Source organism: Columba livia, chromosome 1 (assembly GCF_036013475.1).
Source record: "Columba livia isolate bColLiv1 breed racing homer chromosome 1, bColLiv1.pat.W.v2, whole genome shotgun sequence".
Taxonomy (NCBI): domain Eukaryota; kingdom Metazoa; phylum Chordata; class Aves; order Columbiformes; family Columbidae; genus Columba; species Columba livia.
In genome coordinates, this window is record NC_088602.1 from 16305415 (window position 1) to 16376779 (window position 71365).

The 71365-nt window shown below is 39.5% G+C and overlaps 4 protein-coding genes across 6 annotated transcripts in view; all 4 read right to left on the minus strand.

Annotated features, from left to right (window-relative positions):
• Window positions 1-1340: 1340 nt before the first annotated feature.
• Window positions 1341-18920, minus strand: LOC102089808 (interstitial collagenase). The gene is made up of 11 exons (XM_065047074.1): window positions 11224-18920; window positions 8247-10070; window positions 6980-7224; window positions 6556-6704; window positions 6340-6465; window positions 5482-5643; window positions 4995-5112; window positions 4198-4331; window positions 2847-3006; window positions 1852-1952; window positions 1341-1648 (listed from the first exon to the last, which is right to left on the minus strand). The coding sequence occupies exons 2-11, from the start codon at window positions 8346-8348 to the stop codon at window positions 1548-1550; spliced, it is 1398 nt and encodes a 465-aa protein (XP_064903146.1). The 5' UTR covers window positions 8349-10070; window positions 11224-18920; the 3' UTR covers window positions 1341-1547.
• A 150-nt stretch (window positions 18921-19070) lies between these two features.
• On the minus strand, window positions 19071-27518 carry LOC102089618 (stromelysin-1). Of its 3 annotated transcripts, XM_065046962.1 has the most exons (11): window positions 27228-27277; window positions 26949-27010; window positions 26173-26414; window positions 25933-26081; window positions 24840-24965; window positions 24143-24304; window positions 23850-24006; window positions 22665-22798; window positions 21965-22124; window positions 20607-20707; window positions 19071-19419 (listed from the first exon to the last, which is right to left on the minus strand). In XM_065046962.1, the coding sequence occupies exons 3-11, from the start codon at window positions 26343-26345 to the stop codon at window positions 19319-19321; spliced, it is 1263 nt and encodes a 420-aa protein (XP_064903034.1). In that variant the 5' UTR covers window positions 26346-26414; window positions 26949-27010; window positions 27228-27277; the 3' UTR covers window positions 19071-19318. The 3 variants fall into 3 exon arrangements, with proteins under 3 accessions (XP_064903034.1, XP_064902971.1, XP_005501542.1); XM_065046899.1 differs by lacking the exon at window positions 26949-27010 and having other exon boundaries at window positions 22665-22734; window positions 23849-24006; window positions 27228-27518; XM_005501485.3 differs by lacking the exon at window positions 26949-27010 and having other exon boundaries at window positions 27228-27513.
• Window positions 27519-31754: 4236 nt separating this feature from the next.
• On the minus strand, window positions 31755-38460 carry LOC102089434 (stromelysin-1). Its single transcript, XM_005501484.4, has 10 exons — window positions 38253-38460; window positions 37859-38103; window positions 37244-37392; window positions 37013-37144; window positions 35995-36156; window positions 35200-35419; window positions 33896-34029; window positions 33200-33359; window positions 32290-32393; window positions 31755-32093 (listed from the first exon to the last, which is right to left on the minus strand). The coding sequence occupies exons 1-10, from the start codon at window positions 38355-38357 to the stop codon at window positions 31993-31995; spliced, it is 1512 nt and encodes a 503-aa protein (XP_005501541.1). The 5' UTR covers window positions 38358-38460; the 3' UTR covers window positions 31755-31992.
• A 30709-nt stretch (window positions 38461-69169) lies between these two features.
• Window positions 69170-71365, minus strand: part of LOC102089243 (collagenase 3) — an 8486-nt gene continuing 6290 nt past the window's right edge. Inside the window, exons 9-10 of the mRNA XM_005501483.4 lie at window positions 71033-71136; window positions 69170-70364 (exon numbers count right to left, since the gene is read on the minus strand). Of these exons, the coding sequence (XP_005501540.1) occupies window positions 70264-70364; window positions 71033-71136 (205 nt within the window). The 3' untranslated portion in view covers window positions 69170-70263. The remainder of the gene's footprint in view (window positions 70365-71032; window positions 71137-71365) is intronic.

Below are 71365 nucleotides of genomic sequence, written 5' to 3' on the forward strand. Positions count from 1 at the left end.
TGGCAAGAAATATTCTATTTCTCTATAGATCTTGTGTTATGTTTATAGCTCATCTCTGCTAGAACAACATAATCAATTTATATTTATACACTTCTAGAAGAATTTTTGGTTAATTGTTGTTGGTAGTTCATTAGCACTGGCTTACACAAGAAAATACGATTAATTAGCATTGCTACTAAGTTTTCAAATTAAAGAACCAGTGCCTAAATCACCTTGTGAGAACAGGAGTCACATAAGTTAACTTCTTCATTAAACACTTTGATTTACTGTAATTTAAGTTTATTTTTTATTATTTTATAGCAATATTTTTTAGGGTTTTATAAAGAATATAATATATTCAAATTAATTTTCAGTTATACAACTCCTTCTCTTTGAATAGTATTTAGACCAATTTTTACTCCTGAATTTAATAAACATAAGAACTAGCAAGTCTGTTCTTTATTCATGAAGGATACAATTTAATAGGCTTGTAATACAGACAGGTAAGTAATGAAAAACTTAAAGGGATGCATTTATATAAGGTTACACATTGTTTTCTCAAAATGCAGCTACTGCTGTTACAGTAACCTGAAACTTTCCTCTGAAGTACGTAGAATAATACAGACGTTGCATGAGGTAATACATTTTGTTATGGGCGTATGGCTTCTAATGTTATCAGCTGAGCTACAAAGAGAAAGCAAGTAACTCTTTAAAGATGATTTTAATTGAGGATATTTGAAAAAAAAATGCAGTTAGGCTGGAAGTCAAGCAGTCTTTTCCATTAACTATTTGTATTAGAAATATTTTTGTCCAAGAATTTTCAGTTTTTAAGGAATCTTTTTCGTCCTTGAACCCACTGAAGTTAGGAGGGATTTACTAACTACTGGAGTAGCTAACACCTGAAAGAACGTTGAATAAAGAGGCTTATTTGTCCATTATATGATGTGTCTACTTGCGATAGTAAGGGACTGGTTTCAGCAATCTCAGAGGTCCTTTTTAATCTACATTTCCAGGCTTAAACCCAGTTCCTAGACCCAAAACATGAGGGAAAAACCCCCCTCCTACACTTGCAAAGACATGCACCCAGAAGGGAGAGCTACAAGTAGAAGCTGGGGACAGAGGAACAGTACGTGGAAGTGTGATTTGTAGAGTGATGCTAACGAGACCCGACTGGCCTAATTACCCAGAGGATTTGCACCAGGGCTTGTGTGAAGTGATGGAGTTCAGAGCCAGCTGACTGCTCCTTCCTCTGGCTTTGGGAAAAAGACTTAATGCGTCATTCCAGAATACATTTTCTAGTGTTCGAAAGTGAGACTGGGCTCCTGAGTATTAGTATGAATGAGACATCAAAGACACAATGATATGATAACCATAATTTATTAGGAAACTTCAACGTAGCAGGTGAAATTCTGATAAACTATACAAATGTATTTGTTTCACAATAATTAATTATTAAAACTATACTCCCATAGAATTTGGGCAGAAATCCATTGTGACCTGATAGTTCTGAAATGTTGAAAAATTCAGCACATAAAAAAATGCAGTGTATATATGGCAAAGCATTGCAATTAACAATTAAACCAGCTGATGCTCTTCATCCGTCTGACAATCCGTTTGGCATGAGGATCAAACTGGAACTGAGTTGTACCATGGAAGAAGTAGACATAACCTAGAAATAAAATTTAATCCAATTATATTTCATAGGTGACTTCAGTATTTTTGAAAAAAAAAAAAAAAACAACAACATAAACAGCCCATGTATACTTGCTATTTTTCATTTTCATGTCTACTAAGGTTTTTGAAAACAAGTGCCCCTATCTACAGAAGCCCAAATATTCAAGTAAACCCATATTAAAGGTGTGTTTTACTTACCATCTTTCTGGAAAGCAGCATCAACTCTGCCAATTTTTCCGAAGTCAGAGATTATTTTCCTTGGATAACCATGATCCATGGACTTTTTGTTTTCGTCATACCTTAACACAAGAAACGCCGTTACAATTTGTGGGAATGCAGCAATATTTTGAAAGTCCAAAGCAAATTCATACGCATATGCTACTCTGCTCTTCCTAAAAAGTCTTACAATGATTAGCCAAAGTAGCTTTTTGATTCTCTCAATTATGTGTTAGGGTCTTCATGTTATGGGTGTTGGGAGATATGAAACCCTGCCTTTGGTGAATATTGTAACAAGGCTCTCAGGGACCTTGGGAATGCAGCCCAGGAACACATTAATGCATTTCTGGTGCATCTAGAGGCTTTGCAATCACTTGCAAATAAAATGAGTTTTGATTTTGAGATGCTGGAGATCCAGTTCAGTATAAAAGCAAAACATAAAGCTCAGGAATAGAAAGATGGTACCACAGTCCTGAAACATACTTGTATTAGTGTAAAACCTTGTATTACTTAAACCAAATTACTCTCTGAAGTTTGTCATGAGCTACACTTAAATTGTAAATACAACCAGCTGTACAGGTGGAGATTATGTACCATTTGTTCATAGAGAAATTCAATAACAGCACTTTTTGTTAGCAGTTCATTTTGTCTGAAATGTGAGTGAAAAGTGTAAACTATCATAACATTGCTCAGAAAAGCTACACTGTTGTGGAGAAAAGGTTAATAATTTACTAGAAAATCACACATTTATTGGATAGATGATTAATTTGGTAGCAAGTAATTACATTCCTGCTACTGGAATCTAATGAATGGCAAAAAAACCCCACAAAACTATGGAAAAGTTGATGTTTCCTTCCAGAGAATCCTATTTAAATTTCTGGAGTATACTTGGATTAAATATTGCTGTATTTGAACTTTAAAGTCATACATCAGTCCTCAGGGACAAGTGAACATGGGAGATGAACATTAAGTCTTACCTCCAGTATCTGTCAGCTATAAAGAAGTATGTTTTTCTTGTGGTTTCGTCACTGTAAGCTGCATTAACTCTTTTAACAGTCTTCGGGAACCCCAAACGATAGATTGGTTTAGGATAACCAGGTGCAATGTCATAACCCCTGAGAACCCAGTATTTATCCTCTGAAAAACAGGACACAGCAGTTGTTTTTGCCATTTATAAACAAATTGTGTTGAAATAGCTAGCAAACAATTTTTCTTAGATATCAGTATTATTCCTTTCAGTTTATTGCTTTAGAAAATGGTTCTAAGCCTTACCCTGGACATACATCGTAAAGACAGTTGAAATATCCTTTGTTTTTATGAGTAAAACAGTAGAATCATAAGATGAACGGATAGTACTCTGACCAGATTTTGTTCAGATGAATACAAAGTATTTGTCTAGGTAACAGTTTGGGGAGGGCTGGAAGCTGATGTATTAGTCCACTGACATTGTACTGGGATATTGAGTTCATTAAATTCATGTAATATATTATTTGATTATAGACCCACATAATACTTTGAAAACTAGACAATGTGCATTAAATTAAATTACTAAGAAGTACTTTGGTAATCTTAGATGTGATGAACATATCCATACGTGGTAATATATCATATGCTGTGATATGTGCATAATGACGTTATTTGAGACATTTAAAGCATATTGAGACATTTAAAGAAAAGAACTGATTGTTGTTTCCAGTAAACAAACACTTTTCCTCCCACAATATGCTTTTCCACCAACATACATTTATTTAATCAAAAATATCACAGAATACTAATAAGCATGTCAGTTTTCTAAAGATTCCCAATAGTTTTTTTACGTAATTTCATTTTTTAAAATATTTTCCACACAAAAAAAATGTTTTGACTAGTCTAATAATTAGTTTTCATGCTCCTTTTTAAAAATGGACTTCACACTTTTTGCAAAAAGTTGTATTATTACATGTGATAACAATATATTCCATTCTAATAGTTAGAATAGTAGCAGTACTGTACAAATGCCTGTATTTGCCAACTAAGTTCAGAAAAAAATCCTTCTGCATAAAGTGAAATCCTGTTACCTGAAGAAAACTAGACCTGAAGATGGGAATCTATTTTCATGTCTTGTTTTTCAGAGCATTAACTAAAACAGAAGGGCAAGTTTCAGGATTATGACCTCCAGAAATCTCTTCTAGCGCTATAACTCTATGAGTTTAATTATTTGTAGATCTGCAAGATTCTCTGTTTCATTGATCTTCCTTTAAAAACCACTTTGACTTCTGCAGTTGCGGAGTTTGCAAAGGGGCAGGGAGAAACTGGTCAGAAAAAGTAGAGAATTTCAGAAGCAATTACCTTTAAAAAGTAAAACTTCATCTGTCTCAACATTTTCATAAGCAGCTTGAATTCCTGATGGTAACTTTGGCCAGAACAGTGAGATAAAATTGAGCTCTGTCTCTGTCCTTGCAGGATGTTTGCGCAGCATGTATCTGTTTTTTTTTAAAAAAAAAATATATTAAAGTAATGCCACTTCTCTCATAAGTGCAAAACAATTATTACAGCTCCTGGAGTATAACAGGAGAGACATGGGTGTAAATATCTCCATCCACTTAATGTAAAGGAAATCTAGAGTGAAGGCATTCTTAACTTCAGCACCTCATTTACATGCCAAAAATCATGCAAGATGAATATAAGCCCTTCTGTGTCTCTGTAGGATGGGCAGGCTAAGAGTAACCAACTAACAAACATCTTCCTACATACCAGTGCTTTCAGTTCTGCCACTGCTCTTGTGCTGAGGAGTAGCAGGAAGGTGACAGTGTGGGACCCAGGGACACATTGCGAAGGGACATAAAAATGCTCTTGCTTTGCTATCAGTTGAATTGAGTTCCCAGACAAGTCTGTTGCAGCACTGGCCACAGCAGCAGAACAGTTGGTAAACAACCTACAAGTCCTCACCTCCTTCACTGCTCTTGTCAATGAGGGCTCTTGGGATTAATGATTTGAGAACTCTCACTTGTGTAAATATGTCCAGGTTTTCTAGTGTTTTTCTTTGCACTGCATTCCGAAAGGACAGTTTTCCCTTGTACATCACAGATTTTTTTTTAAACTACTGAATATTTTAAAGAGATAATATATATGCTTATTGTTGTTACCTGCCCTTGAAGAATATCATTTCTCCACGCAGAGTGGTAATAGCATCAAATGTCAAATTTGGGTCGCAAGCTTGTGGAGTTGTGGGTCCCGTTGGCTGCACAGCAGCGTTAGACTGTCCTATAGGAAGAACATTTTATCTTTTAATACAGAGAAATATAAAGGCAGTGTTCAGAAAGTCTCTGAGAACACCAAGAATCTTCTTTACAGAGAATGAGGGGGCACGTTATTTTAAAATAAGGGTCTGACACTAAAAACAGGCTTTTAATGCCAATAACATCAGTTGTGTTCATCTTTTACAAAATGAGTTTTTTGCAGAACTACATTTCAGTTGAAGTTAGCTTCCAGGAATTTTCTCTCTTTTGTTTTCCGTTGTTTAGCAACAGTTAAACTTCTCATTTTGGTGGGACAAGCATATTTTAAATATATTCATATCACTGTTTACCAGCCTCCCAAGTAGAAACATCAAATAAGAATATTTTTTCTTACCATAGATGGCTTGAATGCCGTCAATGTCATCCTGAGGAAGAAGGAATTCATTGGGGTCTGTGTAGGAGTAAGTTGGATACATCAGAGCTCCAGGATCATTTGAATGAGACAGACCCAGTGAGTGGCCAAGCTCATGGGCAATGACAATGAACAAGTTGTATCCTGTAGAATAAAAATAATATGAAACAAAGTAAAATCTGTTTTAATATTCAGCATAGTTGACTAGATGGGAAACACTAACGCATCCTCCTGAACTACAGTAAAAGAGAATATGTGAATAATGCTATCAATATTACAACTCAAAAATACTATAACAGAAGAGCTATATGAGTACTTAAGGAATTTTAGGCCTTAATTATGGCTTCATTATCTTTTCTGTAATATCCTTGTGTCTTAAACACAAACCCTGTTTCTCTTGCTGTCACATAAACTGCTCAGATAAGGATCGTGCCAACGATGTGTGGAGGTTCAGTGATTCAGCAGAAAAAGGCCTTCAAAACCAACCTTTCAGATGACAGTTTTGGTGATATTCAAATACCCTAGTTAGCACCAAATTCTGAAGTGGAGAAGACTTCACCACCAGATCTTCCTCTATCCAAGCTTTAGGCTTCATCTGAACTAAAAAGTATTTTTAAGTGTTGACTTTGTTGCCATTATAAACCACTATGACTTAAAAATGTCTTTTCTGTCAGTTGATTACCACAAATGGCAAATAAGGGAGCAAAACAATTTAAAAGGACAAATTCTTCCACTTGGGTTCACTTTTTGCCTGCAATCGAGCTCATGAACTAAGCATCCTATGAGCTAAGTCTGTATGAGGTAAAACTGTATAAATGGATCCAGTTAAAAAGTCCTTACCTCTCCCATCTTTGGTCCAGGCTTCCTCCTCATCAAGATGTACATCTCCACCAATACCTTCACCAGGCTGAAAAGCATGAGCCAGCTGCCCATTGGGGCCATCAAAAGGAGAGTTGTCACGATGGTCTAAAATGAAGAACGAAATAATCAGTTGGAATCCTAAATTATTTCCACGATTGCAGATTCCTATTTGCTACACAAAGATATCAGTGTTACCTCTATAAGCAAAAGAGATCACTATATCTGCTTCTTTGTCCTCAACCTTTCGAAATGTCAATGGTGTCACATTGCTCCAGACACTGAGAGCTTTTCGGATTGCTTCATCTACATCAGCTTGTCTCATCTTTGGGGTGTAATTCAAAATCCTTCAAAGCAAACCAAACACATTATATGTTGTTAAGAATACAGAATTTGAGCTAAAAATAATAATTTGTACAGAAGTCGGAAATCTTAGACATATCTTTCATGAATGAAAAATACTAATGGCTTCATTTTAGATACCACCTTCTACCATCTGTCTTCTTCCAGAAATCAGTTCATCATTCTGTATGTCCGTATATGGCATAATGTGCTTAATTCAGACCCCCCAAAGTTGGGATGCTAGTTTTATGTATTTTTGAATAAGATTAGGAAAGGTTACCTGTATGTCAGATCATTTCTTTTCCATTTGGGATTCCCTGGTGTGAAAACATATTGCCCTATATCAGGTACACCACATCTGGGTTTTTTCATCATCTCCAAAGTGTCAAGATCAGGTTTCCCAGTCACTTGCAGTCCAAAGAATTCCTGCATTTCCTTGAGCTTTTCAGCAAGGAGGTTTGCAGACTTGTTTCTTAAATGAGGCTTATGATCCTTTTGAAGATCATAGAAATTCTGTAGATAACTCTGAATCAAAGTTTAAAAAAATAACATAGTGGCATATCAGTACATCATATTCAGTCACACTTGAATTTTCTAAGCAATCTTGAACTATTCCCATATCTGCATGCCATGTGTTTACCAGGAACAAGAACAGCCTATTTTCTCTAGGAATTGGTGTGAAGAGTCAGATATAACTCACAGTTTTCATATAGTTTTCTGAATTTCTTGTTTCACTGATGGAATGTAAGAAGAAATGTCTTTAAAGTTGAATACTTAATGTTAATAATTACTTCCGTAGTCCATTCCAATACTTCCGTATTACATTCCAATAATTACTGATTAACAGCAAAACTTATGAGGAAGCTTACAACTGGTCTCATTCAATGAACCAGAGATTGGCAGCAAGACTCCACACAGCCAGGACTCCCAGCAAAGCAGGTGAGCACTCCTAGAGAGGCAGCACTTGGCAAATCATGTCATTTATTTTTAGCTACGAAATACGATATTAGGAACTCAAGTCTTCCTACTAAATTTCAACAATTTTGTGTCCAATAAGCAGTGTTGTTTCTATATGTTGTGTTGGACAACTCATAGATGTCCAGTCTTTTCCAAAGTATTCCATAAAAGATCCATTCTGCAAAATGTTGAAACCTATGCTTGCTTCAGGCAAGGTTCTTCCCTTATGTTACTGAGGCCAGTCATTTCACAAGTTTCAAAACACATTCTAAAATGTAAGTTGTTGCCGAGTTTGACTATTTCTGCACAGCCGCAGAGCCTTGCTGCTATAATTCACACTTCATTAGTTTTGTTATTACTTTACTGACAATGTCAAAAGTGAAGTTAAGCAATATTCGGACAGCTTTTCAGTAAGTAAATTCCACATAATTTTCACACATTTTCTAGACCAGTAGGAGAAGCTTTCTCTTGAAACCTCTGCAGAATGGTACATATTTAGTTTCAAGACATATTCTGTGAAAAGAATTGCAATTATAGTTAACCCTCAGATTACCTTACGTTTCACTTAGAATGCACTGAAAGATATTTACCTCTACAATCTGTAGGGTTTTTCTTTCATCTTCTTCTGGAGCCACAGGAAAAGCAGAGGAGATGGTCACATATAGCAGAGGGAGAAGAAAGAAGTTTTTCATCCTTGTCTAAGGTTGTCTGCCTCAGTTTCACTCTCGAGGTATTGAACACACTTCTCAGCTCTGTTTATATAGCTAATTTATAAATCAGTGTCAGCCTGACTCATGCTGTATAATATCCTCTGATTAGTAAAAACGATGCATAACAGTTTCGTCATCAGGTGGTGACGCAATGTGTTTAACTAATCTTACTGTCCTTATTTTGCCTGAACCCTCCCTTTTGGTCAGTTTCATAGTGTTTAATGAATAAAGAAATGCTGTTCAGGTAGAACGTGGAGCTACATTTTGTATGTTTTTGTTTTTTAATCATAGATTTAGACTACTTATGGGACAAGGTCTTAACAAAGTGGAGAAATAATAGGAGATACTATATAACAGTAACATGATAGAACATTGTATTATAATGAATAACATTATGCTATGTAATATATTATGTCATAATATGTAATAATGAAATAAAAAAGACAGTACAAAGAACCGATCTTATCTAGGAATAATCAACACCATGACTCCAGGGCTTTCATAAAATAACTAAAACTTCTGTCTAAAACAAACTTGCGATGGTAGCAAAACTGAGTGCTGAAATTATTCAAAATTTTTGACTGATATTAACAAAAATCACTCATGTTACTGGAATGCATAAACTGGGTTCCCATATGTATGGTAAGTAAAATAATGTTCATGCTCTTGCCAGCATGGAAAAGGTCTCAGCTGCAACAGTGTGTTTGGAGTCAGGCAGATTGCTGAGCTCTGGTTGGAAAGGTTCCATGGAGCCCAACAGGAATTTTTGTGAGTCTGGAAAAGGAAGATTGAAGTAACCATTTTGTGACTCTGGTTTTACTATTTCATTGCAGGAAGACTGAGGGGAGTAATGATAAATGCTGTTAAATATATGAAAGGTTTTCCTAAAAGGGAAGCAGTGACTGTTCTCCACAACTCTAGCATGGTTTTAAACAACAGTGATTGAGTTTAGACAGGAAGTTTGGGATTCAGTTGCCAGAGTGCTATTTGAGATGCTCCAAGGAATTCCACTTGACCTCCAGATGTAGCTTCTGTGTCGTGGCAGCCAGCCCCAGGTGGGTGTCTCATAGAATAATTTGGGTTGGAAAAGGTCTTTAAGATCATTTAGTCCAACCGTTAACCTGACACTGCCAAGTCCACATCTAAACCATGTTCTTAAGAACCTCACCTATGCATCTTTTAAACGCCTTCAGGGATGGTGATTCTGCCACTTCCCTGGGCAGCCTGTTCCAGTGCCTGACAAACCTTTCCACGAAGAAATTTTTGCTAATAACCAGTCTAAACCTCCTTTGGTGCAACTTGAGGTCATTTCCTAAGCGTTTTGTCATGTAGATATCCACAAGTTATCTTGATGTCTAAGCTCCCATTTCAGACAATGGATTTTAGAGACTGATTCAACTGACCATATGACATGGACTTTAAGATAAGATCAATTGCTCTCTATACTTCATTGAGTGTATTGGCTAGGTCTCAATCAACAATAACAGAAGTTTAAACACCCAGGACACATATGAGAACCTACAGTGTAGACTCCTAAACTGAGGAATATATTTCTAACAACAAGGACAGCTGAGCACCAGAGTAGAAGGCCTGAAGAGGCTGCAGGTGTGCTAACTCTGGAAGCTGTCAGGTACAGGCTGGACTTCTTTCAGAATGGTTTTGGTATTACTGTCCTTGTTGGAGGTACAGAGCCTCTTCGGAGACCTGAAAAGGGAAACAGTAAATGTTAGTATGAGAGAGAGAAATGTAAATATGTATCATCACCATTTTTTTCTGATATATGAGCAAGTTTTGTTCTGAAGGACCTCAATATAGGATGAAAATTTTAACTGTGTTGGGAAGTACTTCACTTAGTTTCTCAAATGTCAGGGAAAAATAATTTGGTTAGTATATGATTCTACACTCACTGTAATGTAGCATCCCCTAACTATGTCTCAGTTCAAACGAGCAGACATCATTCCTGGGAAAAGCAAATTACTTTATACCTTCCAATGCAAGTCCCATTGCTTGTCTGGAGTGATTGACTAAAGTTAATGCAGGACATTGCAAAAGCAGAAGCAACAGTACAGTAATGGTATTTGAAATGGACAATACTCCAAATGATACAGCTTTTTTAAATGTAAAGAGATTCAGCCTCATGGTTCTTAGTTCAAGGAAAATTCATGGTTGATGATCCTTAATCCATCTTGATTTCCAGACAGGAACAAGAAGAACTGCGTGTGTTAGATACTTCTCCAAGGTTTTTGCTACAACTCACATGATCCTAGGATTTGTGAAGAGCTGCTTAACTTCTCTAACTCTGTTTCTAAACTAATGTTATTTCACTATAAATATTTTTATAGACTGTTTTATATAGTTCCTGATCCAATACCTCTGTTTCTTTCTTGGTTTTGTAGTTTGTGGTTTTTTTGTTGTTTTATTTTTTTTTCTTAGTTGAGTCCTTATTTCTTCTTTTTTTTTCTTTTATTCTCTGAAGGCATCATGGGCATGTTTTAACACACACAGCCAAAGAAGAGATGCAGATTAATCAGATGTGTGCGGTGCCTGAGATGGGAACATTAGGAAATCATGTGTTGCGGCTTGCACATGGAGGTTCTGCTGCTTTGCACATTTCTGCAAAGGGTCTATGGCCAAATTTTAATGTGACCAAGAGGATACTGAGTCAAGCCGAGGGTGAGAGGTGACAGCTGATTGTTTTCCAGGAAACTTTAAATAAACTACTTTCCAAAGCAGCCTGTGGCAAGCTAGAGAGTCTTGGACTCCAGTATTAGCTGTGGGAGCTGTTTATGTATTTGAAGAGTCATTGAATGAAAAACTTAAACAGCATCAGGAAGAGGAAGCAGAAGCAGTGGCTTACCTCTGTCTTGGGAATTTCCATGGTTTTGGGCTACAAAGTCATGTCTCATTTCAATGTCTGCACTTGCTTCCTACTGCGTGCCCTTCAGCACATCTCCCTTGAATGAGGGAAGAAGAGGTTTCAGTCATCTGTTCTTCCCATGGTGTGGCAGCTAGCCACAAGAACTTGTCTTCAGACAAAAATCTCAAAACCCAACGGAAAGAAACACAAATATGCCAAAATGAAATGGAAACATCTCAAAATACATGAGAATTATCACTGAGTGCCAACTGGTGTCTACACAGTCCCTCATTTTGGTTGTGGGATTGTTGCATTGCACCTGCACCTGAACAGCACAGTCTGTTATGGCCTCTCACCAAACCCCATTTCTAGCCATTTTCGTGGACCAGGCCTCTGTCCTGTGTGCAGAAGTGTGTTGGTGTCTCAGTGACAGCCCTTGGGGTCGGATCAGGGGCTGAAGATCCATGTGTCTGTGGTACTGTGACTGGAGACACCAGGGTGTATGTGTGTCAGTTTGGTACATATGTGTAACTGCAAGTGCTAATGAAGATCCAGCTGGATTAGCCAATGAGTAGGATGACAGGTTGAGAGCAATGCATCCATAAGCCGGGGAAGGATACTGGAGAGACCAGGGTTCTGTGGACTGTCTACTGCAGGGATCGAGGGCCCAAGCCAGCATCTGGTGACACTGTGGGATCTGGGGTCATCAGAGACATGTTGGCCCTGGCTCTGTTTAACCAATGGAGAGAGATCAACTTTACCCTTACCTACCCCCTAACTGTTCTTCAGAGACAGCTGTTGCCTGGACCACAGGCATCAATACACTTTGGTCACCTCAAATCACACTGCCAGGTCTTGGGCCCATCTACTAAGTCACTGCTAAGGCCAAAGTGGGTGCCTAAGGAAGAGCAGATTGACTGTGTAGTTAAGAAAGGGCCAGCGTTTTCGAGGGTTTTTCCATCATACACCCAGGCAGTACGAGTTTGTGTCTCCCTCTATTAGCAATAATCCTGCTTTATTTGCACACTTTCTCCTCAGCAAAGCTGCACTGTTGTTGTTTGTGCTGAGGCAAGAGACCTCAAAGTGTCCCTTTTCTAGGTGCTGTATTCACCATTCCTCGTTCATTAGGTCTGCAGAGGAGTATAAGCAGTGCCAGGCATCTATCCAGCATGTTTCCTCTTTCCAGAATTGACTGAAAAGGACATTTAGACAGAAGCATAAGAGAAGTATTTCTCCAGAAGAGTTTCCCAGCCTCGAACAACTTTCTGTCCTAGGGATTTCCATTTACTTTGCACCTCACTTACCTAGGGCTTGCATTTGACTCTTCAGGCTATTTCCCTTTTCTCTTAGTTATATCTGATAATATTTTAAAATATTCTAATGGCTTTCATCCTTCTTTCCCTATGGTGACTCTTCCACGCACACCTCTGACTAAACAACGAAAAAATAAATTCACAGGGTGAATCATAGTGGGGCTTCCCTGAATCAAAGTCTCTCAATACAGAATTACTGTAGAAAAGGGAACTTTGATTGGTAGTTCTGTAATTTTAATATTACAAACATCAAAAGTGGTACTTCATAATTCTAAGAATTGTTTCCTGTTTTAATTTGTCACAATGATGTTTGTAATTGTTTTCTCAATAGCAGGTGGCACTACAAAGTACAGTTGTCATTCTTGCAGGAAGTACTTCTGTGTCCATTCTGTGCTGTTATGCATATCTTAATCTCTTCATGTGTTTCTAATCTATTTTTAAGCAACAAAATAAAAATATTTCTGCAAATCCAGCAAGTTGTCTTGAAACAAGCTATTTCCTTGGAAGATGTCACTTTTCATGCAAGGACTGGAGTGACAAAGGTATAAATTATGTCACCGTGCAGCAATATTAATCTGACTGCCAGATATTTCCATGAAGTTTAAGAATTCATTAGGAATTTTCTCTTAATGAGCCAAGTACATTTTAATCCCGAGATGAAAAAGCCAAAGGCACCTCTCCAAGCCAGATGTCTTAAAGTTTGCACAAGCTTGTGGCTTAACGTCACCCAATGTTAAACAGTTCCTTTATAGAAATGCTGTTGATTCTACTCAAAGAGAATGATCAGTCACTCTGTTTACGAAACAGAGTGCTGTGCTGGGCAGTGTTAGGAGCACAACAATATAGTTCAAACCACATTGAAGTCCAAAGGCCATTGTGATATGGCTCAGTATGTCAGGTGCTGAATCAGTCCTAATTATTCTATTGTAGAAGAGCAATTCAGTGTGACAAATCACAGACTGGGGCAGTGCCCGAGTTACATCTCAGTGACTTGCACAGTCTCAGACATGGCATCATCAATTAAGAGAAGGGAAGGAGGACCACTTCCATGGCAAGTACCTTTTCCCTGAATACAGGAAAATCAAATCACATTCTTCATCCCTGTATCTGAGCTGTTGCCTGGGCTGGGAACCTGCTCTACTGTGTCTCAGGCAGGACTTCACTGATGGCAGAGAGGCCCTGGGATGCCTTGCAGAGCCAGCCTTACCATCTTGAAGTCCTTTGCCTCTAAATCTGGATGGCATCACACAAGTTGTGCAGATGTAAAACTTGCCCTGAAACAGGCAGCAAGAAAGATCAATGTCTCTGCACCTATATGCAAAATCAGTCTGCATATGCCCTGGGGCTCTGGACCATTTGGGACACAATGGAATTGCCATAGGTTCACAGACCCCCAGTTGGACACATGGCACCAATACTAACACATCCTGTGAGAAAGCTACTGCTTGTGAACCTGCAAGAACTGTTGTCTTGTTGGCAGGGAGCAAACATGAATGGGATGGCTGAAGATCAGATGGCAGTTCAGAGGCTACCAGGGAATCCTCTGGAAACAAAGTCTGCACCTTGGTAGCTTTTAACTATTTTCTCTGGAATAATGACGTCAGCTGAAAGATGCATCTTTGCAGTTCTGAGTTGCCTTCAGCACTTGTGAACCCCAAAATCTGCTGCTTCTGTCACTAAGAAAGAGGTTTTTTTGACCAGATTTCCTTAAGCCCAAATCAACATTTTACTAGGAACAACTTCCTGCAAACTGTAGTTAGATGGATTAATTTTAATTTTGTTCTTTTTTGCCAGGATGTACATTACCTTTGTGTGTTTTACTGAGGTGGTAAACTTTCATGGGTCTTTTAGTTCTGGGTGCCCAAATCATTACACAATAGCTTTTTGGCTTACTACCACAGCCCTACCTATTGTGATAATATGTATGTAATTATGCCGGGAACAATATCAAAGGGCATTTTTCCCTTCCAGGGAGGGTGAGTGTATGAAACAAAGAAAACCAATAAATGGGAAGAAAAAGAACAAGCAGACTAAACTGTTTTTTTTCCTGGGATAGTGTTGGACCTTCCCTGTTGGACCTCCTGGATTGTGTCTAACGGATGCATTACAGAGTCGTTGGCAAACAAAAGGCAAACAGATACACTCAGATGTAGGAAAAATGCCCTCCAAGGCAAGATGTAGAAAACTGCAACAATTGAGACCATTATAAGTAAAGCATTGAAGTAAAAGTAATTTTTGTGATTGGAATTCTAGAGGAGAAGGAGCTGCATAAGTCTGTTTCTTGTGAAGAGACTTTTGTCTTCATCCAATTTTTCATGCAAACAGGCTAGAAATTTGCTATAGCATGGAAAAATCTGGTACATTTAGAAGACTGAGAAAACCATAACTGAAATGCTTGAACTGAATGTATCACAGACAATTAACATAACAGCTCAGGTCCAGGTATCAAACGGTACCTCAGAAGAGCACAGGATATCAAACACAGGTCAATGACCTTCAGTTAAAAATGCTGCTTTTACTCAAATGGTGAGGCTGACTTGTCAATAGTACTGTAGATTTTCAAAACAAGAAAAAAAGATACCAACATCCAACCCTAAACCAGCTAAATCATACTAAGACAGATACTACTAGTGTCAGTTGAGCTCTATGTCTGCTACAGAACCAAGACTTCATACTGAACAATTAGTTTGGTCATCTGTGTGCACAGTTAGTGAAGTAAGGAAAGAGTCCAAACTAATCAGAAATCACCAAAATCAAGGAAGAAGTAGTCAGATAAGTATTTGGGACCTACAAAACAATCACGAAAGGTTTAGGACAAGCCAACTTTACCGTGAGAACTATATCATCTGAAAAAAAAAAAAAAGTTGGAAAGATCAGAGCTGGCAGAGATGATCCCATTTAAAATAACATGATCTAGTGCAGTTAACCACAATGGCAGTGCTATGGAGGGCACAGATAATGTAGGGGAGAGTCAGCAGAAGAGACAACTGAAGAAAACAATCCAGACTCAGAGGCGGTTAGAAACTTCCTTAGGGAGCTAAAAATCTAGAAATTGTGAGCCAACCTATTCATGCATCTTTTGGGCTTCTATTGTTACAGCTGAGATCATGGACTGATTAAGTCTTGCAGTTGTGAGACCACTCAAAAAGCTACACTCGAAATGTGAAGGAAAACCAGAATTAGAAAACAAGAATATAATGAGGTGAGTAACAAGGAACAAATAAGCAGCACTGAAATATTTCCTCCTAAATTCAATAGAAATATTCAAGTTAGAAGACTTGAATCTGCTTCCCTGACCTTGGCAATATCAGACAACCATCAGACCTACTCATTTCCTTTTCCTGAAGCACTGTAATTAATCATTTTGACTCTAGTTCTACCTGGTCAGCAAAGTCTTGTTTGCCACCTCCACAGCAAGGTGTGGCACCAGTGTTTGTCTTGCAAGACTAAGAATGCCATAATACGTTTTAGACTTTGATAGAGTTCAGATTAAATTTGCTTAGATTCTAGATCCACACTGGAGTGCCCCATTAGAGTAGCTCTGCTACTAGGCGTTTTTAAAAAGCGTCAGAAAAAAGTGTGTTGAAATATCTCATTGCATCTATACAATACAATTGTATGTATAAATACAATGCAGTTGCCTTGTCCTGACAGGACCAGAGGCAATGGACACAAATTGAAACACAGGAGGTTCCCTCTGAACATCAGGAAACACTTTTTACTGTAAGGGTAACCAAGCACTGACACAGGTTGCCCAGTGAGGGGATGGAGTCTTTCTCTTTGAATATATGCAAAAGCAGTATCTCCAAAGGCCACCTAGAGTCTGGGCAAACTGCTTTAGGTGGCTTTCCTTGAGCAAGGTTGTACCAGATGAGCTCCAGAGGTCCAACCAAACCCAATCATTCTGTGATTCATGGAGAAGAGGAATCTAATACAAGACTTATTTTTTCTCTGATTTTTTTCTTTTTTTTGAGAAATTGTCTAATGAGGGTGAGACAGTGTCTACTGGGTGACATTTTTTATGTCCATAAGAGGAAAGATACCTTCTCAAAGACCTTAGATCTTGCTAGGTGTCCATCTGCATACTTGTGGGCCCTGCGGAGCATTACCAATTAATGTCTGATTTCAGCAGCAGGGATGTTTTGTCAGCAGTGCTGAACTGGCAGCTGCTGCATGTCTGTCCCCCAGGCCCAGAGAACCATGAGATCACAGAATCACAGAATGTCAGGGATTGGAAGGGACCTCGAAGGATCATCCAGTACAATCCCCCTGCCAGAGCAAGAACACCTAGATGAGGTTACACAGGAATATGTCCGGGCAGGTTTTGAATGTCTCCAGAGAAAGAGATTCCACAGCCTCCCTGGGCAGCCTGTTCCAGTGTTCTCTCACCCTCACTGAGAAGAAGTTTCTTCTCAAATTTAAATGGAACCTCCTGTGTTCCAGTTTATACCCATTGTCTCTTGTCCTATCATTGGTTGTCACCGAGAAGAGCCTGGCTCCATCCTTGTGACACTCACCCTTTATATATTTATAAACAAGGTCACCCCTCAGTCTCCTCTTCTCCAAACTAAAGAGACCCATCTCCCTCAGCCTTTCTTCATAAGGGAGGTGCTCCACTCCCTTAATAATCTTCGTGGCTCTGTGCTGAACTCTCTCCAGCAGTTCCCTGTCTTTCTGGAACTGAGGGGTCCAGAACTGGACACAATATTCCAGGTGTAGTTTCACCAGGGCAGAGTAGAGGGGAAGGAGAACCTCTCTCGACCTACTAACCACCTCCCTTCTAATACACCCCAGGAGGCCATTGGCCTTCCTGGGCACAAGGGCACAGTGCTGGTTCATGGTCATCCTGTCGTCCACCAGGACCCTCAGGTCCCTTTCCCCTACGCTGCTCTCTAACAAGTTATTCCCCAACTTATACTGGCACCTGGGGTTGTTCCTGCTCAAATGTAAGGCTCTACACTTGCCCTTGTTGTATTTCGTTAAATTTTTCCCTGCTCAACTCTCCAGCCTGTCCAGGTCTCGCTGGATGGCAGCACAGCCTTCTGGCGTGTCAGCCACTCCTCCCAGCTTGGTGTCATCAGCAAACTTGCTGACAGTGCAATCCTCATCCAAGTCGCTGACAAATATATTGAATAGTACTGGTCCCAGTACTGACCCCTGAGGCACTCCACTAGATACAGGCCTCCAACTCGATCATCAAAGAGATCATCGCAGACAGAAAACATGGAGCACTTGCACAAATACAAAAGGAACTGGAGGCCACATCTGTTCCTCCTCTTCACATTCGTCCACTGGTGAAACATTGACATAGAAACACAAACAGTAGATGCCCCCACACATCCTGTATCCCTAGTTACATACGAGTCCCTGCAGCTGGCAGCCATGCTCCAGCTGCCGGTACTCAGATCTCTTAACCTACTCACCCAGTCCATCTTGAATTTCACTCAAATGCATGTTGAAAGAGCTCACCCACACATAAGACAGGATTTACTGAGAAGACAGAACCAAATGTCCAGGGCATGGCCTAAGCAGCACACTGACCTGCAGCCTATTGTCACGTAATCAGCCCCATTAATCCTCTTATCTGTTTATTTTCCCAGAACTGTTCCTTCCTTTGATCCTTCCATTTCCTCGCCTTTGGTTTTCCCCTAATCATCCCATAATAAATTTTGTACATTCCCACAGTCCCCTTCAAAGATGCTATAGTAAGTTTTATAAAATCCTCAAATCTCTTCCCCTTGTGTCTCTGGCAGTGACCCCTCAGCCTGTGAGATGGTGGGGACCCTCTACTCTTGACACATGGTGATGGGTGTCCCCCAGACCATGGGGGCTTCCCTGGGAGCATGGAGAGGAACGGAAGCAGGTCAGGGATGACTGGGGCTCTCCTCTGCTCCTTTAAAGATGAGCCTTTAATCACACCTATATCAATAAATATCTTAGGGTAGTATTCATCACACTTAAACTTAGCCTTTTATAATCAGTGTCTAACAGGGACTGCTCAAGCATGCTGCCTCTCCAGCCAGTAATGAAAAGGAATATTCCCATCCCCAGCCACCCACCTCAGGCTGGGAGAGATTGTTCTTTGGAGCTCCTGTCTGTCTGCAATTATGAATGATAGTTTTGATTAGCCTACTTGCTTAACTTTGAAATATCTGAAACTTGTCGAAAGCAATCCCAGTTGTTCTAGGAACAGAAATCGTAGAATCATGAAATAGTTTGGGTTGGAAGGGAACCTTTGAAGGTCATCTAGTCCAACCGCCCTGCCATGAGCAGAGACATCTTCAACTAGATCAGGTTGCTCAGAGCCCCGTCCAGCCTGGCCTGGGATGTCTCCAGGGATAGGGCATCTACCATCTCTCTGGGTAACCTGTTCCTGTATTTTTCCACCCTCATTATAAAAAATTTCCTCCTAATGTCTAGTCTGAAATGCTCTTCCTTATGGACTCCTGGCTGGTAGGGCTCTGTGTAGGGTGATGTACAACATGAAGAGTGAAGATTGTGTTAAAAAAAACCAACCAACCAAACAAGACACAATTTTGGATCAAAAGTAAATACTGCATTCTTCTTTGGTAAACTAGCAGTCTTGATGTTAATTATGTACATACATACACAACAGTATGTTAAATATTATTCTGTTATGTACAGAAACACAGATTGTGCAGGGGCTGAGGTTTGCTGGCTAATGTTGACGTACCTATACATTCCATATATTTATAAAAGAAAACCTGTTTCTAGTGCAATAACACTACATTTTTTCCCACACCGTTACAGATTTAGTTTTCTTAACATGGAAACCAGAAGTTTGTCTTTAGGAGGCGTGTAACTCTCTTCTTATCAGGATCAAACTCAAATTGCTTTCTTCCACAGAAGAAATAAAAAAAGTCTAGGGAAAAAAAAATAAATTATTTTATTGCAGGTGTAAAAACTAATATTCTCTAACAACTTCTGGAAAGAGCTCAGAAAAACTCTGAATACACTTACACTGCAAACAACATCTTCTCCCAGGTGTAACCTCTACACAATGGTGCATAGCAGCATGGGGACACCTCCCATAGCAAACCAGCCATGCACAGACTTCATAATATACTTAATGAATCCCCTGATGCACTCCTTGCAAAAATGTTTTCCTGAGTGTTTCTGCAGTTTAAAATACTTGCTGTGAGGCAATGACCATGTTTAAGCCATAGAATCATAGAATGTCCTGAGATGGAAGGGACCCACAAGGGTCCTCGAGTCCAACTCCTGTCCCTGCGTAGTACAACATGACACATCAACTGTCCTCCATCCAGGAGGGCGTATTTCTGGCTGCCTGTGGGTAGGTGTTGCACAGCCTGGAGTGTGCACAGAGCATGGAAAGGTGCAAGCAGGTATGAGTTTGTTGGGGTGCCACCAGGTACCGGTGCAGGGAAGGAGAGATCCAGCCTGGGACAGTCATGTCCACATTGACCTCCGGGAGTGATGGCTGCAGTTAAGGGTCCCCAGGTCCACATATAAGACTCATTTTGGAGGAAGTTGCTAGATTTGCTAAGGAGCAACTAACATGCATGGGTTTTGGTAATTAGCAGATGAGGGACCAGGAGATAACTGGGAAGCTGTGCCATTTGCTACTATGGATGGAGCCTTACATTTATTCCAGCATCTCTCTCTCTAAGTAACATTCTCCTTCATGCAGGAGAAGTTAGTGCCAGTTATTATCCTCCAAGAAGTGCCTTTTTATGACAGAGGGCCAGGCTGGGATAGCTCACAGCAAGTAGACGTGCTGTTGGGATGTCACTCTCTTGAGTGGTGCTATTCATGGTGTGAGTTATGCATCAACATGAATACAGATATATCAGCCTGGCCCTTAAAGATGGCCTTTCCAGCTGAGATTTTCAGCGCATCACCTAAGGTATATTATCACTATTTTTCCAAGGTATAAAGTGAAGCATGGGAGCATTGCACTACTATTTCAAGGTCTTTGTCACTCTGAGGGCTATGGGCAACATTTAGAAATGCCTCTCTCTGTCCAAGCACTCTCAGCCCTATGACCCTGAGCATTTCATACAGATTTTGTTAAGAATAATTACTCACTTTCATGTTGAAAAACAGCATCGATCTTCCCCTTAATTCCAGGGAAAGCATTTCTTATCAGTATGGGCTTCCTATCCACAGACAGACTTCTTTTATCGTAACTGAGAAAAGCGATAAACAACCTGGTATTAATAAAAACTGCAAACAACTCATTATTAATTCACCTCACCTCATTACCTTCTACCTACCAACAGGTAATCGAGTCCTTTGAAGACTTTCAGTGTAATTTAGATAGAGTTGAGACAGATATGATGTGTCATAAATAATTATTACTCTATTAGCTGCACTGGAAGAATTTCTTGTCAAAGAATACCTAATATTTGAACCATCATCATCAGTTTGGTAAATATATTTTCTAAGAAATTGTACCTAAAGGAGAAGTAGATAATCTTATGTCAAACAACAGTTAGATTTGTAAGATTACAAAAAGATTCCATTCATGTCCGCTTTCTGTAAAAAGTGTTTATCAGGAAAAATCCTATTTTTTCTTAAGTTATAAGTTATTTTAAGTATTTTTACTAACGTTACTTATAGCAGGCTATTCCGATTTGAGTAAAGTGCAGTTTATCTATCAGTGCTGGTATAAAAAGGCTTTGGAAAGTATTTTCTTTCTGATACCTTGGCTCAGTAAGAAATTTAATGATCAGACAAAATGCTCAGCTGAAGTTTTTCAGGCTATGAGAGTTTGAACTGAAATGTGGAAGTCTGATCTCCTGCTTGACCTACAAATGTATGGCTGGATAGTTACTCCAGGATGATCTCTGTAGGTACAATGACTTGAGCATTGTGGTGGCAAGAAAGAGAAAAGTTGTGTTGTTCATTTGCAAAAGTTCAGGTCATCTATTGCTTCTGTTATAGGAGCACCTCCTTCAGTTCATAGAATTATATGCTCTGTAGCACAACTGGGTTGAAAAGGGGAAATAATAACCATGCACAGCAGATAATTCTTTGAAGCACATGGCATCTACCAGGAGCTTTATGAAACTACCTGCTGGTAACTGGAAAAAGGATGATGTACTCCTTACCCAGCAGAAATGTTTGGTATAAATAGTGAGGTTCTGACTGATTTCCTGAGCTGACTTGTGGAGCTGTAGAATGGCTTTTTCGTGAGGCAGTTAAATGAAAGGAAATAAATAGATAGATAGATAATAGATAAAAGAACTGTTAAATAATTGAATCAATTAAAAGGCAACCTAAAAACACTCTTTGATCTCCCTTTCAAACATTTTTCCATAGGTAGTTGTGAAACTGGAAGAGGCCATCAGAAGTGTGTGACTAACGCACCCTAAATCATGACAGGATATTGATCATATGATTGTATTTGCTTCTATTTATGAAAGCAGAACAAGAAATGTTACCTCCAAAATTTGTCCCCTATGAAGTAATATGTTTTCCCCTCATTTGCATTATAAACAGCAGCATCAATTTTGGTAACATCCTTTGAAAAACCCAGGGTGTAGATTTTTTTGGGGTGTCCAGGAAGTATGATATCTCCTCTCACAATCCAGAATTCATTCCCTATCAAGAAAAATTCATGCAAACATCAGAATCTCTTCTGGGTGTATCACAATCCTTTTCATGAAAGTTAATATTTTAATGGAAAAATGCAGATACAAAATAATGGTTATTTGAAAACATTCTACATACAAGTTCTAGACTCAAAAAAATTCCAAGAATATATCTTCTCACCACATTTTATGGAAACTGAAATTTCAGTCTTCCTTCATACTTACGTTAGTTTTCCACAAATTAGGAAGAAGCATGTGCTTTCATTTTTAAGCTCAATAGATAATTTTCCAGAAAAAAAAAAAAAAAGGGAAAATAATGACATTTATTTTGTCAGGGAAACTTTTCTATATTGATATTAAAAATAACATACGTGTTCCTTATCTTGGATAATATTTTTGTTATCTCTGTGATTGAAATTCATCAATTTATTGGACTAAATTAAAGCTCGTGGAATCCTACAGGAAGAGCTCAAGTTTTTTTTAAGCCAGAAACAAATTCTCAAGGCTACTTGGAAAGACAACACAGGAAAATAAAAAGGCAACAGTTTACCTTTAAAAATGACAGTTTCATCTTTTTCAGGAATTTCATATGCAGCATCAACACCAGGTGGCAGCCGTGGCCAGAATGAAGATATAAAATTTAAATCAGCTGTTTTTACTGCAGGATGCTTGCGCCAAAAATGCCTTACAGAAATACAGCACAGGTCTTAAATAAAATCAGACATTCACACACACTAATGCATGAAACCACATCATGGCAACCAGGGCAAGATTTTTCTGACTAAACCCAGCTGTGTACCCTGAGTTAGTCACCCTAAGCTTCCTGTAATGTCAGTGGAAAGAAAATTGTTCCCATGGTGGTATTCTTCTCATCTTGATGCAGACATCTAAATTAGGTCAGATGAACTTCTTTGTCAAAACAGGTACTGCTTTTGCCTACCCAGAAAGAGAGCCTAGAAAGACTTGGCTCACATGGCTGGTATGGGGTAAGATTTTGGGAATGAAACCCCACCCTGAGGTTACCAACACCAGCTTAGAGGAATGGTCGGTGTGCATGAGATCTTCTGAAAAATAACTGGCTTTGTGGACTCCAAACACTGAGGTCAAAACTCACTTTAAAGTTGATTTTGGGAGGATCTGAAGCAGTGGAATCACAGCCCTGCCACATGTAAAGGAGGGGAATAAGTTCTTTTACCCATTCTCCTGAAGTCTTTGGGCTGTCATGCCCCAGAGAGGAAAAATTTGTCTGTGTTTAGCACTGAATCAATTATCCTTTCCTTTTATTATTATACTAAATCAATACTGCAGGTGCTCTTCAAGCAGGTATTGTGACAGGACTGGTAACCCTGAAGTCTCTCAAAGCAAGGACAGCAAGGAAGATGCTGAGTGTCCCAGGGCTGGTGGTGCCTTTTCCCAAAGCTGAACTCTCCCAGATGCCAAACACCTGGGACTTGGTTACAGCCTAAAGTGAAAACAGCCCATGTTTTCAGAGGAGCCACCTTTCCCCATACTATTAATAGCATGACCTGTTTCAAAAGTGACCTTCCTCCTTACACCTGACTCTCTTCATTTCTTTACCAACCTCTTTGTTTTTGCCTCCCACCTCTTATCCTGATTCCCTGTTTCACCTTCATGCCTAAAATGTCTGTTATTCTGGGTAAAGTTATTTTTCCATGTTGTAGGGCATAATTTAAAAATTATATCCAGCTGTTTTGCTTTCAGAAAGTTGACCTACTTGTCTTTAAAGAACACTATTTCTCCCCGGAAAGTGGTGACAGCATCAAAAGTTAAATTGAGGCCACAGGTGTTTGTCAGTGCAGGATCTTTTGGCTCAGTTGTGTCTTCTATCTCAGCAGATTCCCTTTGGTCACTGTGGGTGTTAGAAGATGGTCCTAAAATAAACAGTTTATGGAAGAAATTAGAGTGAGAACTTATTCAGGTATATTCAGTACAAAAAAAAGTGTGTTGCTGAAAAGCATTCAAAAATCTTTGAAATTACAAGCATTAGTTGATTAATAACTGAATTACCGTAGAGGTGCTGAATGCCATTAATATCGTCCTGATGAAGAGGGAATACTGACGGGTCAGATTTCCTATAAACTGGGTACATCAGAGCATTAGGGTCTTTGGAATGGAAAAGTCCCAGTGAATGGCCAAACTCATGGGCAGCAACATAAAATAGGTTCGTATCTAAAAACAAAACACATAATAGGAGAGCTGTGTCTTTTCATTTGTCCTGAAAACGTGAAGGACATAAGGTAGATCAGAAGATTTCAGCACTGCTTGCCTGAGCATATAAAGCTGTTATGGGAAATCCAGATGAAGATGAAATTCTGGTCAGAAAGAAAAATAATAAAATAATTACAGTAGAGTACAGGGAAATAGCCTGCAGATCCTGCAGAAGTCAATGTGGGAGAAGGACCCTGAACTGTGATGTAACTGTGTGGGGAGAGACAGGTAGGTTAGAGGAGTGGGAAGAAGGGGGCTGCCAGGTCCCTCAGCTCCTTGCCAAATAAATCTTCATCCAGTCCACGGCCGAAGTTCAGCTGGGGCTTTAGCATTTTAAACCAGAGAGCTCAGAGGCTTTTTATAGCTATAGAAACAATGCTCTTTCCAATCAGCGCCATTTTTAAGCACTTCTTAAGGAAGAGGGGAGACAGACACTGCACCCTTTATTTTCTGTACAATCTGCTTCAGGAAGGGCTCAGAGAACTTAATTTCCTACCCTCTGTGCTTTTGGTCCAGGTTTCATCCTCATCGAAGTGAGCATCTCCACCAAAGTCCTTGCCAGGCGCGTAGGCATGAGCAACAGACCCTCCTGGGCCATCAAAGGGTATGAAGTCGTTGTGACCTGAGGAACAAGTCCAATACACAGCTGACTGGGGGTAATGGGGGTAAAAGAACTCAACCATGCACAGGAACCTCTGCTGATTTTATAAACTTTCAAGCTCTCCTTCTACACAGATTTGCTGAAAGCTCTATTTTTCACAGGGAAAACTTAGGAAAATTTGAAATGATGCATCAGGAGTGAAATACTGGTTTCCTCAAGAAATGGGTGGATATTTACATACTGCTGCCACACAGGAAGAAGAGGACATGGTCTAGGTTGAAATATACCACTTTATTGTTCATAAGGTAAAATTTTCATAAACTCTATGTCAGCAGCCATCAGGCAGTTACCTGAACCTGACTGGCAATTTAGGTGTTGATGATCCAGGAAAGACTGTAAGCCAGGAAAGGTTTTAAGGACACAGAGGTTACGTGCAGTACCTCTACTATCTGCATAGCTCAGAAGAGTGGGTATGTTTGAGTGGGAACAGATGAGCTGACTAGAACAGTGTATGTGTGCATGACTGTTAATGAAGGCTGCTGGTAAGTCTTCCCTGAGGGCAATGCCAAAAATATAAGCCTTGAGTCTGTCTAGATTTTATTTAGCTCACACAAAGCACATGACTAATCCCAGGAGTGTGACTAGAGCTACTCACTCAATAAGCACTGAGCATGGGTATATCCCACAAGCCCTGAGCCTCTTGTTCATGCACACATTGGGTGTCATATACTATGTATAGATCCAGTGAACAACAGACAGGTCATTACAGTTATTTTCTCTCTCCTTCTCTTCATCTGCCTCTATACCCTCACCCAAAGATCTTGAAAAATTAGAGCCATAGCACCTTGAGTGGGAGCTGTGTTTTTCTGTCTGCTTCTTCAGGCGGACACTGAACTCTCCACATGCTACTCATGAGAAGAGATCATTAGCATTTAAGGTCAACTGCAGTAACTTGGCTATGACTTGTAATGGTTACATAGAATTTTACCTCTGGCTGCAAAGGAGATCATTATGTCTGCATCACCTCTGTCCTTCTTGATGAATTTCAATGGTGTCACACTGCTCCAAACATTTAATGCTTTCTTGATCGCTGCATTGACATCTGCTGGGTGTAGGTCTGGTGTGTAGTTTAATATCCTTTGAAATATAAGGTAGAAAAAGAGTTGTGTTCTTACAAGTTACACTGTATAGTACACTGTCTTTACATTAAGAATTCCAGGATAACTACCTGTATGTCAGAACCTTTTTTGCCCATTTTGGCTCTCCTGCAAAGGTAGAGAACCCAGCTACATCAGGGAACCCACAGCGACGTTTATGTACCAGATCCAAAGTGCCAGAATCCAGCTTCCCTGTTACCTTCAGACCCAAGAATTCCTGCATTTCTTTTATTTTCTTGGTCATTGGACTATTATTTTTCCAAATGAAAGATTCCCCATCTTTCTTAAATCCATAGTAATTTTCCAGGTACTTCTAATTAAAGAAAAGAAAAACAAGCAAACAAACAAATAAACAGCATTTTAGGACAGTGAGTGGTGCTTATTTTGAAGACCATAAAAAAATTATGCTAATACCACCTCAGACATGTACCTTTACTACCTTTCTTTCTGCTTCTTGGACACATGGGTAAGAGAGTTTGTTAAAGCCTGGATGAATGTTTTTCTCTTAATGGCAGTTTTTTTCATTATATTATGACGAGAAATATTTTGCAGTTTACTCAGAATACATTCAGAGTTAACATTGGTCTAACAAATTGCTTATTTTCAGTAACATACTCTCCACTTACCTTGTGCTCTAAAGTTACTCACAGTCCTTTAAAGCACGCAATGAAGAAACTATTTGAAATATATGACTGAATACAAAATTTCAACATTAGTATCTAATTTTCCTAATTTTTTTTAGAGTAATTATTCAGACAAAATAATATCTTTATTTTATGAAGAGTTATGTCTCATTATACCAGAAATCACACAAATAACCACATTTCCATCTGACTACAAATCAAACCTGGACTGATTCATTTGTAGAATCAACAAATAAGTGTACACATCACTATTTTTAGTCGGTCTCTACAAAAGAAATGAAACAAGAATGAGTTAGGATTAAAGAAACCTTTGTCATCATGGTAAAGAATGCAACTCCCTCTATTTCGAGAAATACTCAATCTATTATTCATTCTACTGGAATTTGCAGAACTAGCTCCTCAGCTACTATATACTAGTTCCAGAGACTACAATGGATGCTCAAGTTGCTAAAATCTCCTCTCTGGAGGTCGACCTGCCTTACCTGGATAAGCTGTATGTCTTCTTTCTTCTGCCTTGCATCTGCAGGAAAAGCATAAGAAAGTGCTGCACATAATAACAGGAGAAATGGGAGGTTCTCCAGTCTCATGTTCACTTGTCTTTAGAAAAGTCGTCTTTGCACTCTGACACGCACTTGCTTCATCTTTATATAGTATATGTTTGCTTTATAAAGCTTTCCAGTCCCTGACTCACTAATTCTCACAATTTCTAGTTAGCAACAGAACATATGCAAAACAATGTTTTATCATAGTTAAAGATTAGTGCTGTCCTTCATCTGGTTCCACCCTTGTGCAGGTTTTGCAATATGGAAATATGAGTAATGAGGATATAATAGACCTGTAGTTCTTTTTTATAAGCTCATTAAGCTTTTAGTTATTCAAATGTAGTTTTATTCTCAAAAACCTTAGAGCATATCCCTTTAATGTTCTCCATTCAAAATTCCTATTGAATTCAAATGGGTTGTTGAAGTACTTAAAGGCAAAAATTTTCACAGAAGGTTGCAGGACTGTAGAATACAAGTAGAAAAAAGTTCTACTTTTTTTTTTTTTTTTTTGTAGTTGTCTGTACATATGTGTGTGTGTGTGGCAATAACTTGGAATAGCAGTTCCATGCATGGGAAGCTTTGGAACTGCAAAACTTCAGCTTCAACCTGTGTTTCTGCTTAACTCAGCACCTCCTTCCTCGTTTTGCTGCAAACCCTCAGACCTGGCTGGACAGACTTACCCTCAGAACTATCATATTACTCATGAAGATGAGTGTGTGACCTACTTCTGGCATTTATGCAACATTAATTCATCTTCAGCGTGGTAGTGCTAATTTACTAACAGGGCCCCTCTTGTCCCAGTCAGCCTGCACTCAGGTCACCCTTCTCTCCAGTGCTGGGTATCCAGGGACTCCTAGCAGCTTAGTTCTTCATTTTCTTCTTGCTTATGGCAGTGCTGTCTGTCCTTGTGAGTGGAGTCTTGCTTTGTACACAAAACCTGCCTGGGAAGATCCCAAATCCCAGGCACAGAGAACAGCATTAAACAAATACTTCTAGATTTTCTCCATAACCACAGCAACCACCTTGAAAATCAGGCCAGGAAGAGGAAATGCAGAAGATTCTTGTCTCAACATCTCCAAAGATTTCTGTATAATGCACTCATTCTCCTTCCCAAAAACCAACATGTAAGGACAGCTGCCGCTGGTAGCATTAAACCAGTCTGCCAACTGCAGAGTGAGAGCTTCTGACTGAACAGTCAGATGCCCAGGTCTGGAGCTCATTGCTTTAACATAGCATGTAGAAGTGCCCAGTACTTGTGACTGAAGTGCCAGGACAATCACAGAATCATTTTGGTTGGAAGAAACCCTCAGGATCACAGAGTCCAACCCTAATTCTAGCACTAAACCATGTCCCTAAGAACCTCGTCTAAGCATCTTTGAAACATCTGCAGGGATGGTGACTCCACCACTTCCCTGGGCAGCCTGTTCCAATGCTTCACAACCCTTTATGTGAAGATTTTTTTCCTAATATCCAATCTAAACCTCCCCTGGTGCAACTTGAGACCATTTCCTCTTGTCCTATCACTTGCTACTTGGGACAAGAGGCCAACACCCTCCATGCTACAACCTCCTTTCAGGTAGTTGTAGACAGTGATGTCTTCCCTCAGCCTCCTTTTCTCCAGGCTGAACATCTCCAGTCCCCTCAACTGCTCGTGACCCGCCACCAGCTGGGTTCGGCTCTGTTCACCACAACCCTTTGGGCCTGACCATCTAGTCAGTTCTTTATCCATCGAATATTACACCCATCCAGGCCATGAGCTGCAAGCTTCTCCAGGAAAATGCTGTGGGATATTGTATCAAAGCAGATGTTCCTAAGATTCTTTCTGCTTGTCCTTCTCCTGACATTTTTGTGTTAGCATACACTGTTACAAGCTTGCACAGCTAATACACTCTAAGGGTTCTATTAAACTTTCAGTGAAGTCAGTAAGCCATTTTTGCCTGAGTATTCATATGTAAGAGATTGGGTCTGGGACAGCAGTTGTACAGTCAAGAATTTCATATTTAACTGTTTACTTTTTGTGTGTTTCTTTTTGAATGCCTGGTCTCAGACTCCAAGGAAAATTCATATTCATAAAGGATGAGTACTTGAAATTAAGTTTATGGACAAATTTCCCCTGCTGCTATCCAAAAAACCTTTAATTCCAGTAATTATTTATGAGTTATAACCAAATAGTGGTTGCCCAGTAAGTGTAGACGGGCAGCTCCAGCACTCCTGTTTCCAAACCCATCTGAATTACGCATTATTGTACCATTTGCCAGGAATTTCATTGCTTTACCCGAAACGAAATTAATGTTCTTTTGTTAATAAAGTTTATGATATTAACAAAGCAGAAATATAGATGGAAAATCCCTGCTTAACACATTTCACCGGTACCCTTCTCCAGGTGAAATCTATGTCATGTTGTCTTCCATTTATGGTCCAAGTTAGACCAAAACACAGGACACTTTCTAAATTCTCCTTCGCAGCAAAGTAAATATCATTCATTTTTCAGATACTAGTAGTTTAAGCTAATTAATACCTGGTGGTGGTGGTAGTATTTTAATTTAGCTGTCTCCCAGAGGTTATAATGATAAAACAGTACCAGCTTCAGGTAAGAGAAATAAGTCAATATAATGGCCAAAGTGAGTCATCATAAACATTGTCAATGTTTTCCTTCACCATTGCTGAAATGTTCCTTTTGGTTCCTTCTTAACCACTTTCAAGTTTGAACAAACAACCAGAGCCTAAAGGCCTGATTTCTGAAAGCAGCCTTCACATACAAGCAAGTATGTAGTTAGGATATCAAAGTGTGTAGGCACTTATTAAAATCAAAAGGGGTTAACTCCATTATTTATACACAAGCAATACTCATAAGTGCCCTGCCTAACCCTAGAGGCATCTAAAGTCCTTGGACTGAAGTTTCTTCTGAAGTGGCTGTGTACACAGCACAAGCTATTGAGAAAGATACTGGGAGATGTTTGGGCAACATCAGTGCTCCAGTGTCTCTGCCCTGCCTGGAATGCGGCCAGGTGAGCTCATGTACTTGTCAGTCCATAGTGCACCTTTGTAGCAATGCTGATCTGTTCAGGTTCTACTTGACTTTAAGCCCTGTTGAGATTCATGGCTTAATTTCTCACCTGGGTTGGTTTTAGGTCTTGCTTTAGCAGTCAGTGCTCAGTGCATACCTAGAATGGCAGAAAGCATGCATGAGGAGCAGAACAGGGCAGATAAGAGGTTTTCCAAGATCAGGCATGGCAGTATCTCGGCTACCTGTCCTTGGTCTTGTCTGCTAGCACGGGGGGACAGAGGATCTGTGGGTACACTGGGAGACACATGGCTTCCTCTGGCCCTGACAGATGCTGTGACAGATGTTAGTAGGTGTTTCGACCAGGTGTCTGAAGCATCTGCCCTGTGCAGGAGACCAGGAGTGAATTTCACTTCTGCCTAATGAGGTTTGAGCTGTGGTAACTGGAAGACTGTCCTCATCAACCATTCCCATTTCCTCTTGCTGTCTTTGCCAATTCTACTAGAGAAAGACAAACAGCAAGGAGGAGTTGACTCCCTTGTACAAAATCACATCATCAGAGCAGTGTTGTGATAGAAGGGATCAAATCCCTACAAGGAGAGGACAGACTTCAGCCAAGCTTTCTTAGAGCCCCAGGGGTGTTTCAGTCACTGAGCCTTGTGAGGGGGAACTCAAACAAGGTGGACAGAGAAAGCACATGTGCTTTTATATGTCTCACTACTCTTCCTCCAGAGGATTTGTTTCTGGTAGTTACATGAAAAACCTGTTTGTTTTTTTTCTTATCAATTTGGCTTGTTTTCTCTGGGATGTGGCTCATCAGTTGTTTCTTGTCCAGTATTGTGAGTTGGACCATCAGTTCTGACTCCATTCTAATGGCACATGGTCACAGCTCAGCAGGGGTAATCCCCTGACTTCCTGGGACCCTATGAGCATATCTCCATCACTTTCCATCCTGCTTACATTCTGCCTCCCTCCCTAAATGAGATACCCATCCTTCTCTCTGGTCACTCATGTCCTGCTCTACCAAAGACTCTTCCCATGAAAACCACCCACAGTTACACTGGAGCATGGGTTCTCTTAGCCCATTGCCATGGTCTCCAGCAGGCACCATCACAATCCCTGCCCTGACCCCTCTGTGCCCATGCCATGGGGTCATGGCAGGTGAAGCCACCACCATCTGTTTCTCCATAGCCCTTCCCACATGGCAGTCTAGGATGTCCTCCTACCTCTTCCCCTTCCCCCACATTGTTCCTGAACGTCTTTATTTCCCTTTTCTGTCCCTCGGGTCATTTCCTATTGCCTGTCAAAACCGCACACCTACTTCTGCTTTTCTTTAACTTCCCTCCTAGGGACACTGAGTCCTGCTAAAAATGATGGTGGGGTCCTGATGCTGTTCAGTCTTGTGTGTGGTTGTATCAGATGCCTTGTCTCCAGCGGACTGAACCAGAACATAAGAACGTGACTATACTCGAGAAAAATATTTTATTACTCAAAACCAACTTGATTAAAAATATTTGGAAAATGAAATAAATTAAAACTGTACATTAAGTTTTACATTTCTAAAGTTTTAAATTAGAATTATCAAAGGCCATCATTTCAGACTACGATGCACAGTAACAGCTGAATGATACTCTTTAAAGTCAAGAAACATGATAAAACATTTCTGGTACAAAGACAGCCCTACCTCATAAATTAATATTTCTAGCAATTAAACCAGCTGTTGCTCTTCATTATACGGATGAGTTTCTTGTTCTTCATGTCAACCTCATACTGCTTTGATCCATGGAAAAAGTAGAAATGTCCTAGAATTGGAAGAATACAATACTGGCAAATTAATATTTCCTTTTTGCATACCTATTGCTATACACTTGCTATTTTCTCAAGTGATTTAAAAAAAATCATAACAAACATTTCAAATGTGTATGTATTTGAAACACATAGTTTTTGGTCTTTACTTGCTGGTCTTTTTTGGTATAAATTACATTTTAATATATTTACCATTTTTCTGAAGGGCAGCATCAACTGTGTGGCCAATTCCTTGGAAGTCAGTTGCTATTTTTCTTGGATATCCCCTTTCCATTGACTGGGTATTTTCATTGAAACTAAATAAAGAAATTGCATGAAAATAAGAAATAAGCATGTGATGTTTAATGTTGAAAAAAGGGAATTTTTAATAAATAAGTTTACTCTTAGCTGAAAATCCAGTAACTGTGAGCATCCGCGATCCCATGGAACTGTATAAATCCTGACTGTGTCAATATTTACATCTTTAGTGGCCTATGCAAGGCTGTTTTCAGAACATCAGACTAAATAATTCACTTCCATTCTGAGACTGATAATAAGGCTGGATTTGACTTATACCGGGGAATAAACTTAAATAATTATCCAAGCTGAATATTTTACTTTTACAGCATGCAAACTATAAAGTGACCCCATGAGTGGAATGTAAACTTCTGGTGTAATAATCTTTCAAGATAATATTACAGATTAATTGTTACAGCTAACATTACTGTTTAACTGAAAAGTGAATATTTTATCTCCTTCCATAATGTTCTTGATAGATTTTCATTTATGAATGTCAGAGAGCACTTCTGCCCCTTAATAGCTACAGAATGAATATATGACATGATGACAAAGCCTACTGATATTATATTTTTAAACTAAGTTCATGTAATTCTGCTTCACAACATATTAACAGAGTTCATTTGTCTGTTAGTCACAGACTGGTAAAAGGACGTTGTCTCATCTCGGGTGTTACAGACTATGTTCTATGAAAATACATGACCATTCTACTGGCTGAGAAGGCTGATAACAAGAGGCCATGAATTTACTGTACAAACACTAATATAACTTGAGATTTTACAAGCTATTTTGATTTTCTGCTGTACAGAAGAGGAATGAGCCTTACCTCCAGTACTTGTTGCCTACAAAAAGATAGGTTTTCTTGGTATTTTGATCATGAACAGCTGCATCAATTTTCCTGACAGTGGTGGGGAAGCCCAGGTTCTGAATAGGCTTGGGGAAGCCTGGCTCTATCCTGTAACCAGTGACAGCCCAGTACTTGTCATCTGCAGGAAAACGAGAAAAAGTTAGTAGGGGTTCTTGGGGCTGCTGAACTCCTTTTCATCAGACTCCCAGGGCCTTCTATGTAGAAAATGCCACCAAACAGCACAGGTATCCAGCTGAGAACATGACCCTCTTAGGACACACATAAGTTTGAGTATTTCAGAGCTGTTGGGTTTTCTACTTTTTATAGTAATTAGAGTATTATGCACTCAATAGTCAAAACTCAAGATGTTCTCTATGTCTGTTTGGCACATTTAAAAATATATTTAAACAACAATGTAGGCAAGCAATATTGTCTCAGCTATGGTGTCTCCCACTGACAAAAGAAGAGTAATATCATATTGTACTGGGCTGTTGTGAAGCAGCATTTGTTAATGACAGTAACAAAATTTTCAAAATGAAAATGGATTTAAATATTAAGAAAATCCTACATTAGTATTAGTATAATATTACTTCCATTATTACTACATAACTTTAGCCTCATTATTATAACTTTATTTATTCATAAAAAGGACTGATGGAAATGTAAGAGAAATACCTTTAAAAAATATCACTCGGTCCTTCTTGTCAACCTCATAAGCAGCATCAAAGCCAGCTGGCAGCGACGGCCAGAACGAGGAGATGGTGTCGTGCTCAATGCCTGAGAAATATGGACTTTTGCGCCAGACATAGCTGATAGAAACAAAAACAGCAGTGTTTCATTGTCTGTATTTCACTAGGAGATCAGTAGTCCAGAAATGTACTTTAAATCCTACTGTCTGGGTGCTGGAGCCAGTCCCTCCTATGAGGCAGAGACATCACCCCTTATGGGATGCAGTGCTTCACTTTGCCCTGCTCTCTCATAGACATTTGCCCTTAACTACTGGTTGTTCTGAAGTCACAGAGCAGTTGGGGTTGGAAGGGACCTCTGGAAGGGATCTTGTCCAACTCCCCAACTCAGGCAGCTGCACCTGTAGCTGGTGGCCCTGTAGACTTCTCCACTGACACCCTGCTGGCTTGCCCAACACAACACATAGTGTCTGTGGTAATGCTGACAGTTGAAGCTTTGTCTTCACTATGTCCTGTGCAGGTAGGCACAGCTGCATTCTTAATTTCAATTTGTTTACAAGTGCTGATTAAACATTCTTGGGAAGCATGTTAAAACCCAGTTTAATGAGGAACTGTTCCTTCCTCCCCTTCCCTAAAAACTATTAAATTTTTAAGTTACAGTCCTTCGTCTTTGTGTTCTAGAAGCAAAATCAGACTCACATCATCAAAGGAAGCTTGTTCAATCAAAATGCAATTGCCAACCCAAGAAGTCAGTGACACCCTGGCCTTGACATGCTCTTCTCCCTTGCTGGGGTGGATGTGCCCAGCCAACAACCCTCTAGAGTGCTTAGTGTCAGATCGTGCCCAAAAAGTGGACAGCTCTAACAGCAGGGGCTTCCTACAAACAGTATCAGGCACCAGTCCATTGTGGACTTCTAGGTCAAAGTGCCATTAAAAGTCACCAGTGACATTTTCCACAGATCCCTGACCCACACGTGGGATGGTGTGGTGAGGATGGTGCTGCATGTGAAGCAGCTGGGGGCTAAGAAGTGGTACTGGGATTATTCAGCCTTGTAAAATTTTGACAGATATGGATGATGATGGATGATGGCTTAAAACATTTTACTCACCTGTTAGTAAACCGCGTTACTCACCCAGCCCTCCTGGGCTAGTAAAATCTTGCAAAGTTGCGTTAATACTTTCAGAAAAAAATATCTTCTTTTGTAACCAATGGAAGATGGATTCCTTGAACTGAACTTTATGCTTTGCCTTTTGAATCTCACAAAAGGTGTTGCTAGAAATGAAGACACTTACCTGCCTTTGAAGAACAGTATTTCCCCACGGAGAGTGGTGATAGCATCAAAAGTCAAATGTGGGTCACAGTCCTCTGGTCTGGTGGGGGTTTTGGAGGGTGTTGTTTCTGTTGGTTCTTCCCTGGGTGACATTTCAGTTGGTGCTTCTGCAGATGTAATTTCTGTTGGTTCTTGTGGGGGAAAAGCTTTTGTTGGAAGCGCAGGAAATTGCCTGGGGGGTCCTTTGGGAAACAGATGAGTGTGGAATTGGAAGATGAATTAGTGTTTCATGTTACAGAGCTTCAGGATGTACCATATGCGCATGTTTTAAGATTAAAACTCGGCTAGTAAATTAGTGCCAAGGAAAGTTTCTGGGCAATTTGATTGGTTTATTTGGCTGCTGATGGTTAAAATAGTCTCTGGTATTATTCTCCCTGGTCAAGCTGTTGGTCTCTCTAACTGTATCTGCTCAGGAGTTCATGTAGAGCAAACATCATTTCCCAAGGGCAGTTGTGCATGTAACCACTTTTTGTGGAAAATAAGAAAGCTGATACCACGGACATGGACTGTTCTTCTGGTATCATCGGAGAAAGGCTTTTGGACCTTTTGACTTACTGGCATGGATACAGCCCACAGATTCCATTTTGAAGATGTAAACTTTTAGCCACAAAGTAACCAAGAGATTTGCTGAAAAATTATATCAGGAAATTAAACCTCAGTATCCTTCATGCCATAGAAAGTTCAGAACATTTTAGCTATTAGGTAAAATTCATTACAAGTAGTTCTCCATCATCCACCAAAAAACGATGCTTCTTACCATAGAGGGCCTGAATGCCATCGATATCATCCTGAGGAAGCCTGTAGTCCCTTGTATCCTTGGGCATATATATAGGATACATCAAAGCACCGAAGACATTGGAATGACCAAGACCTAGTGAGTGGCCCAGCTCATGAGCAGCAACAAGAAATAAATTGTATCCTAAAAAAGAAAATACGGTTTAAAGAACAAACACTAAATAAATTTTTTTTTGCATGACAGTGGGATAAAGGTGGCATCTTCTCATGTACGATTTACCTATTTTTCACGGTCTTAATAAAACAGCAAAATGTAATTAAAAATCTCAAATAAGGGGTTCTCTGGCATCCTGGAGAGGAAATGAGTTTCAAATTATAAACATTTGTTTCTCACAGGGAAACCAGTCTGGGGGCAGTTTTTGCTCACGTTGTGGAAATTTTCCGGCCAACAAAGGACCGAAAATTCTTTAATGTTAATAATGACTGAAAACTGGTTGAGAACATTCTAGTCATCTGGTCAGATTTTGTGAATCATAAATGACATGGAATTCACCTGGTAACTACTTCACAAAGACCAGTAACATATAATATCATCTCTGGACATTGCTGGAAACCAGAAATGTTTAATTATATTTACCAACAAACTCAATATATATATTTTATTATTATTCACAGAAGTTAAAGATTTGTATCATTTTAAATGAGAGAAAAATAAAAAGGATGAGGGCTTGATATTGCAACTCGATACTACATTACCTGAGGGTGAAAAATCCCCCACCTTGCAATGTCATGATTAACCAGTATTGCTGTTTCATGCTAACCTCATTTCCTTCACTGGAGGTGAAATTAGCATTATCTTCAGTGAACTGTCATTACTACAACCCAGGTCAAAATACGCAGAATAATTTTACTAAATTACACTGACATTTTACATCTCAGTAAATACCAGAAATACAGCCATGGGATCTGTGACTTTACAGTGTCTTCAAGACAAAGATGTCTAATAAAAAAAAGGCAACTCAATGCTTAACGTTACCTACCACTATAGGTAGTAAATTTGGTCCAGTTTTCATCTTCATCAAAGTGGGCATCTCCCCCTATCCCATTGCCGGGGGGGTAAGCATGAGCCAGAGTTCCTCCCGGACCATCAAAGGAATAGAAGTCACCGTGAACTAAAAAAAAACCAAACAGGGAAAAAAGTGGTGCTTTTCATCATCTGTGTAAGAAAAGTGACAAATATCTATCATTCTCGGGCAAGGGAGTCCCCTTACATCCGGCTGCAAAGGAGATCATAATATCTGCTTGACCACTGTAGAGCCTGGTGAATCTCAAAGGGGTGACACTGCTCCAGAGCTGGAAGGCTCTTGCAATTGCTTCATCTACATCAGCTTGTAACATGTCTGGAGTGTAGTTCAAAATCCTGGGAAACAAGGAGAAAGGAATTAAAAACAACCAGATCACATGTGGCTGGGGCACACAGTATCAAGGTCAAATATTTTAATAATTGCTTATTATTTATGTGCCTCAAGTTGTGTATTTTCAAGTTATTTGCTTATATAATGGAGGAAGTTTTCACAGTTTTCTTTCACATTTTTCAGAAATCCTGACATTTATACTCTCAGTTGTATCCCTTCACTGAGTATATTATCCAGTAGGTTGTTAACTAACTAATGTAAACTTCTATTTTTTTTTTTTTAGCACTGTTTGGAAGCCTAAAGCAAAGGCTATGAATACTCCTCCCATTCATGGCCTTTTCATCCCGAATGGGTCTTTTATATGGATAAATAAAGGAAGAAATAGCAAAGAACCTGTTGATATTACATCTGCCTAACTTTCACTAGGATTTCTCAGTGCTGTATGGAGAAACATGTTTTAACATGTGTTACCTGTATGTCACATCTTCTTTCGTCCACTTAGGGCTCTGTGGAAAGGTGCTATATGAACGGACATCTGGTATTCCGCACCTAGGCTGCTTCATCATGTCCAGCGTTTTATGATTCAACTCGCCAGTCACCTCTAGCCCAAAGAATGACTGCATTTCTCGGATTTTGTCAGCCATGTGATTGAGGTTCCTTGATTTAAAGAGAGAATCTTTCTCTTCTTTAAAATCATAAAAATTTTCCAAGTATTTCTGATGGGGAAGAAAAAGCAACAGCTTAGAACACAAACATTTCTTTTCAAATGGAGAGAGCTGTTAATAAAATACTGTACATCACTAATACATCACTACATTCATTTTCTCAATAAATTCTTTCTTAAGTTATTGTCTGTAGTCCTTACCTTAGCAAATTGCATATCTTCTTTTCCCTTTTCTGGAGCCACAGGGAAAGCACAAGAACATGCCACATATAGTAACCCAAGGAAAGGAAGGATCTTTGTCTTCATCTTTACCCCGCTGTCCTATCAGCCCTTGTTAGAAAACTTCTCAATCTCTTCTTCTGTCCAAGGCTCACCAGTGTTTCTCTATTTATATCAGTTTTGTGCTTGCTAAAGTCAATAACTGCATGACTCAGTTTAAAACATCCTCTGATTTGCCACAGAAACACAGAAAACAAATTTGGTTTTAGAAGCAAGCTAACACATGACAGTTTACCTTGCTCAAAACCCCCTGATTTCGCAATCTTATTATTGGACAGCACTTTTTTTTTCTTCATTCCTAAACTGGACGAGTAATATAAACTTACAATTATCTTAATCTATAATCAGTCACTGGATAAAAATCACCTCCTTTTTCAGAGATGCTAAAGGGATCTGGCTCTTTGTGAGGGACAACAATCTGTAATTTCTTGTAGCAAGTGGTAAGAGACCTCCAGAAACTGCCCCTCCGTTTTCTCAGTGTGGCACCCATGCAGGACCTCAGCGTGTCAGGGATGATTCTCTTCCTTTAGCCCATCTTGTCTCTGATTATTTTATTGACATAGCTGGTTATGCAAATTACTCATCTCTTCTCTTGAACCTGATATCCCAGCCTGGTTGCAGGACCATCACCTGTTCTGCTACCTGGCCTGTGTAATCACAGATTTATGGCTGCATTATCTTGTTCTACCATTTAGCCCCAGGCAACTCCCACGCCACAACGTAAAGGTCTCAGTAGAACATCCCAGTTCATTGATCTTGGTCTGCATCACCTATCAGCCAATGGCATTTTCATAACTAACAAAGAAATGGCATAAATTGCCCTAAAGAACTGCAGGCACCTTGGGGATGCGGTGGTCTTCAGAGGAACTTTTTAATAGGTCTCCAAAGTCAGGTGAAAGATGACGAGGATTTGAGCTGTGGTTTCCAAGTTCCCCATTTTGCCAGAGGCCCTACTTTTGGTTCCCATGCCTTTTTCTGAACCTGGTTCATTGCACTTTATGCAGAGGTTGCAGAACCACTGTCACTCAGTTCCCTCTTTCTTGCCTGTCATTTCTGAGACACCCATCTTTTGAAGCAGAATTCTCTTGTGTTGACTTAGTGCCCAGTTGCAAGTTCAAAAGGAGAAATATGAGCTAAAAATAACCTACTTCTTTTTGAACATGAGAAAAAGAAGGAAAAGAAACCACCTTTCCAGTGCAAATAAACATATTGGAAACTTCAAAAAAACAACCCTAGCACCGCAGCAGCTGAGCTCTGCAGTCTGCAAGGTGGCCTGGGGAACAGGCATGGCCACCTTCCAAAGGAAACGGGACTTGAGATGCCCGACTGGAGTTTGGTCACACTGCATGCATGACCCAGGTCCCTAAACCGCTGAGATGAGGCACAGATGTTTGTGTCTAAGGCTGCAGTGGGGTGAGGGTGGCTTTGCCAGTAGCTCATGGCTGCTGTACCAGGATGCTCCTGCTTCTCCCATCCTGGCCAGAATTCCTGCTGCTTCCCTGTGCCTTTCTGATGCCAAGAGTGCCTTCAGTCAACTGCTTCAGAGGGCTACAGCTAAGGGAAGGCAGCCCTGAAAAATGGCCCCCAACCCCACCAACAATGGTTTTCTGCTTGGGTTAGCAACTACATTGGCTCCCTGAGAGCGAGGAGACCCAAGTCAGCATGAAGGAGGGGTGGGACAGAGAAGATAGGAACAGGGGTGCAGGGATTCAACCAGGAGTGAGGCTGGGACCTTGGGACTCTCTTTTTGGCAGCAGCAAGGTAAAAGATTGTCTCAGCTGGCCACGGGACAGCAACCCCAAAGTGCATTCATAGAGTATGGAGACTGCATTTCCTCAAAGAAACTCAGGTACAAAGCAGGGCTATTTAAAATACTGCATTTGTATCTCTGCACCCAGTAGCAGCAGTTAGAATACAGCACTTATCCTCCTTGCTTTCAGCTAAATGGCTTGTAAACAACCTGCTCACTGTGTCCAGGGGGTCTGGGATGAAGTAGTCAGAGCAGTAAGATGCAGCAATAACTAATTGGCAAACATTTTAGCAAGCCCTTTTTAATGTTTAGGAAGCTATTATTTCTCACTGACTTTTGCATGGCTGCCCATAGGCATGTTACAGCTTCTTCTTAGCTGTTGGCTTCCCCTTCCAGAGTCTGTTGCCTGCGTGCCTGAGTTAACATTTATGGAGCAGCTGGTTAGTGCTGGGGAGGAGAGCTGGGTCTCGTCTTGTGAATGCCTTTGGCAGCACAAGTGGGGAAAATTAACAGCTGAGGCAGTCTGCACAGCTCTGAGATGTGTGAGCATGGATCCAAGAGAGGACTTGCCTTCTTGTGCTGGCCCAAAAGATATCGTCAGCTTTTAGGATTCCAACTAATATGGGTCCTCAGTTCTGGTTTTACATATTACAGGATGTAAACAAGAACTGTGTTGTAGATTTAATCAGAGGTTTAAAGTGCTTGAAAATTGTGTTGTCACTGGACGTGGTGGAGCTTTGTCAGCAAAGACACGGCTCTGATTTAAATGGGGTGAGCTGAAATGAGGAAATGACTTCACATACCACTTTTGCCTCACTTATAGGTCTACCGGTTCTTGAGTTTTGCTTAAGGGGTGCCCTGAAGCACTTTATTCTTGAAAGACTGAGCAGGCTGGGTGCCTGTTTCATGCCTTGGCCCCATAGGTAACCACAACAAGATGCTGATCTTCCCATATGTCCTGGGAGGCTGCTCCTCTCTGTGTCCCAAGGTCGCTGTTCCTCTCCAGCTGGGTTGGAGACTGTACAGACCACAGCGGTGACTCTTGCCAGCTTCTACAGCAGCAAAACAGCCAGGACGGATTCAGGAACACTGCTCATTTCTTCCCCCAGCTCATCAGCACTCCGACTCAGACGTCCCATATCGCTGGCAAGTGCCTTAATCACTGCACTCAGGGACAAGAGTGGGTGCTTTCCCAGGAAGACCCTTGCCGTAGAACTGAGTATTTCACTGAAAGCCTGCCAACATCCAGGATAATACTGCTCCACTGCAGAACTGTTTGTCCTCTGACAGTGTAATTCATATTATCACGTGGGGTCTAACCCAAGTGCCAGGCTTTTTAACACATTGGTCAAAATTCCAGCTAGGAATTTTACCATTTCTTTTTTTTTTTTATATGGTTGAAATTCCATTCAGAAATGTCATGCTAGATCTGTTTAGCAGTTTTGACTTATGGAAGAAGAAGTGGAAGGATACTCAACATAGTAATATAAACAATTGTCATTAACTCTATAAACAACTGCAATTTAGGTCAAAGGAAGCTTTAACTAACTAAAAATATACATGCCATGATTTCACCTCCTAAATTCATAGAAGAATCTGTAGATGTCTTCTTTTCCACCTCATCTTCACTCATACTGTTTCTAAACTCTCCCTCTGACCTGCCTGTGCTAAAGAAGCAAAATGAGATATGAAGGTACTGGACATACCCAGACACAGAAGAAGCTGCTTTTTTCTCCCACTTGAATGGGATTGGGAGATTTATACAAGCAGGTTCTGAGGCTGGAGGAACAATAACTGAACAGAAAAAGACACAAGCCCTTTACAACATCATACGGACTAGATAAAAGCTAGATAATAGCAAAGAAGGGGTTGGGGGAGGCAGGCAATCAGAAAATTTGTCACATGAAAAAAAAAAAGTAAGTCTGCCATGAAAAGACTCAGGGAAACCAGAGAATATTTACTGAAAATGGAGTACTTTCAATCTATGTCTGCAAGGCTGTATTTTGAGAGTTTTGAAATAAGCACTGACTTGAGTTCCACAGTTTTGCGAGTATATCCGTAGACGTCCGTTCATCTGTGGGATCTCTTCGTCCTAGTTATATAACACAGAGCTGCTGCTAATCATTATGTTAGTCATTTTTCTGCTTCATCTGAGCATTTTGTCCTGGTTACAATGCAAACTAGGAGGCGGTATGTAGAGATAGCCTCAATGGCTGATTTTAATTAAACAGGAATTCAGATATTTTTTGATGTCTGTATCCTCTCCTTGAGTATGATCAACAATAACAAAGCTGAAATCACTTCCTCACTTGTATTTAGTATATAAACAAGTTTCATAAGTTGCATGTCATTTCCTCTCAGCAATGTCTTAGTAGCTTCTTACAAAGGCATGGTCACAAAGTGATTGCAGTCCATCACTGAATAAGAGGTAGGCCAGAATCCAGTGCCCAAGAATTCTGAGATTTGCAGGAATGAAACTGGAATATAAAATTCTGAAATTTTGGCACTCTACAGATGGTCCCTTATTTCACAAGTGGCAATATATCAGGGCCATACTTGGAATTTAGACGCGGTCTTGAGCAATGGGTGAGGCAGGAAGCACTGTGGTTGTGAGACACAATTAATTCACTGTTTCCTCTTTACCATCATGGACCATACTAGGTTCAGACTATGTCACTGTCCCAACACACCAAACCATAAATGAAACTGAACTGTTGGCATGATACCATCTTTCTTTCTGAACAAGAATGGTCAGTAAAATGTTGTACCTCTCTCTCCTCCCATGTACAGGCTTTAATGGTCAAAGAAATAAACCTGTGTGATTCTTATTCTGTTATAAAGGGTATCGGCAAGCTTCCAGATCTCTGGGTTGGTTGTTAAAGTGATGGTCATTTAGCATCAACAAGACTTACTGTAGTTTCTTGGTTTTGTAGGAAAGAAAATGAGCTCACAGAAAATGCTTTCCCATGTGCAGTTGGTCAACCTGTCTCTTAACAATTGCTTAAGCATTTGAGTGAGATATTTCCATAAATCATATTCTTACTATGTTATATATTACTGTTTTATGAACTTGATTACATTGCTTTGGACTGAGTATTAGGAAGAGATAGGGAGCTTTGTCAGTTAAAGGGTGTCCAAACTTTTCTGGAATTCCTTTTGATGTTGACTGGGAAAAGTCATTACAGCTTCTGTAATTTGACATCAAAGCCTTGACTAAACTATTCAGCTGAGATGCTATAAATACCTGATACCCAAGATGCCTTCTAAGAATTTTGAGTTCTCTGATTCTTTTGGGCGTGAGCAGGGAGAGCAGGGAAGCAGTCTAGAAAACTGTATGTCATGCTGCTGTTATATGTAACAATTATTATCTGAAAATATAGTTAATCAGCTACTGGCAAGCTTGGTTTTCAGTTCATGTTGTATATTTTAATATTGGAATCTCATTCAATGTCTGCTATCTTTCATGTGTGCTTCTTAAGCAGAAAATCTTCTGAATACAGATGATGTGATAGATTCAACATGTTTACTTATTCAGATGAGGAGACTAGAACAACCATTTTAAATATTGAGAGTGAACCAGAGTAGTGATTGGTGCAGTCTTATGCTCTGTGTGATTGTGCTGGTAGGTGTTCATTTTTTGAAGGAGACTTGTATATTAATAAACTTCGAATTCTTTGACACCTTCATATTTTCTTCACGTTTTCCTGATCCGGATATGATCACCGCTTTGTATAGTGGTCTACAATGATCCTTAAATAGCTGCCAGTAGACCATGAGTACCAAAGATGAATTTTATCTTCATTACTTATCATCTATAGCTGGAGATCAACACCATTTGTACAATCAATCATTTTTTTACTTTGAATAATTTCTATTAGAAAATGTACAATATTTGAACTCCCCCCCCGTAAAAACATATATGTGTGGCAACCAGATGCATTGGAGACATTTGGCAGTTATTGATACGCATGTAACAGCCACTCAGTTCTTTATCTTGTCCTTAGTATACATGCCTCATGCGTTGGCCTTGTCTTCTGAGACAGCCCTTCGCCAAAGAGGGCTGGAGGTGGTAAGGAAACATACAAGACAGTGAAAGACATCATGAATTGGTTCAAAATGTCTAGTGCCTCCACCGAACAAAAAATTTGTTTTTCGAATGGCCCATACTTCTGACTCAAACAGCTTCTCACCTGCTCAGAAATGCCAACAGCCATCTCAGCACCCTCTGTGCTCCACCTGCAAAGGTTTCACTTGGCAGAAGGATGTATTTGAACAAAGTGATGCAGAGGGAAATATTTAGATGCTACCACAAGCAGCTAAGGATAATTTTTATCAGCTTTGTAATATTATTGGCGATTAAATGGTTTTAGAGATGTACTTCTTAGGCATGAAGTCACACAACACAGGACAATTGCCAAACCTAAGTAGGGTAGCCAAAAGAATTGAGTACTTGTTGTATGTCTAAAAGAAGGAAAACATAGCTTTAGTCAAAACTCTTGTAAAAAAAGGGCTGGTCAGTTTTTAAAATCACTTCTTTAAAGATGCTCACTACAGTGAAGACTGTGGTAATACTAAGCTAAAAGAAAATAATCAGCTTTTCACTCCTTTATTGAACCTTAATACCAAGAAAAAGCTTATTTTGAATACCAGGTCAAATAATTAAATATCACAGTTAACTTATTATACTGCCTTGGAATATAATTCCAGGAATGTTTCTTGACTAAACAAAAGGATGAATTTTAATAAATGCTGCAGATATTAAGTTCACTATCTATTTCATTTATATAAAAATTGCTTTGAATATATGATACTTGTAGTTAACAGAGAACCACCTGTGATCTCAGGAATGCAGACTCAGGCTAAAGCAAATAGATGAAAATACCTTATACAACACTTTTTGAAAGTGGTTTCCTCCAGCTCACCACCAGCTGCCTGCACAGGGGTCACTGTCCTCTCAGAACATCCAGCTGAGATGCTCAAATGAATTCACCCTACCTTACCCAAAATAGGTTGTAACTTTAATTGCTTAATCAAATGCAAGTGTTTTGTGTGAAGTATGGCAGGGAACCAACAGCTCTGCTGTAGAGCAGAGGGAGGGTCTGGTGAGCAGCAGTTTCTCCAGCTGGAACTGCTGAGGATGGCACAAGAGCCAAGCTTGTATGTGCGGTCATGAGCAACGGTGGGGATTAGTTTTCAGATGTCAAATTATATTTTCCTGCTAGAATGTTCTCAAGGAATTGTACTTACGTGACTTGGTTGGAAATGATTATCCAGTGGTCTTCAGCTAATTAAAAAAGCACAAGGCAGGCTCATCACGATGTTGCTTCACTACAGTTTTGTAAGACTTGTTCACAGTCTTTTCTTTCCAAAATCCCTTAGGATAATGCTTGACTTGTTGAAGACATAGTAAACTGTTCCCTGAGCTATGAGAAGTAGTTCAGGTGAGTATGAACAGAAGCAAATTATGTAGGTTGCCATGGAGTTTGAGGAACGAAGGAACAGGCAGCCATGTAATTCATGACTCATTTTTCCCTGGATCATGCATTTACAAGACACGTAGAACTTGTCAGTGCATCTCCTTTGTCCTTACAATAGACACCTAATAATAAATCCATTATAATTTCCAGATCTTGGTGGCCGTGTGGGGTGAATTAAGAGAGACTTTCACAATGCCTTTCAAAGATCGGCTGGAAAATAAATCAGATGGCTGTGCTGGATACCAAAAACCACAGCATCAACACATACAGAATTATGGCACATCTTCATCTCCTGCCTAGTCTCTAATTTATCTGCTGTCCAGATATAATGAGGGATACTTTATTTCCCCAGGGAAATTTTGGTTAGCCTTACCTGTCTCTTAATAACAGCTTCTCAGTCCCACATATGCCAAGTGTCTTTTCCTACAGAGATGATTACTTAATGCATCTGTAATTAAACTTTAAATAAATAATCTCATATTGTATTTCATTCTGAAGCCATTTGCTTCTCTTTTACAATGAATAAAAAGTTTGTAAGCATGAAAATGTATCTATCTAATAATAGAGCAGGTTTTATCTATGCTATTTAGCAAATGGATGCCTACAACATAAAAAAATAGTCATCAGATTCGGTTTAAATAGTATTAAAAACATCAAAAGGCCACAGGGTGTAGGCTGTGATTTTTTAATATATTTTAGATAATTTTTTCATATCTTAGAGTTCCTTGAAATGGTCACTGATCTTTGGACTTGCACGGCAAAATGCAGGGTTAGAATTGTCTCAGGTGACACAGGAACATCCTTTCAAACACTGGTATTCTCAAAGGGGCTACACTGTGGGGAATTTATGCCTTTGCAGCATCCAAATTCTGCCTTTTAGACCTGGGATGCTGTGTAAAATGGATTATTGGTTCATTCCTCTAACATCTAAGCCATTTATTCTCTCCTCATTCTACCTGAGAACACAAATAGTATTTGTGAATCAATTAAAATGCAACAAAATACAGAGAATTATTGTCATTCTATGCACACTATATGGAAGAAGAATAAAGTTTGCTGTCCTGGTAACAACAGTTAGCTCAAGATATACAGTGAAAGGAGAACAGGATCATAAAAAGCTTGATTTCTTTCTATTTTTTCATCTGGAAAATATAATTCTTTTGACAGGCTAAAATTCTGCAAGGAACAGTTTTGTCTTCCCTTACATACCAGAAAAATATAAAGAAGAGGAAAAAGAAAGATTCATTCAAATAATAGTTCATCTTAATGCATCTGAAACAAACTTCTAATACAACATCTAGCAATTCTTTAAATGGTTTATTTTTTCTGAAAACAGGTGTTGTTTGTTCCTGAGTCCTGAAAAGAAAGGACTTCTTTTCTCCTTTGAGAACTTATTCACAGGTTATTGTGGAGTAAAATTAAGAAAATCTTAACTGACACTTAAGATTGATAATTTAATGTAAACTGAGTGAGAATCTGGTCTGAATTCACCTTGGTGTTCAGTGGAATTTTACAGGTGGTGAAAAAATTCCTCAAACTTTTATTGTTGCAATAATGGCTCAAACATGATTCAATTTCAATAAAATTCCTAGTTGGGCAGATAATGAAGTAAATTGCTATCTGTTTGAGAAATTCCATGTAATATGAATTAGTCACTGAATACGTGTTAAAAGTAATCATACAAGGCTGTTAATTTTTTACAGAGAATTTTTCATTATTTCTCAAACACAATATGCTTAGCAACTCCTTGTTTTTCTTTCCTCCACGAAGAAAGATTCTCTTTCCTTCAGAAGACATGCTAGAGGAATGTGCTTAAAATTCCCCAGATTATATTTTAGCTCTTCCAAACTTCTACACCACCTATTACTTCATATACTTGGAAAACAGTTTCCTGCCCAAAGCTGACAAATAAAGAGAAGCAGCTTATTTGCAACAAATTTTTAAGCCACATTAAATTCAGAGGGTGTTGAGTGCCAAGAGCACTGAAAACATTTGAGGTTAGTTTTTCTCCTGAATTTGGCAAGTTTTGATTTCTGGTTTTATACTTTTGTCATTGTTGTAGCTGTTGTTGTTGTTTTTTCTTAAAACACAGTATATTGAAGAGTACCCGAGTTTCAGCTGTGTGCCCAGAAATGGAGAGACCGAGCTGTTGAACTTATGGTGGTGCCACAGATGACAAGTGTGTCCATCCATGCTGTTTACCTATGAACTTACTTCTTACTCAGAGTAATGCAGTGAGTGTTAACACAGGCATACAGACGGCTAATTATGATGAAAGAATACGAAGCTCAGATGCTTCTCTCACATGGGCTCTATTAATCAGGGTTTGTCAGATGGTGGGAGAGGACAGCCATAGAAGACACATTTTGCTTTCCAGAAGAGTCAATGGGACACAGTCTAGAGACAGAGCATGGGGTGAGAAAAGTCTTCTCTCATCCAATGTGGGATCTTTTATTTTCTGAGTAAGAGCCAGCCTGCCTACTTTTCCTACTTTCCTTCCTTCCTTCTTAATTAACTTCTGAAGTTTTTGCCTTTCACACTACTTATCTCCATGTCTCTATTTTTGTGAGGAGACTAAATATGGTTTCCTTTGGACTATTTGTTTGTACCTCAGACCCTTCAGAGAAGGTCTCTGGAGAATTATGTGATATGCTTCCTTAGTGGTACATAATCTATCATCTTACTACCAAAAGTTCATAATATAGATGAATAATCACACACACACACATAAAAAGATTGAAACACAGTTCTAACTGGAAAAAAAAAAAAAAAAAAGCGCAGACATCTTTGAGGAAAACTACCTTGTAACTTCCAGACTGAAATAATCACATCCATCAGAGCACGGTGAGACCAACACTCAGAGCAGTACTTGTGATTTCATCTGTGAGAGACAATGGGGAAAACTTAAAGACAATCTGTATGCCCTAAGGCAATCTCAGAATAAGAAGAGCTGGACAAATACAGTAGCTACTTATATATGTGGGCTTGTCCTGTCTGTCCTAAACCTTTCTTCTTTCTTAAAGAAACATTAATTAGATTGTTGGATGCACTGTTGACCTTGGAGAGGAGATAATTTACAGGTAAAGGGATTTGAGGGCAGAGATTCCTCCACCGCACGAGCAGAGTCTGAAGGAGAAAAACCAGAATGGGAGTCTTTGTACATGCAGACAAGATGCTTTAGAGGACCAGAAAAAAATAATTGCAACCATGCCCTTGTTAGCATGTTAACGATGGGGTTCACTTAAGCTAGTTTTGTCTGTGTAAAGTCAGGCATCCGGTTTGTCAGTAGTGTAGCTCCCGTTACTCTCAAGGTTGTGCAATTGGGAAAATAAATCACTCAGATTGCCTGAAATAACTCCTGCAGGATGGGCTGAACCAACTCTGAGAGAGTTTCCTCTGTTTCTCCATTGACCATAAAATCTGTTATAACAGTGAGATAGATCCTTCCACAAGAGAGATTCCACATTTTGGTACAGCTGTACAAATAATTCTGTGTTTTTCATTTTTTAAAAAAGATAGTGCCAAAACTCACTGACTGTCCTGTTAACTATGGAATCATTAGAACAGAGAATGGCAAACATGGACAAGAAGGTGTTCTGCTCACAAGCAGTTTATTGGAGACTCATGCTTGTCAATTGAAGATAACCATGCTTGTTATTGGTACAAGAAGGATAATGAAAAGGCAAAAATATAATGTTTGAAGTTAAACAAAGAATAATGTGGGAAGTACAACAGTATTTCCATCCTCCTATAGCATCTTGTCTTCATGGCAATAAAAAAAAACATATTTAGTTAATTTCTCTGGAGAGTTTTCTAGAAAAAAATCTCCAGTGCAATCACTGCTACCATATTCCACTTGTGGAATTAAGGAGAATGTGCCAATATATCTCAATGTCTTCCAACATGCATTTCAGAAAAGGAGCATTTAACCTAAGTTGCGTTGCTGGAAAATTATTTTTACTTGGTAATCCATATCAGTTTTCTTGAAGCTAATTCTTTCTTAAGAGCATTAAAATGACTCAGGTGCTTAGAATTTATTTAGCAGAGTGATTTAATTATTAGTATCTGCTTGAGGCTCTGTTCTTGAGCAAAAACTACTGGAAACTATTTGCATATCTCTGCAACAGTCACGTACCCACTTCCACACCTGGCAGAACTGTTCTGATGGGGACCAAACAAACACCCAGAAACACACAGGTCTATGGGAATGAGGAAAGACAACTAGAGCAGAATATTCTGAAAATCATTTGTGTTCTAACAAAGGCCTACACACTGATCCTTCCCAAGCAGTAGCTAAGGCCAATAGTTGTTCGGAGAATTTCCTAGAGACAATGCAATCACTGACAGAGTTGAATGCATTGCCTCAAGTCTGAGGCATGTCTACATCTTTAAATAATGACATTGGTACCAATGTAGGTGAGGCAGCACAAGCCTTTTTACAGAAATCTACACGGAATCATGCAGAAAAACTCTGTGAACCTACAGGGAGAGGGTGATGACAGCCTGCGGGTGACACCTGCCCAGGTAAATAAAGCTCATGTACTGGTCCTGGAAAGCATGGCGGGTCTTATGTCCTCCTGCAGCCAAGCTGTCTTGCCCTCCTTGCTTCAAAACAGGCACCTTTCATTGATGCTGTCAGCTGGGGTGCCGGGGTGTCTACAGAGGCATTGCCTGAGGGTGTAAAGTGGCACCAGGAATGGACTGAAAACTGAGTAGTGCGGTCCGTCACCCGCCACTGCCAGAGCCCTGTCCCTATCAGCTTGGCAGCAAAGGTGAAGTCCATACTGACTGTCACAGGTAACATTTCCCTTGCAGGCCATAGCAGCTGCCCAGGCTGGGGGCCAAACGAAATCGGAAAATGGCTCCTTCCTCCCTTTCTCCAGTGCCAGGCCAGAGGCTATGCCATTTGATCCCCACCCCAGAAGGCAATCCTGTGTGCCGAGTGGATGCCACTCATACATGAGCTCATTGTGCTTGGAAGAGATGCCACCACCTCCTCTTCCTTCTCAGGCCCTGCCAGAACACAGGAGATAGACCCAGCAGCCAAGTTGCAGTTTGCTGGTGTCTCACCTCAGAATATTTACCTGGTGGATTTGGGTGTCTTTTTATTTACCTCTGCAGAAGAAATACCAGTCCTAAAGCCAACTGATGTAATAAACACAGGCAAAAGCTGCCATTTACCTGCCTGCAGTTCTGAAGTTATGACTTGCACAACACCGTCTGGGCTGCTTTGTTGCTTTGTAATAGCAAAAGCTATGCAAGGAAAGACAGAAAACTGAAAGAGGTGGAATCCAATAATCCCTCTCCAGAGATCTGTCTTTCCTCCTTCCCTCCCCTGTTATCAACAACAGCAATAGTTTGGCTTCTTTCTGTCTTTTCCCACACTTCTTCATTATTTATCCAAGGGTGTTATTGACCACAGAGGCTTCCTGAATCTTTCTGCATCATCAGTTTTTTATGTCTTCAAGGGTAGTTTGAAAACATGTGTATAATGGAGATTCACTTATTCAAAACAGTTGCTTACAAGCAAATATATCACTTTTCATTCTTTTTGTTATTTTATGTTATTTATTCTATACTTTCTCACCAATCACTATTGATATTTTTTCTTTTGTAGAATATTCCCGAATTTTAACTCTGTATTTTTTTAACTCAACTCATATTTAATTTTTGAGCATAAGCAGAGACACCAAATATTTACATGCTAAAGGCTTCCAAATATTTTAGATAGTATCTCAGAAAAAGAATCCATGGGCCGTGTTAGTGACGACACGAAAGAGCAACAAGTGTGATTGGAACATAATTACCAATGTGTGCACGTTGTGGGCAGAGGTGAGAAGGAAGAAAGGGAAGATCAATTAACCTTAAGCATTATGATGTAACAAAAATAACCAAGCAAGTCACTTGAAAGGAAAAGCAATTTTTGTGGATAAAAATTGTGTGCAGCTGAGTATCTGACTGAGATCACTGCATAGATTTTGAACATATCATTTGGAACACTTTCAGAGAAATACAAGCTTTGAAAGCCATCTTCAGAAGTGAAATGAATTTATTTTAATATTGAATCTCTCCTTTTGAAAGACAGGCATACCAAGAATGTGACTCAGCTCACCCTAAAGTACACACTTGAATAGACCTTTATGAGAAGAGTCTGTTTCCTTGCTTTAGCTATAACATGAGACTGAAAGTGACTAACATGGGTTTAAACATTTGTATTTCACTAGAAGGGTCTCACCCTGTCTTCCTAACAAATAATATTAACAGCTGCAGGGTCCAGACAAACCTCAATGCTACAGTCAACACAGTGTTTAACAGTAATTATTGCTCTCATTATGTATTATTTCTATTTTGGCTTGGGTTTTGCTAAGTAGTGAGAATATTAAGGAAGAGCTGACTACAAAGTACGTAATTGCACTGACTAGTAATAGCACCTTGACTTTTATTGAGCAAAATTAAGGAATCAATCAGAAGTCAACATGAGTAAAATGTTTAGGCACTTAAATGAGAGGAGATGATCTCAATTTTTGGTGGGTCAAAGGCAAAAAGAGGCCTGCAGTTAAGTGGAAGAATGCAGGCATTCAAAGAAAGCTTTAATTTAGAGGTTAGGAAATGTAGGGATAAAGTGAAAGCTGTCAAACCAAATTAGACCTTGAAACAAAAACTAAGTAGCAAGAAAAATGTCAATCATGTAGAGAGATTAAAAAAAAAGAAGGCAAGAAGAAACAAAGATGATAAGTGTAAAGTGGGGTAGAAATTTAAGATATTCTATAATAGGTATGACTTGAAAGCAAGATTCATCACTTCACTTTTTGGTAAGAAGACTGAAACTCAATGTAAGGCCAAACACCAGATCAGTAAGAGGATGTGGGCATGGAGTGGAAAGCATTGTTTTTAAGATGAAGCATAATTCAGAGCAAAATACCTGAACTGAAAACTCTAAAAAATGTCAGAGACCTAATGTTGAAAGAAGTTTGTTGAAAAGGAGTGACATAGAACTACCAGAATAGACCTAATGTTGAAAGAAGTTTGTTGAAAAGGAGTGACATAGAACTACCAGAATTTAGTAAATATAACATCTGTATTGAATATTGTGGAACAGTGATCCAGACACAAGAAAGCCTGTTAATCCAACCATGGTAGTATGCAAAGAATTAAATGAATTTAAAGGTAAGGATAACTAAATATGGAAGCTAGCAGAATATGAGATAAGTATGGCATGAACTTAACAAAAGAATGTGATAAATGAACTTCGTATCTTCCTTTGACTAATGAAATGTTTCAATAGATTATGTAAATTTGATAGGTCACATTTTCTTTGGCTTCAGTAAAGTATTTGAAGCAATACCAAACGAAAATTAGTTAAAACAGAGAACATGATGATTAGAACTTCAGGGAGAAAAAGGAGCTAATTGTAAAGAAGATCACTACAGGGTATGCTAGGAGAAGAACTGAAGAACTTCAGGGACTGGCTGGATCACGAGATCTTTCATCTTTAGTAATTTAAGTGAAGACTTGGGCACAAAAACCTGACTTGGAGGCACTGTCAATACACAAAAGGGTGATGCAGGATGACCCTGGGAACTTGTATAAAAGAAACAGAGTGAAACTAGAAGAATCAAAATTGAAGACTCTCAGTAGACTGATGTGATTCTTCAGTCATAATCCTTCTAATACATCTCAGACATCTTCCCAAGGGTTTTAATTACCTGTCAGTATTGAGATTTCCCAATGCAACAGGTGCAGCACAACACAAAATGCACATTGGAGCTCTAGAAATCTTTCATATGTTACACTAGGTGCATGACATCTGGACTGTATGTCTGTCTGCCTTTTTGTTCTTGTGAGAATGGAGCTTGTGCGGTACAAGCCAGCTCCACTTAGACAACACACTTGGTGTCCAGAGAGCTGAATGCTTTCTATTCAAGATAAGAAAAAAGCAACTAACAAACTTATGAAAGGTGCAGTAGTTTACCACACCACTCCTTTCTAGTTGATATTTTTAGTCTATTTTTTACAATCTCTTCTGAGTCCTTGGTTAATTTCCTGTTCCCTTAGGCAAATGAAAGAGAGAATTCAGTATCCTGACAGGCATCCTCTAGGGCAGTGCTTGCTAGAAGCAATTGTTAAAATATCATACAGCCCCTGATGTGGGTCTCATTATCCTGACATCCCTTATCTCCTAGGCAAGCATGTTCAAAAATTAACCATGAGTTTTTATTAAGCTTCACTTAGAAAACATGAGGGATATGCATGAAAAAATGAATGTCTTCATCAAGTAAAAATTAGTCCTAGCCTAAAGGTCCCTAAAGTAACAATCTAAAATGTATGTCGCTTTGGGGGCTATTTCAAACAGTTGTCTTCGGTCTAACTTCAGTTTCTTCTCTCCAGTCAGTCAAGATTCTCACTCATTTATGCATATGCCTCTAAAAAAATTTTAAACAATTGAACCTCCATTTTTATCCCTTCTCATTATTTCAGTTTGGGGTTTTTTGTTGTTGTTGTTGGTGGTGGTTTGTTTGTTTTTGGTTTTGTTTTCATCGGTTGGTTGGGTTTTTTTGTTTGGTTGGTTTTTAAAGCCAAAATTAATTGTAGGATCAAAGTCACAAGTAAAACACAAAATTCAAAAAGAACATGTAGCATACCTTTAATGTAACCACATTAATCAGCATTGTACCTTTTTTGCTATTCCTTGTTATGGAAAAAGCTGATATGATTATTGAAATGGTAGATAACATGTTGTTTTTAATAGAAATGACTTATTAAATAGTGACTTTCACTTGAAACATTGATGTCTATCATTTGTTTCTGGTGGGAACAAGCCATAGACTAGGAGTAAGAGAAGACTTCATTACAAGTGTCAATCCATATTCATTAAGGCTTTTGATGTTATTACTTCTCATCCGCAAAGTAAATTAGTCTCTCCATAAAAGTTAGTGACTTTATAATATTTGGTAATGCTGCAACAAAGAGACTTTAAATGTGATTTTTTTTGCACGCAGTCTGGACTGCCTACCTGGGTAACAAATCTTAACAGAGCACAACATACATATGTGATCACATATGTGATCTAGATATCTTTAAAGAGCTGTGTGGGAAACTGTTGATGCTGCCAGATTGACCTGCCTTTAACAAGTAAAGTTATGCTTGTGAGGGAAGACATTAAGGCAGAATATTAGGCAACCAATGGGTCTAAATTAGCCTGGACTGCCCCAAGCAGCTGCGTGAAGGACTCGGTTTATAACTCCTAATCAAACTTTATTTGGGAAATTTGCAGTGATACAAATCTCTGATGGTGTTTTAGTAGGAGGACAAATTTGGCCAGGGCTTGTGGCAGACCACAGGTGGAACAGGATGGGTAGTGGGGCAGAGCTGGGTGGGAGTTCCAGCAGAATGGGACACACGATGCAGAGTGGGGACAGAGCTGGAGGGTGACAGCGGGTCAGGCTGCTGAGAAGGGACCTGGACAATGATGACTCACAGCAGTCTGGGCTGAAATCCTCCTATATGAGGGCTCGGCAAGCCCTTTGTCAGGCATGAACATGAAGGTGTGAGGAGCCATCAGGTTGCAAGTAGACTAGGAGCTTATAGTTAGTGATCTCAGTAGGGAAATAAAACCCAAACACCTATGTCTTTAATCTATGCTTTCCACTAATAATAATTTTTCAGCTGATTCTCTTTTACAATTTCAGAATAGGCAGGAAAAAAACCTATTTTTTTTATAAGATTGTCTTCCAGAAAGAATCTGAGTTATCAGTCTCAACAAAGTTCATAAACAGACATCTTATGTTGTTCTAGACAGGCAAGAGAGCAAGAGGAATTCCTGACTAAATCCAGCTACAGAAAACAGCTCCACAAGCATCTCTAAAATGAAAATAATTTCCTATTATTTTGTATGTTATGTCTTGCAGTTGGGTGCAACATTATTTCATCAGTACCATGTAGCTATTCTGAACAAGCTTCATGAAGAAATACTTTGAGAATTATTATTTACAAAGTGCATATATACCATTATAATCAGTACTTTCAAAGTAGTAGATTTCAAATTGTTTTACTCTGTCAAAATTCTTAGCACAGTGTAGCCCAGTAAATCAGGTTTTTGCCATTAGAAAAAGTCCATAGTCTTTGTACCGACCTGCCAGGATTTCTCTGGACTTGTTTCAGCCTGAACAGATTCTAGCTTGTTTCAGCTGTGATAGTAATTGTCTAGACAACTGTTATTGTATAATTTGGTTTTAGTTTAGCTTTGTCTGTAGCAACAGTGAGTATTTATTCTGCATGGACTGAATTGTGGTGTGGGAGAGTGCAGACACAGGTCTCAGAATGTATCACAAAAAAAGGGGTAGATGTTCAGAAAGTTATTCTTTAGTGTAACAATTTCAGTGGCACAATTATCTTCTTAATACCACATTAAATAGGTCATGAAGCCACTTCAGCATTTTACCTCTGCTGTGGCTTGATCCTCAATCTGCTGGAAAGAAGATACATGGAAAAGTGAGCCAAGATGAAGCAATCTGTTGATCAGTTGAGATGACTACGTAAATTGTGCAGCTGCAGGGATGCCCTGGTATGAGGCAGAAAGAGAACAGGATTGAAAAATATCAAGAGTCCCTTAGGTAATGTAAGTCAGGTTTAGCTTATGAAATGGAACAGTTCTGCATTTTGCATAACACACAAGTACCTGAGTGTTTTGTCCTTATTTAGAACATTAATTGACCTTCAGTAACAACCAAAATTTTCAACATTCTGTATGACTTGACCATAAAATGGATATTTTTTATTTTTGTTTTTCTTTTATTTCTGTGCTAAAATTGAAAATTGTTTCTTTTATATAACTCATCATGCCAGTATGGCCAGTGATAGGACACAAGGAAATGAAATGAAGTTGCATTGGGAGAAGCTCATATTTGACATTTGGAAAAGGTTCTTCATTCACTGGTTGGTAACTGGGACAGTCTCCGCAGGGAAGCAGTCATGGTACCACGCCTGGCAGAGTTCAAGGAGAATCTGGATGACACTCAGTCATATGGTTTAGTTTTAGGTAGTCCTGCAAGAAACAGGGAGTTGAACTCGATGATCCCTATGGGTCCCTTCCAACTCGAGATATTCTGTGATTCTAAAATGATAGAAGCTGTCTTCACCAGTTCCCACTAATTGAGAAGTTCTGACAGGTTAACAGTGTATGAGCAGAGTTCATACTGCATTGGTGTTGTCTATTCTCTTGGCAACTGTATAAACCAGCTAATTCCCACAATAGGTTATAGATCACTGGTTATACCTTATTCACCAGAAGATACATGGAAATTTAATTGTGTATCCATTTCTAATCTAGACATCATTGTAGCTTTGGTCAACCTGGCATTTCACAGATTTAGTATAAGCCATCACAGAACCATGATCTGTGAATCAAACATATTTTTATTTTTGTTTTTCCACATTACCCATTGAACAGAATTATCAGTTAATTCAGCAGTTCTAGTCAAACTGTTCTCATAATGAAAATACACAGAACTGAAAATGGTATGTCTGGTGAGGGCGGAGGGTGAACCTCCCTTCCTAACAATCCAGCAAGCCTCTATGACTGGAAACTAACTGCAAAGCCACAGGATTTTTTCCCCAGATCAATTAAAAATTATGATAAACTAACTCATTCTTTAACCAAAATAATTTCTGTCTTTCCAAAAGAGGAATTTACTTTTCTCCCACAGTCAATGAGTTTTACTTGCAAGATACATCACCTCTTCCTCAAGCTCAAATCAAAATTAGGTGTATGATGTCTCAGTTATTTGACTTTAAGTGAACCCTGGTTCAACTAATGCAAAAAAAAGAAACTACATTGACTCAGAACTGATTACGTGGACAGAAGGATGCACTCTTAATAAAGAAGTAATTAATCCAGTGTGCTGTCTCTGCCATTTCTGTCTCACAGCAAAGTACAAAAAAAGTGCTACTGTTCTTCCTATAGTTCTGTGGCACAAACTAATTTGCTTATTTCTGTGATATATCTTCCTTATTTTCTTCATTTTTCTGTAACATTGTGGAAGCATTTCATCTGGTCTGCTGAAATAAATCTTTATGCAGGTGCGTGTTGTTTTCTGGCTTTATGTTTTCTCTTATAGCCCTGAAGGTTCTCCTGTACCTTCTTTTGCTGAATAACTCTGTTCTACAATCACTTGCTCTAAGAAACGAGTCCCCTGTGATCCATCATCTGCCAGCATGTGTTACAACCTGTTCACTGCCAGGTGGTTTGGAGACAAGACTGTAACTGGGAAATGTTTGATAAAGTCCCAGGACATTTGTATTACACCTTCTTACCTGCAGGGTGTTTTCCACTGGATGACATTCGAATTCTGTACCCTTTGAAATTGAACAACATGAAAGATTTTAAGGCATTGGGGGGTGACAAATGAGATGCTTAGTGAGATGCTTAATGTATGTTATTTATGTGACAGCAGTTCCTAGGGGATCCAATCAGGACGGGGTCCTAAATGCAGACACTGCTACAGAAATCACAATAAGCACATTAGCAGGCTAGGGACTAAAGTTGTTTTTTCAACACTAATCCGAACTATATCAATTTTCGTGCAAGTCCTAGCAAGTGTTATTTCCTGTTACACGACACACCATGGCCTCGTGCATTTGTTCTTTTGCTCGGTGCAGAAAGGCCCATGGCATCTGAAGCAAGAATACCTGACACAGAAAGCAAGAAAATATTTCTGGGACCTGAGAGCTGAAAGAAAATCAAATCTGTACAAGCTGCTTGATGGAAATATCTAATGATTCAAAGTGAGGAAGCAGACGAGTCAGCTGCATCATTCTAGACAAGTATACTACACCCACACATTAAATCTGGGATGTTCCCAACAAAAAGAACACAACAGATGCTTATTATGATCTCCAGTATCAGAAATAACTAAAAATGCTGCCAAGCAGTGGGGAACAAAGAGTTACTTTCTCAGACCTCTCCAGAAAAATGGTATGAATTTGAAAGCATCCGGTGCCTCTAAGAATGGGGCCACAGTCTCCTGTTGCCAGGTGGTCTCCCTAGACCTGCGTTCCAGTATCACTGTCTTCTTGCTGACTTAATATGGTTATTTTTACAAGAACAGATTTAGTGGAAGGGCCCAAGAAAATGCCTTTTATGAGCTCAGTAATTTGGTGATTACAGCTGTCTCTCAGAAGCTGATGGCAGATATCCAGATCACTTAGGAAAAGAAGGATTTTGAACCTGGATGTCTTATATTCCGCATAAGTGATTTAGCAAAAATCAAGTAAAACAAAGGGCTCTGTCCTCATGACCCTCCAAGGGCTTTCTGTGAGGACTGACTTGCTCAGACCACAACTACCGTGTAAGGTGACTGAGACAATTAGGTTGAAGAATGTATAGTTCAGCTGCAGTGCTTCATAATGTGCTCCAGACTGGTTGTATGTCTAATCTCTTAAGCAGCTCTGGCCATGCTCAGCATCAGAAATATTAGGTGCCTTATGGACTTATATAATTAGCTGTGCATTTTGCAAATGTGTAATTAGACCACTGAAAGAGTCACTTAGCTGCATAAGTGACACTTAAATGTAGTCACAGATGCTTAAGAAATGTAGCATTTTTGTGTTAAAAGCTTTTGGAGGGACCACGGTGGCTCTGCCTATGGAGGCACATCACCGTCATTGTCATTCTTCCACCGACTTGTGTGTTCGCTCTTTGCTCTCTTATCATCATAACAGGAAGAAATTAATACAAACAGCAACCCAAAGCTGCTTCTCAATTACAGGGGGTTACAAGGTGTTCCTTGGCCTTATTTTTGTTGAGAAGCAACAGAAATTTCTTGCAGAAAGACATGCCATTTCAAACTTCACATCAAGTCTCAGTAAAGCTCTCCTTTTGTTGAGAAAGGAAATGCAGGATCTGGTAAACCAGCTCATGGAAAATGTTTACTGTTTACGTAAAAATAACTCGTCCTTCTTCCTCTGAAACTTCAAACAGGAAGAGTTCAGCCTGACTTTGAAAACAGTCCTGAAAGAATAAACAGGCCAGCTTGGAAATCTTTTCTCTATCTGGTGCTGCATATGAGCCTGCTGTTTTCTTAGCAAAAGATCCAGTATAGACCGTACCAAGCACCATTAATATGAACGTTTGAAGATACAATATTGAATCATGCCATTTAATGTGACCTATAAGAAAGCCAGGGCACTTAAGCATCTTCCCTACATCTAAGCAATGGGATTTGGAAGCAAATCCCAGATCACGGGTCCCTGGTTATGTTTCAGTTCCATCTGGGAATCAAATCAAGCACAAACTATTGCCCTCACGGAAAGGAAACAGAGCAGCAAAGGACCCACTCCAGCCTTTCCCCATTGTGGCCGACTGCATGAGCAGGCTGAGTTACAGCATGGACCTGCCCCACGGTCCAGGGGCAGCCTGAGACAATCATCTGTCCTCACCTCCCCTGTCCATCTCTCATTTAGAATAGTAAAATCATTTTGGTTGGCAAAGACCTTTAAGATCATGAAGTCCAACCATTAACCTAACACTGCCAAGTCCTCCCCTTCTCTGACCCCTGCCAGGCCCTCTTCATGGTGGTCCTCCTCTCTGTCTTTGTTATTCTGCCTACTGGCTTCTCCATCCTACAGAGTGTCATCCAAACATGGGAAGAACAAATAAACCATGGATGGGCTCTAACTCCTGTGGTCCACATCTGCTCACAGATTATACCTACCAGCTCACTGTGTTACATCCACCTGCAGCATAAACTCTTTGGGGGAGGAGTTGACTCATCCCAAACTGGAGTTATGATGACTGCTTTTACCTAGGCCACAGGAAACAGCGTGTCTGTTGCTTCACCGCTAAAGTCTGCATCTTTTTCTGCTCCAATATTTCAGAAGAAGCGAGAGTCCCTTCTGGTCATTCTCAGTGTGAGTAATTAATGATACACTAGTTGTCATATCATATAGGCTTGTAGCTTCTAGCTTGACCACGTAGACATACAGTATGTTGTTGTTTAGTCATCAAACACAGAGGAAGTGAGGCTAATTATGTCGTTGTATTTTTTAAAATAGATATTTTACATGTGCACTATTTTCAGTAACAAACTGCGTTGCTGGAAATACTGAGAATTGTTTTGATTATATCATCTCACCAAAACTTAGCCTACCCATTCTGAGCCTAAACACATCTGTGTCACCTACACATCTGTCATTGTTCTATGGTGTGTGTGTGTGGAGTGGATTAACAGCTCCACAACCTTGTAACCTGATTTACAGTGATGGGTGATTCAATCTGCCCATGTATTTCTGCATAAGATCAAATCTGTGGGTCTTGCATATTTATAAAACTTGGCTTGACATTCTTGCTCCTAGGAGCTTTGCTTTCATACATCCTCCCTTTTAAGGATAATATCACTGGTGGAGTTTACTGGTAATGACAACTTTCCCCCTTTTCCTGTTGCCACAATTTGTGCCTATCCTGCCGCTCAAAGTTTGCATTCCATACATTCATTGAACTCCTACCCTGTCCTAAAGTATCTTGTTTTCCCAAATCCCCTACTTCTGAGAAGTATATTTTCAGGCTGTTTTCTAAATTCATTCTCTCAAATGTGGCATTATAAAATTGACAGAGTTATCTGAGTGGTAAAGTGCCCTGTAGTGAGATACATCAGAGGAAGTAAAACAAGCTATAGTTTCACACAGCCCTCCACCTTTGTCTAATGCTATTACCTATTACTTTAGTCCCAAGTGGTTCCATTATAAGATGGTTGAGCCTTTTTGTGATTTAGTACTGGCAGTTAGTGTTGACGCATATGGAAGCTGTAAATCTCCGACCTTCAATAAACTCATAGAAAATGGCAAATTGCAGATAACTAATCACTGATGTAATACTGATGATGTCCTTGGCTCCTGCTTATTTGTCTGTAATTCTGGAGGAATTCTTAAATTGCCTCGTCTTCTCTTATTAGATGGCATTTCTGATAACAGAGGTTAAAGTAAACCTCTCAAAATACAGCTGTTTATAAACAATAAAGTTATGAAGTACAGAGAAAGAGATGATAATTCTAGAAACATAATGACCTGATTCAGTCTGACCTGAATATTGTGTCTAGTTCTGGTCACGCAGTCTTACGAAGCAAATAGCAAGAATAAAAGACTGTCAAAGCTGTCAGAAGAATTAAAACTATTGCTCACATCAAAGGGCAAAGAAATTTATCTTCAGTTTTAAAATTAAAACAAATAAGAGATTGGCTAAAGATATGTAAACAAGCAACTCACAGAAAGTAGGCGCTCTTATTTATCCTGTTTCTTGATGTAAGAACAGTGACACATTCAGTGAACTAGGAAAATAGTTTAAAAATAGATAATAGAGAAGCAGTTTTTCAGAAAGAGCACAAAAATCCTGCAGAGCATATTATTTGAAATTTGAGATTCAAGTGAGAATATGGATATTAAGAACAACTGTATCTATGCAAGAGAAAACTAAAGAAAAACAATACAAATTTCAGCAGATCTTGAAATATTCCATGACAGGATTTTGTTTACTTCTCAATTCCTAAGGACAGAGAGGAGTAAAACAGTCTGAGACAGCCTCTGATTTGGACAGCTGGGCAATTCTGATGTGCTGAAGCTGTAATTATTAGATCCAAGGAGAAACTTCACACTTTAAACACGTGTCAATGTGATGCAAATCACCCTTTGGAGAGCCACGAAAAATCTGATGCAGAGAGCCATGAATGGAGCAATAGGAACCATAAAAATTGAAATTTCCGGTGTTTATTTAAGGCTGTATGCACAGTACCAGCTTGTTTGAGCCTGAACTTTCAACAAGTATTTTTGCTCCAGAGCTGATGCTTGTGCAGCCTCACACAGCGACAGTGAGTCCACATCCGATATTTACTTTGTGCATCAAGTGACTCAGTTTCAGAGTGTGTAACTCACCCTCTAAGTCTCATGAATGTAACACAGAAAATTCCTGAATGCGAAGCGATGAGCTGTGCGTTTCCTCCTTGGCACCCAGCAGAAAGCTGCTGAAGGACTTCTGCTGTCATTTGGTAGAAACACTTGAAGGGTATCAGATCTGGGTGCTCTCCCTAAACAATGCATATATGCTGTTAGCATCTCTCTCAAGTTATTGTTAAACCTGAGACTGCTTGTATGGGAGGAATAAGTTTCCCAAGTAGAGTCTGCAAAGCAGCTGTTATCTGGGCAATTTCTTCCTGAACCAAAGCCAAGTGAAGTCAAAGTTTGGTTCAGACCCTAGCAGGGCTTCTTACTGATCATTTCTTAGCTTTCACACTTTTAGATGCTCATAATAGTTATATAAATGAAGTATTTGGAAATAAACTGATGTTATCTCTTGCTTTATATTTCCCAATACATCCTAATTCACCTTTTATAGCTCTATATCTCCCTATTATATTACTATGCTGTCATTTCACTCTTTTCTATCACTGTAGATAGAGCTTGGAGCAGGTTTTTTCCAAGAAACAGTGAGATCCTGATGTTCCCTTATACCTGAAGTTTATTTGCACCATGATTTCCAACACAGTTGTAAACAGGCCACTTCTGTGGTATTTATCAGAGTCTCTTTTAATTTTTGCTTCTCTTAACTTGGAATTGACCTCTGTGGGAAATCTATTCTGATATGCAAGCTGATTTTTGGACTGATTATCATATTGAAGCTTCTTTCCCTTTGTTTTGGAGCAGAACCTCCACACTGGAACTACAAAAATGTTTCCAAAGCATTTTGTCAATTAAATGCTCTGCTAAATTATTTGTGTGACACACCCAATTTTCCCCTAAGAAAGGTTCCTTGGATGATTGCTGGAAACTACAGCTGGGTAGCTCAGCCATCAGATAAGCCTCTGATACAGGCTACTTTGTGCCACAAACCAACCTTGTACCTGGGCTCTATCAGAACCATAAAAATTGTTTTCTGTTATGGCTTTTGCCTGAAGGGTCTGATCTGATTGCACTGCAGTTTGCCTTGGGAGACCTCAAACATGATATCCCATGACCAAATTTTTCTGGCATTTGTCTTACCTTGACTTCTCTCCACCACTCCTGTCTTTCGACCCTATTGTGTTGCTCTGCATGATTTACTTGTTGTTATTCACCCATGTGCTATAGCTAAAGAACACATAATTTGGAGCAGGGGTAAGATTTAAGAGTTATCACCTTTCTGTGGCCAAGACACATCTGTGCTGGAACCTGGAGGCCTGCAAAGGGTTAGACATCTGGCTTTAAACCTCTCAGGCTTGACCCCTATGAGTGGTGACATCTTCATCTCCCCAGTACTCTGTATACACAGTACCGCAGCACATCCCAAGGCTTCTCTGACATCTGCTCATAGGCCTGCGTATCTTCTTCAGTTGAGGAACCATACAGGCCCAGGCCAGAATCAACTGACCTCAAGAGTATTCAGAGCCATAGTCAGTGGTAAATGTAGAGGGAGAGATAATTCTCTGAATAGCATGAACACGGAGAAGAAGGGAAGTCTTTTGGAGCTAAGTCCTTCCTTGAATCACTAGTCATAATACAAAAAGCATGCATCAAATGGTGTTCATTTCAGCCCTAACAATAACAAAACTGTACCAGTTCAATAATTTAAAATACTATTTTGACATTAATAACCCTCTGTCAGGCCTAAAGAGGGGTACTTTCTGCACCATCATGACCTCGACAGCAGCAGGTACCATGGTCAGGAAGGAACTGATCTCCTAATTCACCTGGAAAGAGTCTGGAACCATTCATTTAATATGTATGCATGGCAAGCTGCTGGGCCCTGAAGTCATGGTTGTCTACCAAGTCCACCTGAATTATCTTGGTTCCTCTACCAACAGTACCGACTTCACCAGCCAAAGCTACAGTTGCCCATGTCTCATGGCTGTTGCTGTGCAGCAGGGATTTACAGTGCTTGAACTACTTACCCTCTCAGGATGGGGCACAATGGGGAACATGACTCAGGAGACACCCCAAGCTGAGTCTGAAAAGGGTGTTTGTTGGATAATCAGATAGTGGGAAGGACCCTGTGAACTCCAGACCCTTCAGACTCATCCAGTTCCCAGCAGACTTCCCCAGGTTACTCTTAGGATGGCACGCTCTAAAAAGAGCTGTGTCATTTTATGTTCCTGTTAATAATATATTCAGACAACAGAAGTCACGCAGACACAAAAAATAATTTTCTTACTCTCTTCCTAGGGTGGAAGTGCCTGTAATGGTAAGCTTACAGAGCACCACAACAATGCCATTTGGGCTGGAGGAAGCAACACTTGACCCTGGAAATGGCTCATCTGCCTCTTTTGAGAAGAGAACAGGATCATGCAAGGTCCAGCAGAGACTATGCAGTATGGACATGAACTTTCTTGGGACACTGCTCCATAAGCCTCCTACTGTCTGGTGGTAGGACTCTGGTGTAGTCCGTGCAAAGAGTAAAGCTACAACTTGAGCGGCTCACTCAGATACACAGAGAACTGCATCATCCTGAATTATAATGGCAGTAGGAAATTTGCTATATGACATGTAAATAAGAAAGCGATACCTGGTTCTCTGCTGCCTGAACAGATTTTTCTTAGAGCAAAATGTTCCTTCACCCATTATCTATGAGGAAAGCTGGGGCAGAGCACACTCCCTGTAGTGCTCTCTGTAGCATGGTGACCAGGAGGTAATGATGCTGAGGGGATGATTGAAGTGGGTGCCAGCGGTATCCTGAACAGCATTGACTGGGAATGCAAACTGCAGTGTGTAATTGAAAGGCTGTGACTAGAAAGGATGTGTCAATCACATGAGGATTGTGTTAGGTTGGAAAGAGAAAGATCTCAGACCAGACACAGTCTCCATGGGCTTTGTACCCACTGCACCATGTTAGGGAGAACTGGTGAGGTCTTCTCTGGAAGCTTTTTTTTTCATCAAACTTGAAAACTGATGTGGACTCACATTGTGTGTAGATGCCTCATTTTGTATAAAAAACCCTAAACATAATTGACAGAAGGACTTGATCCTACATCCCAGATAATCTTTCTGATTAGTTGGTAGTCAGTCTTTCCAAAGAGTACTGCTTAATTGTGTTTGTGTAAAGAGGAAGTATCTCAAGCGGGGCAGATGGAAAGAAATCACCACATCGTAGGTGAATGTGCCATTCTTTTACCTAGAAGACTGAAGATTGAGCTCTAGACTCTCATTCAAATCAGTCTGAACAAAAAACCCGAAACAGTAAATTCTTCCCCCCAGGTCCAGTAAATGGACAATATAGCTGATTGACAATATGGCTATAGACTATCCCAGAGGATATTTTTCACTTAAAATTTTCCAAATTGTCTTGTTTCTTTCTATTGCAAATAGGAAAGTATTTTCAGGATAGGAAAAACAGTTTCTGCCTAGCACCAAATGCTCAACAGTCTTACTGATCTCAGCGGTATTAGGGATCCAAAGATCAAGACTGTATCCTACACCTGTAAAATATTCACAAGCCTGGAAATACCAGCTCAGAATGAACTGTGAAAGGCTTAAAAATTGTCCTTAGTTCTTCCAAGCAGATGTGATCACATGATATTTCAGACACTTTTTACTATATTTGTGCTGTTTTACTTGGGTTCTTTGCAACTTATATTTTTCTCCACTTTTGCCTTATTTCTGCATTCTGCAGTGTCATTTTTTCAGAAATCAAGCTATATCCCAAAAGGCTCTGATATTCCTGAGGAGCTGGAATATGTCTATGAGTGAGTGTCTGTAATTTTCCAATTAACAAAGTTAAACCAAGAGATTGTGTTATTCCTGGGACTATCCATGGAGTAAACTGTTTTAAGTGTATTGCACTGATGTTGAGAAAAGTACTATGAAGACTGAAAAACTGGTGGCCCAGACACTGAATATATCTAGAAGTTGTTTCCTAAACATTTTATTATCCTAACTTGTTACTCAGATAGCCATATTTCAATAGAATATAGTCATTAAATTCTACATATTAACATAGGGGGTTTTTTAGTATCTTCACAAAAGTATTTCCTTCCTCACCACCATATCATTTTTGGTTCTGTGCACATCCTCTAAGGAGCAAAGCTGTCACTGCCACCTAGTGTCCTCAGAGCAGGTTTCTGGAGATTATACTGAGAAAAAAAGCATTTTCACGATAAAATTTAATTACTTCTCCAGTTTCTCAGCTAGCAGTAAATCTCATGTGGCTCACAGTACCTCTTACAGTGTTCGCTACCTTTTCAACTTAATGAATTTAGAGGACAGCTGTCTAGTTTCTCACTTTGGAAAGTTTCAATGGTGTTTGTTCACTTCTTTCTCTCTTCTGGAAGATATAGTTGCATCCTGTAAGTCCTACTTGTTCAGTATCATGTAACCGCCACAGAAACTAGTCCTGAGAAGCATCTGACAGATTCCTTTTCCTGCCTTATCCTTTCTCCCCCTCCAAACGATCATTCTTAGCAGAGATCAAAATGGAAATCAAAGGCATATTAATCAACAACGGTTCACGTACTATTAAGCAGATTTGTGTAGTTCCACACAAAAACTAGCAACCTGGTGGGAAGTTATTAATTCTGCTTGTATTACAACCTGGGACACAGCTGGCTCAGCCTCTCAGGGTACTTTCCTCATTCACAACATCTCAGGGAAAGCAGTCAGTTCAGTCTTCATCTCAATAAAATGACTTATTTCTTTTCAATCCTTGATGGTCTTGGGTGATATCCCATATGGGATATGAGACAGCAATGGGTCCCACGGCACCGGGTTTTCCTTTCTGGCTGACAGCAGCATCATGGCCTCTCTGGCTCTGACCTCAGCCTTCCACTTCCGCAGCACAAGCAATTTTATTTTCCATTTTTTCTTAACAAAATGCCAGGAACTGACAGCCTGGTACTTTTCTCAGGCGAGGTGGAGCTGACCGCAGGGCAGCGCACGTCTCTCGGTGGGGATGCAGACGCATGAGCTGGAGCTGTGCTTGGACTCGTGCCGAAGGCTGCTTCCAGTCAGCCCAGCAAACGGGAATCTGACTGCTTGGGCTGGGGAGCAGCTGGATATGATCATGCTGAAGCCTCTGGAAGATTCAGCTTCCTATGCAGCACCCTTTTTCCCTGCCAAAAAGTTCAGCGTTAACAGAAATTTGTGTAGATATCAAAGACATCCACTGACATCTCCTCGCTTCCCTGTGGACCTTTGCATTCCCTGCTCCAGTGAGGCTCAAGTCAGACCTCGGAAATACAGACAACTCTGACTCAACAACTAGCCCTTATGGAACATTCTTTATTATTTTGACACAATTTTTCAACAAGTATTGATACTGAGAATAATGATGACCAGGGTTACATCACCAGAACCTTATTTTACTTCAGAGTAATTAAGCTAAACTGCAGCCCAATATCAAACATTATTTTCCCAGGCACATCATGTCTGTCAAAAATTATTTTGATATCTAAATGAACCAATTTCCATATATTATGCATAGAGAATTGTACTGACTTTTTGCTGAACAGTTTTATCAATATTATATCTTATAACAGAACTTTGATTTTAGTCCATTTGTAAAGGGTTTTTTCCAGGTCTATTTCCTTGTACTTCTTTTAAGTATATTAAGGTCTGGAATTCATTAATTCACAGTTTTACAATCAGAATAGAGCACTAAGTCTGTTAGGTTACTTTCCCCACTATCTAGGTCATGTAAGATACAGAATCAAACTCACCCAGCCCACTGGTGGGTAAGCCTGTCAATTTATGCCAGGTATACAGTGTCGATGGGCTTTGCTTGGCAGGTCTGACTGATTGATTGACTTAGGGGTTGGTTTTGAGGAGGCAGAAGAGGGCAGTGTAGTAAGTTGCAATTAGTTATTAATGTTTAGCATTCAAGTTAATATGGAACTTAATTTCACAGTCTTTCTTAAGCATTTCTGATACTTTCTGTAATGAGGACTGATTCCAACTTAGTTTTTATTCTGCAGATTTGACCATTCTTTCCTATTTTTTCTCTGTCTGTCTTCTTATCTTTGTCAGAAAATTAATTTCCTCACAGGGAAAAAAACGTATTTTTAACTGGAAGTGAAAATGCTAATGAATAAGATGCAGAGGTTAGGGTTCTTGATTTCTTTCATCCAATAGCTCTGCCTTGCTTTTATGATTGAATCATAGAATTGTAGAATCATTTACATTGGAAAAGACCTTTAAGATTGAGCCTAACCATTAACCTAACACTGCCAAGTCTACTATTAAACCACGTTCCTAAGTGCCATGTCTATGCATCTTTTAAACACCTCCAGAGATGGTGACTCCACCACTTCCCTGGGCAGCCTGATCCAACGCCTGACAACCCTTTCCAGGAAGAATTTTCTCCTAATACCCAGTCTAAACCTCCCCTGGCGCAACTTGAGGCCATTTCCTCTCATCCTATCTCTTGCTACTTGGGAGAAGAGACTGACATCCCCCATGCTACACCCTCCTTTCAGGTAGTTGCAGACAGTGATAAGGTCTCCCCTCAGCCTCCTTTTCTCCAGGCTGAACAGCCCCAGTTCCCTCAGCTGCTCCTCACCACACTTGTGCTCCAGGCCCTTCACCAGCTTCGTTGCCCTTCTTTGGACATGCTCCAAAGAAGTACATGCAGCATAGGATATTTTAATTAAAGTCATTTCACAATGTCATTTTATTCCTCCAGTTTATTTAATTTTTTTTCATCTGAGAAATAAACACAGTCCCATGACATTTGCATTAATTAAAATAAAACAAAACAAAAAAACAACAAACAACAAACAACAAAAAGAAAAACACCCACCAAAAACCTACATTGTACTGAAACAATTGTTAAAGATAGTAAAAGAGTCATCAACATGAAAAAATGTATTCTTTTGAATATTTTTATTTTGATGTTCAAGTTCTCTGCTGGCACAGCTAGGCATATCCTCTATAAATGTTACTTGAACTACTTTGCACCAGCCTATAACATGGGCTGTGTTACCAGATGTAACTCCATGCAGGGTTTCAGCCTGTGCTATTCTCTTGCTGTTGCTACTTCTTTCTGGATTCCCCAGCGTCACAGAGGCTGATGATTTCTGCAGGGAACAATCCTCCCTTTTCTTGCTTTTCTGTCTGATTTGGAGTTATACCTCACTGCTTCTATACCTTCTGCTCATTCCAAATGTGAACAGGGGCATCTGTTTCCACAGAGATGTATCCATTCAACTGGGTATACATTCAAACACCTTTTAATTCTCTGACTTGAGTGTTGCAGCCGGGTGTTATCCTGCTCAGGGAGGCACCATGCAATCCTGACTCATTCATTGCACATCTGAATTCCCAGTATGTTTGCAGGAATTTCACAAAGACCTGAAGGATTAGTTAAAAAATATAACACTCCTGTGTTTATAAGGTCTATTTCTTGCCACAGGTCAGGAGATCCTTGAAAGATGCTAGGCATGCTCAGATTACTGGGAATTAATAGTGCTCATGATTGTGCAGGGTGTACCCAGCATCTCACCATAATACTAGACCAACTTTTAATGGTGTAATGCCCCTTGAAATGCTAATAACTTTTTTTCTTTGTTCCTATTAATTTAATTCAGTCCCAGACTGACATACAGCTATGTAGTTCCATATATACAGTATACATTTGGTGGTAGGTAGCCAGTGCTTGTTCACAGAACCTTGCTGTCATTTAATAAATCTATATGCCCATATTATTATTTCCATGCACCACAAGCTGCTCTGCAGCCTATGACATGGCACTTAACTGTAATTAGCACCAAAATATGGAGTTAGTATGCAGGACACGGACAATTCTTTTGCTCCAGATGCTGTATTCAAACTGCAGTGGTCCATTGAAGAAGTAGAGATAACCTAAGGAAAAGGAAAGTTAAAATGAATTAACCCTGAGAAAAATGTGTTGTCATGTGAAAGTTATCCTTCAAATAAAAATTGCCCTGTTTGTTTTCATTTTTTAATAAGTCTTTCAAATGCAATGTTTAGTACTTAGAATTCTGAAAATAAATGTTCACATGTCCTCACTCCATTTGCCAGACCTGGATTAGTGTTTTAAAATAACTGATATTTTAATCTAGTGTCAACTCTGCACTTTATTACTATATGGTACTTGTTTACGAAAACACAGTGTGTGCCTGTTAATGTTTAAGATTCTGACTTGGAAACACTCCTTAAAGAGCTCGATAGGAATAGGTTCCATTTGAAGGAGCAGACACATTATAACACTTCTATATTAAGCCTTCTGTTAACACTTCTATATTAAGGACCTGCCTCCTTGTTTAGATTCACTCAGATTCACTAAGCAAGGAAGCAGGTCCTTTTTGGCTCCTCAAATGTGTATGTACACAGTTTATAAGAGCACCTGGGCCAGAGGCAGTTTAGATCAGAAACCTGAGCAGTTGAGAACAAGAAGTGCTGATGCAAAAAAAAATCAAAATTACAAATGACAGAACTCCTCACAGGACATTAATCTCAAGTTTCAAGGACAACTAATCTTAATAAAGCTTCATTGTGAGATTATGTACCATTTCTTTGATAGACTGCATCCACTCTGTCACCAATTCCTGCGAATTCTTCCTCTATCAGCCTGGGGTAGCCTGCGTCCATAACCTCCGCCTCTTCATCATAACTATATTAAACACAAAAGAAAACAAAAATTCAGAAGATTTAAATAGCCTGGAAGTTTAGTCTGTGCCCTTTATATGCTTTGAAGTTACCCACATCAGAAGTAGGCAGGAGCCTTTATGTATCTTATGTCTAGTGCCATAATGAGACTCAGGGCAATTACCAGAGTGCTCTTCCACATTAAGTACAAGCTCAATAAACACAAAACAAATAAAGCTACATTTTCAGAACTG

Excerpts from the sequence above, each read along its gene's own strand:
- LOC102089434 (XM_005501484.4), bottom strand. The coding sequence starts at position 38,357 with ATGAAGACAAAGATCCTTCCTTTCCTTGGGTTACTATATGTGGCATGT. Across the intron at positions 34,030-35,199 it reads ATACTGTTCTTCAAAGGCAG|CTATGTCTGGCGCAAAAGTC; the intron begins GTAAGTGTCTTC and ends TGTTTCTATCAG. Across the intron at positions 32,394-33,199 it reads GTAGGCAACAAGTACTGGAG|TTTCAATGAAAATACCCAGT; the intron begins GTAAGGCTCATT and ends TTCTTTATTTAG.
- LOC102089808 (XM_065047074.1), bottom strand. The coding sequence starts at position 8,348 with ATGAAAAACTTCTTTCTTCTCCCTCTGCTATATGTGACCATCTCCTCT. Across the intron at positions 6,705-6,979 it reads AGAAATGATCTGACATACAG|GATTTTGAATTACACCCCAA; the intron begins GTAACCTTTCCT and ends TTTGCTTTGAAG. Across the intron at positions 5,644-6,339 it reads CTGGACCAAAGATGGGAGAG|GATACAACTTGTTCATTGTC; the intron begins GTAAGGACTTTT and ends TTTATTCTACAG.
- LOC102089618 (XM_005501485.3), bottom strand. The coding sequence starts at position 27,332 with ATGAGACTGGAGAACCTCCCATTTCTCCTGTTATTATGTGCAGCACTT. Across the intron at positions 24,966-25,932 it reads GATCTCCTTTGCAGCCAGAG|GTCACAACGACTTCATACCC; the intron begins GTAAAATTCTAT and ends CTTGTTCCTCAG. Across the intron at positions 24,305-24,839 it reads CTGGACCAAAAGCACAGAGG|ATACGAACCTATTTTATGTT; the intron begins GTAGGAAATTAA and ends TTTTGTTTTTAG.